We start from the raw sequence: 71589 nt of genomic DNA, 5'->3' as shown, positions 1-71589 counted from the left end.
ATGTTTGTATTCCTGCTGACCCCTGACCCTGGTAACCCTCCTGATGAAGGTTGTTCCTGATTGTCTCATGTTTGTATTCCTGCTGACCCCAGACCCTGGTAACCCTCCTGATGAGGGTTGTTCCTGATTCTCTCATGTTTGTATTCCTGCTGACCCCTGACCCTGGTAACCCTCCTGATGAAGGTTGTTCCTGATTCTCTCATGTTTTTATTCCTTCTGACCCCAGACCCTGATAAAACCTCCTGATGCAGGTTTCTGGTTGCTTTTGTAACCCAATCCTGAAATATCCATGTCTCTCTGGGTTCATATGTAGCAGGGGTTCGAGTGCCATCTCCACCTTAACACCAGATGTTACAGTTGATTGCAACTTTAGTTTTGGTTTGTAATTCTAACATTGTACCACATAAAACACAAAAATACATTCATATGAACAATAATGAACTGGGCCCTTTAAGAAAATAAAGTGTCCTCATGTGAGTTTTCTCACTTTTGTTAACCTTGAAAGTTCACAGGCTCCAAGTCAGAGTTCCTTCAGATCAAGTGGGGTTTGATCTGTGAGTTCCAAAGCTAATAATCCCTGAGATTGAAAGTAGCAATGAGTGCATTCTTTCTACCGTAAACTGGAGCTGGTGCTAATCCAGATGCCTGGCGTGATCCTACCACAGAGCAGATGGTTCACCTGCTATTCCAGAGCATGTAGACACTGGTGTCTGGAATCAAGCTGGGTGGCTCACCATCTCTGGAATCTACTGGAATCTTGTGGACCGCCCCCACTGATCTAAAGACACAGGCTTCCAGTCTCTGTTGTGATTCATTCAGGACTGATCTCTCTTCTGTTTCTCTGTTGTTGAACAACTTTAGACCTGATTAGCAAAGCACTCAGTCCTGCTGAATGCAAGTACTTGTATGAAGATTCTCTCTTGTGGTTCAATTTCTTGAATTCAATTCTTGAATGAATTCACAGTAAAATTATTTTACTCTCACACAAAAAAAAAAATACGCTCAGCATATTTTGACACAATAAGAATACCATTACATATTAAACTGCTCCTGTTTAACCAACGTGTCAATAAAAATATCAACTATTTCACATGTTTAACATGCTTTAAATCAATAACCTCACCAGTTTTTGGTGAAATCAACATTGTTAGTGTTTTAACTCAGAATAAAATAAATCACTCCATGCGAATAAATCCCCATTTTTCTCTCTTTGCATAAAATACACCATTTTACATGAAGACTTGTTCTCTAAACAATAAAAACAAACATTTCACACATCAGCACAAAACAGCTGTGTGCTAAGACCAGTAGAAGAAATGTGCATTTTAGGGTGCTCCTCCAAACTGAGGTGATCTTATGGCTCCAATAAACCCTGACAGAAGAATGGAGATTCAGCATAGCACCGCCCCCACAGCGTGAGGCAGCAGCAGAAGCAGCAGCAGCAGCAGCAGCAGCAGCAGCAGCAGCAGCAGCAGCAGCTCATCTACCAACAGTCAAAGGATATCTCTCTGATTTGCATGTGCTCCACTCCTGAAGGTGTCAGGGTTCAGACTCCCAGCAGGGCGGAATGAGTTGGCCGACGTGATGACCGATTATTCTGGTGTCAAACTGGCGTCAGGACTCCTCCTGGCTCTGATTAATGTGGTCACTACCTGCGGCGCCACAGAATGGACAGCACATCTGAAATTAAAACAAGAGGACAGGCTTGGACGCCTGGGATAGAGGGTTGAATGTAGTATTTGAACGATAATCAGTCTCTAATCTCAGTTTATCTCATTGCTACCAGCAAGCAGGCTCACAATAGACAAGCAAAGGGGCAGCGTGAACATGTTAGTAACATGAACGTCCCGTAATGTGAGGCGTTGTACAGTGATATCTTTGAATTAGCATTTTAAGTTAATTTTATGTAAACACAGTCAAATAAAATCACATTACCACGCTACGCCGTAACTTGATTTTCTTCCCGCTCTTCTTGGAAACCAAACGTCTGTCAGCCGTCTCGTCTCTTCTTGCTACTGCTCTGCGTTGTGTTGAGTGTTGAGTGGGAGAAGGAGACTCAGTGTTTGGTATTCGCCCAAACAGGTGGTGTAATTTATTTCTGCACAGAAATAAATTTGAAAAATGCAGCAGCATTCATCCACCGGACCAGGGGCGCCACCAGAAATTTTCAAATTTCATGAAAGGTTCAAATTTTGCCCCCCCCCCCCAAAATTACCCCCCCCCCCCCCATCATCACAACTGCACTTTTGTCAGACTTTTCGTTGCCCCTTCATGGACCATGAGTTTGTGTGACTTTAAATAAACGTATAAACTTAATTACAAACTTATTTCATTCAATGACGTAATGCACAGCAATAAATCCACTATTGTGCTCTCTGTATTTACGCTTTCTTCTAGGCAGCAGTCACGTACAGGTTTTTCTGAGCTGCTTACACACAATTTTAAAACAATGTCCTACTCATGCTGTAACTTCTGTCTTGGCACAGTTTGGTTCGAACATATTCACTCTCTGCAAATGCGTACACACAGCTTTCTGTGCAACATACAAATACCTATAAATACCGATGGAAATCCTGTGGATTTGAGTGTGTAGGTAGAAAACTGTGCTGTGCAAAGCTCTGGCAAGACAGAAATGTGAGTGTGAGAGTAGAATATTGTGTGTCGTGTTAAAATTGTGTGTGTAAAAACCTGTCAGAGTTTGACTCTCGGTTGCCCGTTCATGGACCGTGAGTTTGTGACCTTGTATTGTCATCGATGCTGCTGTTACATTATTTGACCAGTAGATGTCAGTATGGGCCCAGACATCAGTCAACCTCCATAAAAATAAACATGAGCAACCTTGTCCAGCACACTGTTTTGGACTGTTCGTCATTCAAATGTGCAAAATTGGGTTTGTATGGAGTTTATGTGTTCCAACCTCCATGCATCACTGCATGATAGTCTTTTATCTGTATGGATTGAAACAGATTTACATTTTGTACACTTCAGAGCCAGAGAGCCCCAGGAAACATGAGTCAGCACAATTTTCTGCCTTGAACAACGAGGCAACAGTTATTTCATCAGACATAACGCGCCGCAAGAGATCCACTGAGTTTTTGCTTACTTTTAGGCAACACAAATTTATGATGAAACAAATGTTTGAATGTTCATAAACAGATATGCCAAGTGCACTGGCACAAAAAGGGGTCAAGTCAGAAGAGCTACATTGTTACACTTCACATTTTGAAACCACACCCAGTGAGCTTTGAGATGGCTTTTTTACATCAGAGGCAAGAAGAACACATGGGATGCAGAACATTTCATGTTTACGTTCACTGCCAACGAGCGACGCTCTTTTTGTCTGTTCTCTTGACGGCTGTTTTAGCGGTCAAATTTCTATCTGCTTTTTCATGGCTGAATTACTTTTCTTGTCCATCATCTTTTTTTTTTCTTGTGGTGAGCAGCGTACACATTTGAATTATTTGTTCCTTTTAACAAAGCCTGGAAAACTTTCTGAAGTGCTGAATGTTGTGTTGATTTGAACTAAGAATCTGACCAAAACTCGATCATAGACCTGCGACCTAGGATGTCCTGGTGCCACGTGCACCGGTGGGCATCCTTATGTTCAAACATGGTGTTCATTATGGACAAACTGCGACTTGCACAGAAGTCCAATAACTGAACACCACTCTGGTTCAGGTCGGGCCTGCCGTTCCTCCCAATCACACCCCTCCAGGTCACGCTGTCGTTGCCCACGTGAGCGTTGAAGTCTCCCAGTAGGACAATGGAGTCCCCAGCCGGGGCACCATCCAGTACTCTTCCCAAGGACTCCAAAAAGGGTGGGTACTCTGAACTGGTGTTCGGAGCATTCGCGCACACCACCGTCAGGACACGTTCCCCGACCCGAAGGCGCAGGGAAGCAACCCTTTCGTCCACCGGGGTAAACCCCAACGTACAGGAAGAGGGTCGAGGGGCAAAAACATGTGAGACAAGCCCCCAGCACCAGCACCACCCCACCTCTCCCACCAGCTCGTTGAGGTTTCACCACGTTTCAAAATAATGCGTCTCAATGGGGTTCCAGCTTTCACTGAGTGGCTGCCTTTTTTTCTGCCCCAGTCTGTGCAGAGATAAAAGCAATTCCAATCCTTTTTTGTCTTTTCCCTGCCATTTGCTGCCTTTTTGTACTTCAAGTTCATCACCAAAATATTTCCACTACATACAAACAACATGAAGACATCTTCACTTACACTGCTCACACAGTAAAGACTTCAATGCCCAAGTCGAGGCGCCGAGTCTTCTTTGTAGCAAAGTCACAAATTCAATATTTGAAGTCCAGTGAGCGAGCCAATTCCCTTTCAGCTGAAAGTGTTGCAGGACCCTTCAGGCTCTCTTGCCCCATGGTCGACCTGAGGTGACTCAGGATCAGTCTGAGTTCACTGAATGCCCTTCCTCCACCAGCAACCGTAACGGGCAGAGGGCAAAAAAATCCAAAGTGCACACAAACCTCTCCAAAAATGCTCTGGAGTTGCATTTGATAGACTGCATAGAGCAGATCAGGACGAGTGCAGTCAGAAGGGAGAGTGGCAGAATGGACTGCACTGTTTCAGGGATGCAGGCCAGTGAGATGCATTGTAGTGAACTCACACTCAGCCTTCCATGAGTTCCCCTAACAGTCAATAATTTAACTGAACTGTGATAAAGGCTGGAAGTAACACAATAAAGAAATCAACTATAAAGAACGTGTGACAGATTAGACCCACATAGGGATACCCACACGCCCCCAACCCACAAGTTGGGTTTGTGGCAGAGCACTGATGGACCGGGGCCTTAAAAACTAGAATCCTACAGCCTTTATGTACTGCTTAGCTCCTTCTCCAAACCTGGTTCCAGTAGTTTGGGTGGGCGTGTCCTCCTGAAGCTGAATCTGTGCATATTTAGGGCACCCATTAGTCATGAGTTCAGCACCAGCAGAACGTAGTATTTTATCTTGTACTGAGTCCAGTTTATCTCGCAAGTTCACCCACTTCAGCTGTTTGTTCACCGTGACGACAAAGGCAGCGTTTTTAAATGAGAACTGGCACTGCACCGCTCGCTGTAAACTTGTTCTCCTGGTTGGCTCATCGGGCCGCGTTCATCAGAACCCTGTTCTCATTCACGAGCGTTTAGAACTCTCAAGGCCAGTGAGCCTACCTTCTTGGAGAAGAACTGAGGGACCAGTTGTCTGCCTCTTTTCTTCCTCTCTTCTTTCTCCCGTCTTCCTCTTCGTTTGAGCCAACCAGACTTCATTATTACCGCTCGTTTCTCACACCGTCCATCAGCGACTCAGCGGCTGTGAGCGCACACCTGCAGCAGCGGCAGAGTGACGGAGCTCAGAGCGGCATTCGCGGGTTTGAATTGGACTGCACCATTGTGCAAGTGTGGGGGGGGGGGTTAAATGACAATGTGATGAAGAACTCAAGAAAAAAGTAATGGAAATCGACAACCATGTTTAATTAGCTCATTTTAAGGTATCTTTTTTTTTTTTTTTACTTTACAGCCCCACTGAGGGCCCCTGTCAGTGCTCGGGCCCTTAGAACCGTTCCCATGTACCCCCCCCCCCCAGCAGCGCCCATGGTCATGCCATCCATTGGATCACCAGCCCTGTGAAAACCTCTTCATGTTCATGTGTACTTCATTTTACAGAGAATCCAAACGATCTGGTGGCATTTTCAGGGGACACAATGGTGCAGTGGTGAGCACTGCTGCCTCCCAGCAGGAAGGTTCCAGATTGGAGCCCCAGCTGTGTGAGTCTCCATGTTCTCCCTGTTCCTGTGTGGAGTCTCCATGTTCTCTCTGTTCCTGTGTGGGTTCTCTCTGGTACTCCAGCTTCCTCCCACAGTCCAAAGACATCAAGGGAGGACGACGCTGATTGATTCTCTAAATTGACTGTAGGTGTGACTGTGAGTGTGAATGGTTGTTTGTCTCTATGTGTTGGCCCTGAGATGGACTGGTGACCTGTCCAGGGTGAACCCGCCTCATGTCCAATGTCAGCTGTGATAGGCTCCACCCCCCCACACAAACCTTGACATATAATCAGTGTAGAAAAGGAAATTTATTGACACTAATGACTGAATCTGTCAGAACTGAACTGGATGTAAACTCTGAGAATTCAGAGTAAGGACCAGGAGGGAGGAACACAATAATAGATAAGAGGAAATGTGGAGTCTGGGTTCTTTTCTAGAAGGAGACGGCAATGACAGTCCTGCAGAGTGACATCACTGACTTGAAAGGATGACTTCAGTCACCTGACTGGATGACTTCAGTCACCTGACTGGATGACTTCAGTCACATGACTGGATGACAGTGCAGATTCCAATGTAGAGGTTGGGGAAATCGTCTCTGAGAATCCAGCTTGAAGCCACGCCCTCCTTGTTCTTCAAAAACCCAAACAGCGACCATCAGTCTCCCTCCAATCCTGTACTTGGTTCAGTGTTGCTGTTCCATTTTGCAGCAGCAGGTGTCGCTGTGATACCAGTTTCAGTTCAAGATTCCCAACTCCAGCTCATGTTGGTGACCTCAGTGGCAGGTAAAATGGTGCTTCAGTGGATCATGTGATCAACTCATGTGTGTCCTCACTGCTCCACAGGTCTGTCAAATGTTCTGTAAAATAGTTGGACCCAGCAGAGCTGCTAGATTAGGAGTTGATGGAGTCGTTGCAGATACCAGGGTCCAAAGTCCAGCTTGAACCTGGTTTGTGCAGTTCTTTGTCAAGCTAGCAGCCGTTCTTTTCACTGCCAAGCTAAAGTGACTTCTGTCAACAAAGGTCAACATACAAAAGGATATTTCTACTGGCAGTTCAAGATTTTGATCAAACTCCTTTTTCAGAGCTGGAACCTTCCTCTTGTGTCAGCTTTCTGTTCCCATCTCTATGGTAACGGTCAGTTTTGACCCACGTCTTCAATCAGCTGTCAAATAAACTAAAACAATTTTCTACCCTCCAAGTTGTTTCCATCTCTTGGTGACCTTGTTAGGCTTCCTTATCCATGGAAATATTGGTTTGAATATTTAGTTGTGGGCCTCTGGGCCTTTTTTTAGTCACTAAATCTTCAATTTCAGTTAAAAAAAATGGCAAAAAGAACCTCAAGAAAATCCTAGAAATGAACCAAAGGTTGTTGTGTTTCCTGACCGTTACTGAGGGTGTTAGAACACATCTCTGACATGGACTGGTTTGATTTAGTATTCATTTTAATATCATTAACTATTGGAACATCCATGGTGTTATGGGTCAGTTTAGACCCTCATATATTTACTTCAAGAAAAAGAGAAAAAAGTCTCTTTTTCAGCTACAGAACTTTAATACAAACACAAAATGAAAAGCAGAACAAGCCAGAACCCAAAATATGGATTTGCAAGGTCAACAAACAACAACCAGTCAAGCAAACCAAACCAACAGAAACCAGTTACTGGTTCAAAACCAGGAAAAAACAAAAACAGAGTAAGAGTCGTTTAAAGTTCAGATGCTTGTGTGTCACTTCTGTGTGTTCTTTCCAGAGATGTTCCTGCAGTTGAAGCACCATCCGTCCGTCCTGCTGTCCTGACTGCTAGGGCAGTCCTGACCCTCTTTCGTCTTGAACCAGGTCCTGAGGGGGTTGTGGCTGTGGCTGTTCTGGTTGGTGTTGAGGCAGGGCTGCTGGGGAGGACGCTGGTGTGGATGCTCTCTGTGTTGCTGATGGCATGGATGGAGTGCTGCTGAGCTCTGCAGGTGTCTGAGCAAGGCTGCAGCGTCTGGGTCTCGGGGCGTCCGTTCCCTTCCCTCAGTGTGTGGCTTGACCAGGGAACTTCCCAGCTCCTCCACAAACATTCCCCTCTTGCTCTTCTTGGTTGAGCTCCACTCCTGGTGGATGTTGGTCCACAACACCAATGTTTCTATGCAGACTCATCAAGGATGCTGCAAAACACAAGAATCCACCACAAGACTTTCTCTTCAACCATGTTGAGGTCTTCATGGCTGGGATGATGCAGGTTCTCTTTCTTATTTTCTTTTTAAAAAATTCAGTAGTTTCATGTTAAATAATTAATGTAATATTAAAAAAGTTGATCATCTTTTATTAATTACTGTATTCTGTTTTGTTCCAGTGTTGATGATCTAAACCTGATATTTAGAAAAGCAGACAGCACAAAAACAGAAAATGCCACCATATCATTGAAATTTTCTTTCATGCATCTGAATGTGTAGACTCTTTTTGCAGAAGCCCCTCCCCTCTGTAGGGCTGGTGGTGCAATGGACAACGTGTCTGACTTTGGATCAGAAGATTCTAGGTTCAACTCCGGGCTCCGTTCAAACTTCATAAACAAAAGCTTTCACACCTGAAGTGAGAACCAGTGATCAAAGTCCGTGAAGTCCTCCCAGGTTCCCTCCTTGTCTGCTGGAAACATGAACACATGAATGATCCTGCTACCTCTCATGTTAAGCTGCACTTGACAGTGACAGCAGGAGAACAAAAATCCCAGTGTGTCATCAACATTTCCTGTCAATCAATGATAGAAGCTGTTGAGTTTCTGGATCAGAACAAGGAGAAAGGAGCCCCAATGAAAGAGAGATGGTTCTTGATTCTGATTTTGTTCTTCACTCCTACACCAGAGAGTGAAAGTGTGGGCTGGCTGGGAGCAACTGCCTGCTTCAGAGTGGGAGGAGCCTCAGGACTTTCCAGTGAGAGCTGCAAACTTCCACCAGCGCCCAGTGCCAGCAGGTCTTCATGATGGAGCTGAGAAGAACACAACAACACCAGAGCACTGGAGAGGAGCACAACACTTCTTTGCTTCCTGGCCACTCTCATGTCTGTCTGTCCATCTGGAGCTGGGGGGAGGAGCTTCACATGTTTTTCTTTTTTTAAAAAGGGAATGACGTGACTTCCTCTGTATGTTAGAATATGAACTACTAAAAATGTTCATCCACAGTTTAAAGTTAGAATCAAATTTAAAGTAGAAAAATCTCCCCTCTTCAATCCTGTCAGTCAGTGTTGTAAACTGTTTCAAACAAATTCTACTGTTCAACAGTTCAAGTGTTTCTAATGAAGCTGAATGTTCTCCTCTACTTTCCTCAATTGGGTTTCTTTCATGTCCTCCTGACATCAAAGACAGAATTCTAGGTACATATAAAGACACTTTCAAAGCCTCGTGATGACATCATCATCAATTCTGTCTTTGATCTGTGTCTGTCCAGCTGGTCCTGAGTGGATCCAACAGTTTCCCATGGGTGACTCTGTCGTGGTCTCTCTCCTGCTGTCTCCAACTCTCAGAGTGCTTCTACTGGTTTCTCTCCATCGTCCCTGTTGCTAGGCAGAGCACTGGTGAGGACTGAGGCCAGTGATGTCATCACCTCCAGCTGAGACTTGCCAGGTGATCCTGCTTCATTCGACTCTGCTGCCTCTGCCACTGCCCTGACTGGTGAAGCTGACAGCAGGTTCTCTCTCATCTAAACTCTCTGTTTACAATGGAGGCTGAAATCCTTGTGGTTGGTGGTTCAATCATCAGGTCTGTTGAACTCCCAGGTGCCATCACCTGCTGTCTTCCTGGTGCCAAAGTTGTGGACATTATGGAACGTCTCCAGGACTCATCGATCTCCACCCCTCAGCTCACATCCTGATTATACAGGTGTGTGTGAATGACATCACGAAGAGGCAGCCAATCATACTTCATGACCAGCTTGAGTCTCTTGCTAGTTCAAATCAGAGTCTGGGTAAATTCTGTGTTTTTTCTGGCTCCATTTCTGCTCCTTCCAGAAGCAGGGAGCATTTCAGCCTCTTTCCAGTCTGCATGAATGCTGAAAGGCTTCTGTACTGTTTGGCTTTGCTGTTCCCTGCAGCTTGGACATCAGATTAGAACGAACCACACTCACTAACTCACCTGTTCTTAACCACTGAGAGCTGATTGGGTTAAACATGGAAAAATACTGACTCACTATGAGGATGTTCTCCTGCCCTGTGTGGGTGGAGCCAAGAGAGTAAAAAGACTGAGACCCAGAAATCAGGGCTTCTTCTCCTCCAGCTTAAGGTGGTTAGACTGAAGTCTCAGCTCTGACTCTAGATCTGTTCTCTGTGTGCCAACATAAATGTGATTGGACCAGAGAAGTTGATGAGGATTTTGTTAACCTGAACCATGATAGAAAATTGTTTTAGTTTATTTGACAGCTGATTGAAGACGTGGGTCAAAACTGACCGTTACCATAGAGATGGGAACATGAAGCTGACACAAGAGGAAGGTTCCAGCTCTGAAAAAGGAGTCTGCAACCATTAACAGGAATGAGCGGAAGACAATGGATGAATGGATGGATGGATGTGAAAATTAAAACCTGACAACCACTGTAGTCCCTCCTACATGATAAGCGCCATAATTTTTCTCACTCATGTCTTTTTTTTTTTAGACTGGTTCCATGGTGTAATGGTTAGCACTCTGGACTTTGAATCCAGTGATCTGAGTTCAAATCTCGGTGGAGCCTCCAGCAGGTCTCTGATGGACTTTGAAAGAGGAATTGGATTTTTCTATGGCCAACTCCTGCTACTTGGCTGTGGCTGGTTGGGAGGAGGCTCAGGCCCTAACAACGCTGCCACCACCTTCAATTAAGACCTCAGTTTTGTCCTGGTTGAGCTGGAGAAAGTTCTCTGTCACCATGACAGGTAAATGGACATCAACTGGTCCTGAGTCATCAGGAGACACGGCGATGTGAAAAGGAAAGAATCGCTGCAAGCTTGACAAATAACTGGCACAAACCAGGTTCAAGCCTGGACTTTGGACACTGGTATCTCCCATCAACTCCTAATCTAGCATCTCTGCTGAGGGTCCAACTATTTTACAGAACATTTGAGCATCACAACACTTAGCAGGACCTTCAAGTTGGATTCTCAGAGACTATTTCCCCAACCACTACATTGGCATCTACACTGCCCAGATAGCAGGAGTCTTTGGGCCAGATCCGTTTGAAAGCTTCCTGATCCGGCTGTGGTGCACACATGACGGTTGTGGCCCACACATGAAATACAGGTTTTAACCCGAAAGCTCCAAAATCCAAGGTGAAATGAAAATGTGTGGAACTAACTGGATTCGGTCCGAACATCCGAAGGTGCCAAATACTAAAGTAAAATCAGAACTGGACCAATCCTGGGTCTGGTGTGGTGCAGATCTGCAATCGGGATGCGGGCCGTTTTTGGGCCATCGTGCGTCTAGACACTGTTTGTGTTCAAAGTTAAAATCCCACAATAAGAAGTAGCTGAATCTGACAGGTGAAGGTTTGGAACTACAAGATGGTTGATGTTTCCTTGACTTGATGCTCTGACTGTCAGGGTAGATGACAGCTTCTTCTGCTGCTGCATCTTAGTGGCTAAGATTTGTGTCCAACCAGATCAACTTAAAGAGTTTCAACAGACAAACTGTCCAGTTTAACAACAAATACCAGTCAGTAGGGCTGAGTATCGATTCAGATTTTCCTAATCGATTGGATTCGATTTTCCGAGGTCCGATTCAATTCAATTCACGATTCAATTCGATATCCATTTATTTATTTATTTAAACCTGACCAAGTGACTGACAACACAAAAAAATGAATGAATATAAATCAAATTAAAATAAATTACAAGATAGACAATGTAAATTATGTATATGTATATATACAATGTATATTATTAAAGTATCTCCAAAGATGACACACATAAACAGGACACTCACTTAGCTACAACTGTCTCACAGCTTCTGTGCAATAACACTACAATGGTTGTGACAACTGCATCAGAACAGAATTAAAAGCCATCTGTTGACTCAAATAAATATAGGCAAATTAAAATAGCGCCAATATCTCCATTTTTTGGAACATGGTCTGTATATTTGAAACATACAATGTAAACTGAAAAACACCATCAGACAAGTGGTGACATTCCATCTTGTTTTCCAGGCATTCTGAACTTCCTGTTTGGGTTTGGTTTGTTTTTCATTCATGCAAAAAAGAAAAGTATTTACAAGTCTAAACAGCTCTGAATTACTCCTTAAAGGGTTTTCTTGACACACAAATAAAAAAGATCTTGTAAACTTCTTAACAATAATCACAAACCTAAGTCCATAAAACTTCAAGACCTGTCATCCCTTTTCTTACTTGTTGGAGAGAGTAAGATTTTTCTGCATGAAAAGGAGTTGATCAACATGTTGAGGAGTAAGGCAGCTCCTTTTTGCCGTCACAACATCCCCAGTGGTGGAAAAAACCCGCTCGGACGGGACACTGGTACCAGGTACACAAAGGTACCATTTTGCTTGGTGGGCCAATAGGGGATCCTGCTTTGCATGTGTTCTCCACCAGCAGAGAGGATTCTCAGAGTGGAATGGGTGTTACTTCCCTGTATATTTTGATTTCATCCTGGGCCTTTTCAAATACAGTTTTCTGTGTAACTGTGTCTTTCCACATGTAGGCTGACCCTAGGAGAGACATCAGCGCAGAGGATTCCTTTGGTCTCTTTGGTGGAGCAACATCTTTAACGGGATCAGGCACAGCTTCTTCTTTTCCACCAAAAGCAGATGTTTGCTGTTTGAAAATAGCAAGAAAATGATCTGGAAAGACACTTGGAACACAATTCAGAATACAACTGCTTAATATTAAAATAATGAAGACAAATTAAATTTGAGTTGAATACAGTAAAGTACAAAAACTGTAGGAAATACGTTTTTTTTGTGTCAATAACTTACATTAGAAGCCTCCGCCTGTGCCACAACAGAAGCTTCAGTCACCAGTTGGGAGAATGTGTGGTTCCAGGCCTCATCAGACAAGAAAGGCAGAGCCTTGAAACGAGGGTCTGACGCTGAAGCAACATAGAGCCTGTCCTTCAAGGCACGAACCTTGAAAAGATATATTTGATCACTTAAATATAATTTAATTGGAAATGAATGTGCATGAATGCACACGCATTCACCTGCATACTTTTTAAGCTTACCTTGAATTGAGGTTGTTGTCTGCTGCTGTCCTGACCTCTTTGATGACTGTTGAATCCTGGGGGACACAGCGCATCTCTTCCAACAGTTGTGCATGCAAGGGTGCAATGATGGACAGAGTCGGGGATTTTTCCTCAGACGTGGCAAGAGTGGCTGCTTTCAGTGGCTGAAGGGCTTTGACCACATCCTCTGCTACTCTTTCGTCCACTTCTGTCAACGTGCAGACATCTTTCTCGTTTCTGCGTACTTCAGGTGACAGCAGAGCTGCTGAGATGGCTGGTTGCTGCTCGAGAAAACGGTCCAGCATCTCCAGTGAGCTATTCCAACGCGTCACCACGTCAATCACCATCTTGTGCTCAGGAAGTGCCAGCACTCTTTGCTTCTCACTGAGGATGCGGCTCGCCGTAGAGCTACGATAAAAAAATGCAGCCATGCGTCTGACTCTGCCGAGCAAGCGTGCAGCTGTAGGGACTTAAATTAAGAAGGTGTGCAAAGCAACCAATGTGCAACAAGCCCGTAATCTCCGCAGCGCGGACAATATTTGCTGCATTGTCAGTTTCGATGGCTGGCACCTTGTTCCTAAGCTTCCACTCGCCTATTGCACTGAATAACAGTTCACTGAGTTTTCTCGCTGTGTGGCTGGTTTCCACGGCTCTGGTTTGAAGAACATGGCATGCGAGGACCCAGTCGCTAATGTAGTGAGCTGTAATGGTCAGATATGAATCTGTTGCTCTTGACGTCCAACAATCACAAGTCAATGCCACGTTCTCTGCTGAGTGAAGCGAAGTTTCGATGCTTTGTTTTAAGCTTGCGTTCATGTTTGGTATTGTCACTTCACTTAGGTGTTTGCGAGTCGGCAAAATGTAGCGCGGCTCCAAAGGTTTTATGAGACCTCGGAAACGGTCGTTTCCCCGATGCTGTAAAGTCGAATGTCTCTGCATATAAAAACTGCGACAGCCTCGGTTATCTTATACCTGCTCCAGGCTGCGTTGTTTGAGCCGTGTCGACTGGTTTTCTGCTGGGTGATGTCTTGACAAGTGGAGATTTGTCGTATTCCCACAGTACTTTACCATCCCGTTGCATAGTTTGCATATTGCCCCCCCCCCCCAAGTCGTCGTTTTCTCCGTCCTTAAAACCAAAGTGCACCCAAACATCGGCCTTTAATCTCACCGAGTGTGCCTTCAGGGTTGTGCTTCAGTCCGCCATGTTTGCTTGACTCGTAGTAAATTCTCGCAAGATCACATTCCATTAAAACTGCCGCCAAACGCTGATCACGCGAGACTGCCAGAGTTGATACACAGGCTGTTCTCTGCGAGTTAGGAATCGATCTGTGGGTTTTATGAATCGATATCAAACCATGAAAAGGAAAATTGATTCAAATGGATTAAATCGATTTTTTTAACCCAGCCCTACTCATTAACGATAAATCTTCCATGCAAACCAAAGTTAAACACGGTGTTCCCCAAGGTTCAGTGCTGGGGCCGATACTCTTCACTTTATATATGCTTCCTTTAGGTCATATTATTCAAAAACACTCCATACATTTCCATTGTTTCACAGATGATAATCAATTATATTTATCAATAAAGCCGGATGAAGGCCAACAGTTATCCAAACTACAAGCATGCATTCCAGACATGAAGAACTGGATGACTTATAACTTGTTACTGTTCAACTCTGATAAGACAGAAGTTCCTGTGCTTGGCCCAAAACCCCTTAGAGACATTATCTAGTGATGTCACTGCTCTATTGTGACTCTTTATTATCATATATTTTTATTTACTTTATTATCAGGCTGTACTAACAAGTGGTTGAAGACTCTGCAGCTGGTCCACAATGCAGGTGCACGCATAGAAATAAAGCGTAAAGCATAGACAAGAAGCATAGACAGAAACTAGGAAGAGAGAGCACATCACGCAAATCTTAGCTTCGCTGCACTGGCCTCCAGTAAAATCCAGAGTAGTGTTTAAAATCCTTCTCCCAGCTTGTGAAGCTCTTAAAGGACAATTCCAGTGCAAAACAAACCAAATGTGTGTTCTTGTATTATTAATTATTTTTGAAGAATTGCAGGGATGTATTTTTGCAACATTCAAAAGTAACCTGGTTTGGTTGCATACTGCAAATTAGCTCTCAACACAGGTTTAACAGAAAAGTCACGCAGAATCTCGTGTCTTTCATGATGTTTCTTGTGTTGCAGCAGGTATCTGGAGGGTGGGGAGCTGTTCATTCCTCCTAGTTGGAAGCACCTGGGCCCATTTTTGATTTAATTGTTGTGTTTTTTTTTAGTTAAATACATTCATTATTGGCTTTCAACCTGCGTCTCCCACTCTTTTGTCATGGCTTCAGTGTCATGTTTGGAAAAATGGTTTCTCCCCACTGTGCATTCTCATGTGTCTTTTCAGGCGTCCCTTTACCGAGAATCTTTTAGCACAAACTGAGCAGGGGAATGGTTTCTCCCCAGTGTGCGTTCTTATGTGTTTTTTCAGTTGTGCCTTTATCAAGAATCTTTTAGCACAAAGTGTGCAGGGGAATGGTTTCTCCCCAGTGTGCGTTCTCATGTGTTTTTTCAGATTTCCACTGTCTGACCATCTTTTTCCACAAATTGAGCAGGGGAATGGTTTCTCCCCAGTGTGTGTTCTCGTGGTTTTTCAGATATCTCTTTTCTGAGAATCTTGTGCCACAAATTGAGCAGAGGAATGGTTTCTCTCTAGTATGTGTTCTTATGTGGCTTTTCAAATATCCTTGAACAGAGAACATTTTTCCACAAATGGAGCAGGGGAATGGCTTCTCCCCTGTGTGAGTTCTCATGTGCATTTTCAGATGCCCTTTTTCTGAGAATCTTGTGCCACAAACTGAGCAGGGGAATGGTTTCTCCCCATTGTGCATTTTCATGTGTCTTTTCAGACTTCTCTTTTCTGAGAATCTTTTGCCACAAACTGAGCAGGGGAATGGTTTCTCTCCAGTGTGTCTTCTCATGTGTCTTCTCAAATTACCCTTTTCTGAGAATCTTCTGCCACAAACTGAGCATGGGAATGGTTTCTCCCCAGTGTGTGTTCTCATGTGATTATTCAAACTCCTTCTGTTCCTAAAATCTTTACTGCATGTTGAGCACCTAAAGGGACGCTCATCCTTCCTGACTTCTGTCTCAGACTCAGAAGGACCAAAGTTCACGTTCCTGATGATCTCTGATTCTCTTTCAGTCTTTACTTTTTGCTCTTTTGAGCTGCAATGACTCACTTCCTGTCCTGGTCTCAATTTCTGAAGCAAATTCCTCCTTGAGCCAAAGGGTTCCTTGTGCTCAGAGGTGGCCGTGTTATCAGGTCTGACCCAATCATCCTCACTGACTTCAGGCTCAGCTTCAGAAGAGTCTGACATCTGGTCTTCAGTCTGGGGTTGTACAAGTGGATCTGGATCTACCTTGCTGGCTGGTTCTTGTTCTGGTCCTCCACTCTCTTCTCCATCAGCTTCTGTTTTCAGAGGATGAACTGGGCTGCTGCTCAGAGACTCTTCTTTCAAGTTCTCCTCAGTTAGACTCTGATGAAGCTGTGGGAACTGAGGTTTCTCTTCGTCCCCTTCACTCTTCACAGGGACCAGAGTGAAGGGGAACGTGGTGATATCAGCCTCCTGCTGCCCTTGAAGCTGCCCTCCCTCCTCACTGGTCCAGAGCTCCTCCCACTCCTCTTTAATGTGGGGGGGCTCTGGGTCCTGCAGCTCAGGGGGAACCTCTTCTTTAATCACCAGCAGCTGCTCCACATCTGCAGGACACAAACAGCAACATCAGAAATCTCTTCATGTGACTCTGAAACAGCGGAGCAACAGACAGAAACAGAAATCAACTCAATGAAAAGAGACGTCCTGCTACTGACGACCAGTCAGCAAACTGGGAACAGAAACGCTGGCTTCAGATGCTTGGATCAACGTTGGGTCACCCAGGTCAAAGGTCATAGGTCCCCATCACTGAATGGTTTTGTCCATTCATAATCACAAGGTGAGGTTTAACCACTCTAACAACACCAAATAGCCGTCAGCTATTAAAATCTTCTATGTTTCTATGTTTTAACATTCCTGCTCAGTTGGAACACAATGGCCCGCATTACAGACACAACAAGACTGGGGACACTTGCTGGCTACCATTAGCATGAGTACCGCCTTCCAGTGTCCTGGTCAGTGTGTGGGGTCCAGGGACATCCTGGCCACTGGGAAAAGTGGGGCAATTCTTGAATGGCCGGTCCAGCCCAGGCCGGCTGGGCAGTGAACAAAAATAACTTTTTAATAGGCCTGTATAGTTTCCATTATAGGAGGCACAGTGGTGCAGTGGTTCACCCTGTCACCTCACAGCAACAAGGTTCTGGGTTCTAGCCCCTGCTCAGGCACAGGATCTTTCTGTGTGAGTCTGCATGTTCTCCCTGTTCCTACGTGGGTTCTCTCCAGGTTTTCTGGCTTTGCATTTGTGTTGTACATGTAGCTGAGTCAATGACTATGATATCATTTTACTCTTAATTTGGTGAACTTTCTAAACCTCTAATACTGTAATATTGTAGTAGGAACAGTGTGATAGCCTTTTATTTAGAAGTGGAAACTCTTCTCATTGTTCTATACTGTTGATGAATGGTTGATGGTCTTCAAAGTTCCTGTTCATGTTGGAGCACTGGAGGTCTGAACCACTGAGACACTCAAAGAGCTGCATGAGTGACGACACTTCAAGCTGGCAGAACGACTCCAGCCAGGGTCCTGCTGAGTGTTGTGATGCTCCGTGTTTAGCTGTCAAGCTAGCAGCTCTGGACTCACTGATCTGGACTGAAACTGCATTGAAATGAAACAACAGAGCTTCACTGGTGTCTGCAGGAGGTTTGCCTTTGGATTTTGTCCCCCAAAGTGACTGTAACATTGGTTCATTCTGACGGGACTCATTTGGATATCATGTGACTTGCTGCAGGAGACAGAGAGACTGCTGACACGCGTGTGTGTGTCTGTGTGTGTGCGTGTGTGTGCTGACTGAGTCAGTGCTGCTCTTTCAGCATCACCATCCTGGTCCTCCTGATGTGTCTGGTGGTCTTCAGCCTGGCAGCAACCACCTTCAGCTGCTCCACAGCTTTCCTCATGTGTCTGATCCATGATGGTGGTAGAATGGAGCTCCATCATCAGAACAAGTCCCACCAACATTGTGCTGCCTGCTCTTTGACTTTTACTGACTTGTTGTTGCTGATTTGATCCACCATCTTTATCTGAGGGGGCACTGAGCAGGTCTGGGATCATGGATGGGATTGGACCACCTTTGCCTTCAGAAAAACAATCCAATCCTTCTTTCTGGCTCCTGAAGGTGGAGTTTGTCTCTGGGATTTTTCCACAAAATTTTAGAAGTTAAAAACCCCACAAATCCTGATGGACTCCCAACATTACTGGATTAAGAGTTGACAAAATGATCTGCAGCAGCGGAAAAATCTGCTGAAAAGGGTGCGTGATACAGTGTCAGCTTCCTCTCATCTCTCTGTCACACCGCTGTGTGTGTGTGTGTGTGTGTGTATCTTCTCGTGACACACACGCACACACACACACACACACACCCTCCCAACCCCACTGCCTCCATCACCATCAATCACTGCTTGGACCCTAACGAGCCAGGACGTAGCCCGTCAGGTTCCAGCACAGCTTTTTGCTGCGTTGGGCTGCACTCAGAATGACGTTTCTCTTTCTCTCTCTCTCCCTTCAGAAAGTAACAGATGAGCCACAAACTGAATGTGGACCAGATTCACTGCAGAAGCTGAAGAATCCATTGGAAAAGGCAGCACTGAGAGGACAGGTTCACCTCCTCTCTTTCCCTCCGAGCCCTGTCATTGATGCGTCTCAGCATCTTGGGAGAGTTCCTTCTCTGCTTTGTCACAGATCTGAACCCCCTACCATCAAACCACGTTCCATCAAAGAAAGAGGACTTTGGTCAACTTGGGCCATGAGAAGTCCAGAACACATGACTTGGATATGGAGGTTTGTTAGAGTTTGCAAAGGGAAACAGGAGGCTGTTGTTGAGGAGTGGATGGGTGAGAAAGGAGAGTGGAGCTGTTCAGGTGCAAACAGAGTTCAGGTGCTCCAAACAAGAAGCTGAGAACAGGACAAGAAGACAAACAAGAGGTTTAACACAACGCCAACCCTTCAGTTTGGTAAATATCGGCTACATTGAGAGCTCTTATAATTCTGACTTTATTTTGTAAGTTGATCTCAGAATTGGAACCAGAAATGTTTTTTTAGTTTTCTTTTTTAATTTGGCCCCGAGGGACTGCCACCTCCTCCTGGTCAGGGGTTTGGGGCCTCAGGGACCCTCAGAGTTCCACCAGCAGAAGCTCAAGCCCTGTTCAAACTACGCTACTTTTTGTTAGCGACAGGCCCTGCTGTTCACACCATCGGCGCTCAATCAGGCTGCTGTTCACACTACAAGATTTGTCGGTGCACAGGAGTGTTCAGACTACAGGATTTTCCCCGTCAGGAGGCGTGGCCAACTGCACAGCTGACCAGGAAACTCTTGGACGCAGCGCACGCCCCTTTCATTGTAAACATGGAGGTGGAACAGAACGCAGCCCTCCAGGTCCTTAGTGCGCTACCATGGAGCCAAGAATCCTGTGTCCAAGGATATGGTGAACCCTTCCTAGAATCCATGCCCCTCCTCATTGTTGTTGGTGGCTCTGCGTCACTCCCCCACTGCCAGAGCTCCCATGTCTGCTGTCATTGGCTGCAGCTCCGTTTACGTCACTGCCACAAGTCCTGATATCCAGCAGTGCTGGTGTCCACTTTTTGTCACCGACGTCGCATGCGACCTCCCAGTCCACTGTCTTGGATCTGTTCACCCTCATTACTGTAGTGTGGTGGTCATTAATGCCTCAGCCTGATTGGGGGAGGGAAGTCACTGATGCCTAAAATCTTGGAGTGAACTGGGCTTTAGCCTTCATGTGGGACCAGGTTGAACCGGTCTGAGGGTGAAGGTCTGACAAAGTGCAATCCAATTACATGACAACAACAGTGATCCAGAGACCCACCTACCCCCCCCCCCCCAACACCACCACACCCTTTCCCGCCTCAGTCGCCATCATGTGCCCCTTCACATTTCTGTCTGCCCCCTTATAAATGCCCGTCGAGAACCGGCCCTGCTGCAGCTCCACTTCTTGGACTGAATGAGGGGCCCAGCAGGTCCCTGCGGGGACTCACCTGCTCTGTCCAGCCTGACTCGGGGCTTCAGCACGGCATCGAGCAGCAACCTCTGCCGGCGGTTCTCCCGCTCGTACTCCGCCACGGTTTCCTCCAGCAGAGCCACAATCTGCTCCGCGGCCGCCGCCAGCCGCTCGGTGAGCAGCGCTCCCAGCACCGGGACTCCAGCCGCTGAGTCTCCTTCTCCCAGCTGCAGCAGGAAGTCTTCAGCGGCGGCGAGGATCCGCTCCTGGACCGACACCCGCAGCAGCTGCGCGGCGCACATGTTGAGGTTCTACCGGCGCCACTCAGCCTTCAGGAGACAAAGACCGAGGCGGGGGTTCACGGACTTCTCCTTCTTTCCTTGTTGTGTTCAAAGCTTCCCGCGTCTTCTTCTCGTTTTTTGAAGTGCGTATTGATGACGTATGTGGTGACGTCCGAAGCCTCGCCAGCCGGCAGTGACCACGTGACTGATTCAGGACCTGCTTCTCCGGCTTGGCGTGAGATTCTAAATCTAAAGCAGTGAAACGCCGTGGTTTCCTCCCTCTGGTCCGCGCATCTGTTGGAGTTTCGTTTCCAGAGGTGAACCAGCGAGGAAGAGCAGGTTTTCCCCGTCTGGGAACATCTGGAGTTGATTTCTCCTCATCAGCTCTGCTCCTACTGATGACTGTAGGAATTTTTCAACAAGTCATCATTAATCAATCAGAAGGACCCACAGAGTCTATATTGCGCTGTTCAAAATCTGAAGAGGACACCCTCTAGTCTAAAGTGATCCTTAAATGTGACAACAGTTGATAACAAACTACCAGAAGAGAAACCAGTCTGTTGCATATCAAAGTATTTGTAGCAGGGTCAGTGTGACTGTGAGCCTTCATAGCCAGCATGAAGGAGCTGGTTTTATCTTTGCTGGGGAAATCCCACACACACTGCTCTCAGTTCCAAATGTGTGTGTCCTCACTCCTCCGTCCTCCCGCTGCCCTCAGAATACAGACACAATTCAACCTGGCAAGTTTGGAGCATAGAAGTGCTCCTGAAGAGATGTGTGTCAGCCCACAGCTGGCTGTTCTTACCTGGAACCTCAAGATGAAACTGCTTCCACAGATTGGAAATGAATCTGATGTTGACTTTTGGACAAATCACCTGTTCATCAGTTCATCATCACTTCCATCCATTTCTACTGCTTATCTTGTTATAGAAAGGAGTCTATCTGCTGTGTGACTGAGGCAGTTACTGTGAGCTGCTGCATGTCTCAGTGTGTGTGTGTGTGGGGGGGGGGGGCTGTGTGTGTGTCAGTGACGTGCGGTCAGGGGAGGCAAGTGAGGCCGTGCCTTGCCCGTCATCATGGAAAGAAAAAAATGTAAATTGAAAAAAATAAAAGCAATTATTGTATTTTTCCTTTGATTTGTACGATAAAGTTATTTTGCTTTTAACTCAACCAGTTTTAAGTTATTTTTTATTCAAAATCACAGTTTTTTCATATTTATCGTTTAAATACTGAGAAGAGATGTGCGGTGAGGCACCAGGCAGCTGAGCCTCACCAGGCATTGCTCAATGACTCGGCTAACTGTGCTGCATGCTACGCAGGGAGCCCGTATTGCTGTCTCTTTCTATGGCGCTATTAAAATGTTCAAATACTTCTGCTAAACAAACTACATTTCTATAGTTTAGCTGGTGAATATCATGTAGAGTGTTTTTGTATACACTGAGTGTACGTGTTTCTTGTGCTGAGCGATCATAAAAACGGCTGCGAAAAGGTGCCGGGTGAGGCACGCAGTTCTCCTGCCTCATGGAGGAGGCGCTAGTGAGCCCAGGGATTCTGCTTGCGCCTCCTCCGGTCCGCTGCAGAAGAAGAAGTGACAGCGAGCTACAATTTACTGTTAGGAAAGTCAAGTGCAGTCATTCAGTTATTGTTTTTCTCCTGAGTGGCCGTAATGTCACAATGGAGGATTCCATTTCTAAGCTAAAACAATTTTCTAAATTGGATTTTCAATGGAAGCAGGAGGTTCACGCTAAAGTATCCAGAGCGCTGAAGAAGCTGTGGCAGACAGAAGCCAAAACATGGAGAACATTTTTTGACTGTTTTTATTATTAAATGCAGGTTTTTTTTCATATGTTGACAGATCTGATTGTGATGGAGTCGGTGCCTCACCAGCCATGAACCTCACCACACGTCACTGTCTTCCAGTGAACGTCCAACTATCCTCTGAAATAAGAGATGAATCTTTCCCTGCTGAGACTCCTGATCTCTGACTGTCACTAGCATGTGCTAGCAGAGTACAGCACTCCTTCTTCATGATCTGTCTTTGTCTCTGACCAGCTCTCCTGCTCTCTTTCCTCCTACCAGTCAAAGCAGACATCCGCACCTACTGATCTTGGATCTGCTGCCCGTTCCTGCCTGGTAAAAGAAGGAACCAGCACCTGGTTCTCCAGGCTGAATGAACTCCAGGACGTTGGCCAGCCGTGTCAGTTGAAACCTTATTTGTCCAAATAGAGAAAAAATAAGTCTGATTGTTGATGAAAGATGTCATCATGGCTTTGAAACTGTGGTTGGGGAGCAGCCAACATGAGCACATTCTAGAAGAATAGCAGTAAAAACAGGAAGTGTCAGTTAGCAAGTACTCACCAGTCTGTCACTATCATACTTGATTCTAGTGGAACAAAATGGCTGCTGCTGACTGTGCTGCCTGGTGGAGGATCACTCTTCACCATCCTCTCAGGCCTTGATGGAACCAAAAAGGCCAGTTCCTGGAGAAGATCCTCTAGGGGTCCAGGTTAAAGCGGTGCCCCAGCTGGCACCAGGATCTGACCCAGGTCCTGCATGGGAGATACTGTCAGTTCTGTTCTGCCCTGCTCACAACCACAGGCTGGTGTTGAGGCCTGCAGCAACCAGGGCCCCAGTCACCAAGAGTATAAAGGCTGGTCATTGTGGCAGTGGGAGGAGTCAAAATGAAGACAGACCAATGAGAGCAGGACGTTCCTGGAGAAGTCAGAAGAACTTGACCATTTTTTCTTACAGTACCCAGGAGGTTTGGTAGTTGTTGGGATGGAAGCTCCAAAAGCAAAGAGCAGACAGCAGGATATCAAAAGAAAAGATCCAGACACTAAAACTACAAGTAGAAACAAGAAGAAATACTAAAAGCTTTGGAAAGATACTACAAGGTTGGATATACATTATTATATACACTACTATTCTCACTGACTCCTAAAGAGGGACAGGAAACATTAGAATGTGGATCAGATCAGCTGATTTCAGTGTTGAGTCCATCCCTCCATCCACTTTCTATTCTTATCCTTTAAGGGTCATGGGGGGGGGGGGGGGCGATCCCAGGTGACATTGGGCAAGAGGCAGGGTTCACCCTGGACAGGTCACCAGTCCATCAGGAGAAATGAGGTGGTCGGCATCATGCAACCTAAACTAAAACATTAGTCAGATAAAATTCAGATTAAAGCAAGAGTCTCCAGATCAAAGTCAGAATTCCTGATGATGTCATCAGGGCTTTGACAGTAACTAGAATTCTGTGTTTGATCTCAGGAGGACATGAAAGAAAGACAATTGAGAAAAGTAGAGGAGACCACGGCGGCATGATGGTGCAGTGGTTAGCACTGTGGCCTCACAGCAAGAAGGTTCTGGGTTTGAGTCCAGGCTCGGGTGCAGAATCTGCATGTTCTCCCTGTTCATGCGTGGGTTCTCTCTGGTACTCCGGCTCCTTCCCACCGTCCAAAGATGTGTAATTTGGGACGAGGCTGATTGGACACTCTAAATTGACCGTAGGTATGAATGTGAGTGTGAATGGTTGTTCGTCTCTGTATGTTGGCCCTGCAATGGACTGGCGACCTGTCCAGGGTGAACCCTGCCTCTGGCCTGTAGATGCTGGGATAGGCTCCACCCCCCTTGACCATCAATGTCGGTGTTTTGTTAATTGCATGCCACATGAAATTATTAGTGGTCACTTTTCTAGCGACTGTCTCACAGTAGCAAGACAAGAACACTTCTACTTTTGACATTGACAGTTTGTTCAACACTAAACTTCATCCAGTACCATGTTGTCAAACACTGGAACCTCCACAGCACCTGAACAGGGACTTGAACCCTGGACCCTCAGATTAAAAGTCTGATGCTCTACCGTCTGAGCTCCTCAGGCTCTTTCTACAGCATTGAGACAGGAACAGAAACACCTGTGAAGGTCAAACTGATGCTTTCTTGACTTGTTCAGTCCTCCATGTTAAAGTCCACCAGGCTTTTGATTGGCTCTGATTCTCTGTGGCAAAATCCAACAAGAGGCTCCAAAAATGTCCTGAATGTCACAAGGTAAGGCGATTTTATTTGTAGAGCCCATTTTCACTAACAGTTTGTCTCAAAGGGCTTCACATGGCATCATAACAACATCCTCTGCCCTTAGACCCTCACATCGACTGAGGAAAAACTCCATAGAAAACCCTTTTAACAGGGAAAAATCTGAGAAACCTCAGGGTGAGCAACAGAGGAGGATCCCTCACCCAGGATGGACAGACATGCAGTAGATGTTGCTACAGACAAGAAAACAGTTTACAATGCAGAATGTGAGAAACATGGAAATGTTAATAACAGCTGAAGAAGGAAGCTTCTGGTAGGGGAGGCAGGGAGAGCAAGCCAGCTTGATGGGGGACTGGATGGTAGACTGGATGGTAGACTGGTTCATGGAAGGGGAGGCAGGGAGAGCCATCAAGCCAGCTTGATGGGGGACTGGATGGCAGACTGGTTCATGGAAGGGGAGCGCAGGCCAGTGTGACAGTAGGGAATAAGGGGGGGGGGGCGGTGCAGGCGGCGGTTGGAGGAGTTTCCAGTAAAGTTGTGTGTCATCTGCATAACAGTGAACAGAGGGCAGTAGAATATCAAATCTAGAGGTTCGGTCCATTGTGTCACGATGACATCAAAGACAAAATTCTGAAATCAAAGAGTAAAAAAAATTCTGGGTTCAAAGAATTCTGAAGTCAAGTTTTGGAAGTCGACCATGAACATGAACCTCCAAGTCTGAAGTTTAAACTGGTAGCTGTGGTTTGACTGGTTTGTTGTTTAAGTTACCAGGTTTGTAAATACTTTCCCATTCAGGGCCTTGAATTTCAGGGGAGTCCTTCGACAAAGTCATGTCCAAATAAGGGCATTTCTGGTTCCTTGAAGCTGCCTTTGATGCTCAGCCACAGGTAAATCCCTCCTCCTGGTAACAGGACAAAGTAAACATTGTCCCCATGGTACTGAATCAGGGAGATTTGAATGTGTGGGGTTTCTTTGTTCTTCATCTTCATGACTGAACAGAGAAGCTTTAGTTGATGGCAGTTTTCAAAGTGGAGCTGCTGCCAAAGGGGCTTTCCTCCATTGTCAGGGTCCTGCTTCTATTTGGGCGGTGAGGACTCTTTCTGAGCCGCTTCTTGAAGGGAAGTGAAACAATGTGTGAATGAGTGACTGCTGGAGCAGAGAAACATCTGACAGAAACTCCTTCAAGAGGAAATCTGCTCTCACAGTCCTGGTGTCCAAGCAGCAGGGTTTGATTGACAGCTAGCCTGTCCTCTAATCTGAGCGGTGTCTTCTAGGTGATGTCCCTCCCTCCCTAACGGTGCTGCCCCCCTCCAGCCAGGAGCTGCAGCAGGGGAGGGTCACGCTGGTGTTGTTGGCCAACAAGGGCTTCCCTTCAGACTGGAGTCTGGCCTGGAAGGTGGACGGCAGCAGCAGCGGCGGCGGGGAGGAGAGCAGGAGCCCCGGGGTGCTGGAGAAGGACGGCCTCTACAGCTGGAGCAGCACCCTGAGGCTCCCCGCAGACCAGTGGAGGAAGGTGGGCTGGGTGAGCTGTGAGGCCACCCAGGGCTCCCAGACTCCAGTGTCAGAGGTGCTGAGGAGAGACCAGTGTTCCCAGTCCTGACCTGACTCACTGGGACTCTGAACTCTGCAACAGTTTTCCTCTGTAAACGTTGCCATCAGAATGTTTGCTGCTCCATTTTGATTGTTGCTCTCCAGCTTCAGCTCAATAAAAACCTCTTCATCACATCAGTCCCATGTGGAGCTGCGTTGTTCCAACAACACTGAGCTCTCAGCTCATAGCAGTTCTACAATAAAGGTTCCAACACAACGTTCCATTGATCCATGAACAAAGCAGGCAGTGAGACCATGATGATGTCACATCTGTCCACTGTCCAGATGTCAGAGCTGAAAATGATAGGATACCATGTTCCCTTCAACAACAGTCCAGCAGAAAGCCACCATGAAGACCTGAGGAGAAGCAAGGCAGCTCACCACAGTCAGGAACTCCCAGTCACCTCAACAAGGTTTCTGTCCACTCACGTTCAACCAGACCAGCAGATCACCTGCATCCCCACTGCCTCACCACCAGAGGGCAGTAGAACATCAACCATAGAGGCTCCCACTGAGGAATGAACACCACCACCAGCAGACGGCACTCCCTCTCTGACAGCATTTAAAGGAGGTTTCCTGGAGTGACTGGTCTGATCAGTCACTCCAGCTTCCAGTAAACCATTCAGTTGAAAATACCAGCAAGTCCCATAAACCTCCTGAACATAGAGAGGGAAACATCCCTCAGAATAAGGACACACAATAAAAACCAAAGAAATGCTTGGGTCCAGTCCCCCCTGACTGAGGACACCTGAGCAGATCTGACTCAGGCTGACCAGGTTGTGTTTGTTCATGTTTAGTGTTGGTGAGTGTGTGTCCTTGTGTGTTTGTGAGTGTTCATATGTGTGGTGTGACTGAGCTTCATCCAGGAGTGTGGCTGAGAGGAGCAGAGAGAGCAGTGCTGTGTGACAGGAACTAAACTCCACGTTCCAGTACACAGAGCTTGATGGGCTCTGTTGGTCCTCTAGCAGTCAGACCTGGGTTCAACACTGCTGCAGTTCTACATCTGGACCACGTTTTGTTCAAGTCTAATTCATGTTTCCCCTTCACACAAAACTGGTCATGCATTTGTTTTAAATCAAAGAATTCTTGTACTTTATTCCATCAATGTGAACCCTTTGTTCATGGAAACTGTTTCATCTAGCAAATCTATAACCTGCACTTCTTCTGAAGATCTTGTGTCGCTCCATGTTGGAGTTCCAAAGTTGGAGGTAAGAGTGAGGGTGTGAGAGGAGGGCTGGACGGGTGAGGAGGGAGAGGTTGAAGTGGACAAAAGGCCAGGCTGCAGCACAGATAGAAGAGTTGTTGTTGCCCAGTTCTGATGGAGGAGTCAGAGTGAAAGGAGGGATAGGAACCTGAACGAGTGAAAGGAGAGGTGTGTATGACTGAAGGGGAAACGCCTCCTGGCTCCTCCAGCTGTGATTGGTGGGAATGGTCAGTGGGCGTGACTAAGGTGTGTGGGTATTGTAGTACAGTTGACTAATAGCTTGGCAACCGGCCCAGAAGATACACAGACACAGAAAGTTAAAAATAGTCCCCCCGTGCTCACCTGGACTCCTGCACAGAGGTTCATGTTTTTCCTCTTGTCTTTTATTCCAAGTGCCAATAGAAGAACAGGTTAAAGGTGCAACTTGTAAAATGAGTATCGTATCAACCGTCCTAATCGGGGTGAAGAACCCTGAGCTTTTAAAACAAAGGTTAGAAATTTCTGAAAAGTGGGAGAAGCGAACCAAAGGGACGACCCCAGCATGGCCCAAGGGTGGCACCTCTGATGTGTAAAGACTTCAGTCAGATAACAACATGAATAATATTGATGGCAGTTCAGGTCTGAATGGGGGAGCAGGAGGAAAACTGGGAGATGATGATGAGACTCTGGACAGAGACAAGCTGCAGCTCTCCAAAGACGTCTCTCAGGGAATCCTGGAAGAACTTGATGTGACCTCATGAAGGTCTGGAAGTGTTGAAGCAGGGACAGGAACTCAACTGCTGCTGCTGGGATCCATCTGATCTGGAGCCATCATAGAGGCAGGCAGCACCATCTAGTGGAGAGATGGGACAACAGCATGTAACTGGTTTCTGCCTGTGGCCTGACTGGTTTTCAGGTTGTTCTCGTTGACTTGTTATGAGGAAGCGACGCCAGATCAAATGCACATAAACACCTGGACTGAGGAGGGAGAAGGAGCAGCGTCTCTCTGATCCAGGTATGAAGGCCATGATTAATGGACATGTCTGTCCATGTCGGTCACCTGTTTGTCTTGAACCGCTAACTGAATTAAAGGAGGGGGAAGAAGGAGGGAAGAAAAGAACCATTGAACGAGTGTGCAGGTTGAGTTCAGGTGAGTTCAGCAGGTGAGAACCCCCCAGACCAACAGGATCCCTCTGACTGAGTCGGCTCCCTGCTTGAGTGTCCAGCTGAACCGTCTCCATCAGGACGTGTGAAGGTGGGATTCTAGCTGGTTCACAACGAGCGTCAGCGGGAACGTTCACAGCAAACCAGCAGCGCTTGGTTTCTCATGTTGCGTCATCAGGGAAGAATGCAGGGAGAGTCTGAACGGGTCCAACCGGATCTTAACATGCCAGACTTCACACTGGAGTTGAGGGACAGCCGCTGTGTGTCAGCCAGACATGAAAGAGGGTCCTGACCACAGCATCATTCAGTGTTGCTGTTTGAGGTCCTGGAGGAGGAGCAGCTGCTAGAAAAGCCTGAGTTTATGATTCTGAGCTGTTGGAGGAGTGAAGCTGAGACTCAAACCTGGAATCTGATCAGAACCATCAGAGTTTCCTGATGCTTTGATCAACATTCCGAGTAGGAATGTTGGACTGAGATCTTTCCAAAGTCAGAGCTGCTGGTTCCTTCACCTGCACTCGCTGCTTCATGGAGATTCTGTTCTCCATCAGAAGGTGATGACACCAACAGTCTGATAGTCAGGTTGTCATGGTGATAGCTTCATTTGTCAGACTTTGATGTTGGATCTGATAACAGCTCTTTCAGTTCAGAGCAGCTAAACCAGACAAAGTTCAACTGTCCTGCTGGAGTCCAGAGGTTCAGGTCTTCTTGCTGCTATCAGATGACTTCCGTCCTCCAGACAGAGAAGAATGAATGTCTCTCCACCATGTTTCTGAAGAGGAGAAGGATTTGAACTTGGAGGAGTCACAAGTTTGGGTCCTGAGATGTGAAGCTTGTTGATAAATGAAGGTGTTGTTGTGTTTGTGTGAAGGTTTGAACTCTGATATGAATCAGAGTGAGGACTCAGAGGAGGGAGCCCCTCCCCAGAAAACCAGGCTGGACTCTACTGGTCCTGGAGCTGGACCTGGACCTGGACCTGGACCTGGAGCTGAACCTGGACCTGGCCCTGGACCTGGACCTGGACCCAGCTGTGTGTCCTTCAGAAGCAACAACTCTATGAATCGGGGGATTTCTTTCAAAGATGGTCAACAGTCTTCTGGTCAGAGGTGAGCTCTGAGGACTGAAACTCATTTTTCTCAGGCATTTTTTTTATCGTCATCATTAAAACGTTTGACCTTCAACATTTTCCTGTTTTCCTGGATGATTTTTCCTGATCGTCAGCATTGATCAGTGTTGTTTCCATCAGGTTCTCTCAGAGGAGACCAGACCCCCCTGAACCCAGCTGTGTGTCCATGAAGAGTGATTGGTCTATGGGTCTTCCTATAGACTTCAAAGGTGGACTGGAGTCTGATCCCAGGTGAGAATGTAAACTGTCTGTTCTGATACGATCTCTTCCACTCAAGAGCAGGGGGCTGTGGGCAGGTCTGGGACCAGCCACAGACCCCCCATCTCTGCTGGGTCCAGGTCCCTGCTACCATGAAGGTCCCTGGTGTTCCTTTACTATTGGTTCTTTGACTTCATCTTGTCTCCACAGACTTGATCAGCAGAACTCAGATGGTCTCAGTGGTGAGTCCATCCAGCAACACCCAGCACACCTGGACTCCATCTTTATGGTCCGTGAGGGTTCAGTCACTCACTGGAGACCAGCAGGTTTTCAGTCACATGACCTGTTGTTGCCTCCACTCGTTTCACTCTGACATTTATTCTGTTCCAGCTGCTGGAGGAGAAGATTGTTGACTTTGTGAAGAAGGAGCTGAAGAGAGTCCGGAGGGTTCTGAGTCCAGATGAACCAGAGGAGTGGTTGGATGATGAGGAGGAGCAGAGGAGGAGCAGAGAGGCGTTCATGAAGATCACACTGGACTTCCTCAAGAGAATGAATCAGGAGCAGCTGGCTGACCGTCTGCTCAGCAGTAAGATGATTTGAACAGCTTTAAAGCTGGAGTGCATCATGTTTTGATCCAAATGAAGGTTCCTCACATTCAAGCCCTCGTCAAACCAGTTCCAGCTTCCTTCCTGCAGCACCCAGATATATCAGGACCAGGACGAGTCCCAGTCTTCACCCTTGACTCCATTTGTTCTTTGTTCATTCAGGAGGAACTTCTGCAGCCTGCCGACGTCAACTGAAGTCCAACCTGCAGAAGAAGTTTGAGTGTGTGTTTGAGGGGGTCGCTAAAGCAGGAAACCCAAGCCTTCTGAATCAGATCTACACAGAGCTCCACATCACCGAGGGAGGGGCTGCAGAGGTCAATGAGGAACACGAGGTCAGACAGATTGAGGCAGCATCCAGGAAACCAGCTGCACGAGAAACAACCATCAGACTAGAAGACCTCTTTAGAGCCTCAGCTGGAAGAGAGACAGCAGTCAGGACCGTGCTGACAAAGGGAGTGGCTGGCATTGGGAAGACGGTCCTAACACACAAGTTGACTCTGGACTGGGCTGAAGGCAGAACCAACCGGCACATAGACTTCATGTTCCCGTTCACCTTCAGAGAGCTGAATGTGCTGAGGCAGAGGAACTTCAGTTTGGTGGAACTTGTTCATCTCTTCTTCTCTGAAATCAAAGAAGCAGGAATCAGCAGGTTGGAAGAGTTCCAGGTTGCATTGATCTTTGACGGTCTGGACGAGTGTCGACTCCCTCTGGACTTCCATAACAACCGGACCCTGACTGATGCTACCGAGTCCACCTCAGTGGACGTGCTGCTGACAAACCTCATCAGAGGGACGCTGCTTCCCTCCGCTCACCTCTTGATGACCACACGACCTGCAGCAGCCAATCAGATCCCTGCTGAGTGTGTTGACATGGTGACGGAGGTCAGAGGGTTCACTGACCCCCAGAAGGAGGAATACTTCAGGAAGAGATTCAGAGATGAGGAGCAGGCTGAGACCGTGGTCTCCCACATCAAGAGGTCCCGAAGCCTCCAAATCATGTGTCACATCCCCGTCTTCTGCTGGATCACTGTGACCGTCCTGGAGGACCTGTTGACCACCAGACAGAGAGGAGAGCTGCCCAAGACCCTGACTGAGATGTACATCCACTTCCTGGTGGTTCAGGCCAAAGTCAAGAAGGTCAAATATGATGGAGGAGCTGAGACGGATCCACACTGGACTCCAGAGAGCAAGAGGATGATGGAGGCTCTGGGAAAACTGGCTTTTGATCAGCTGCAGAGAGGCAACCTGATCTTCTATGAATGCGACCTGACAGAGTGTGGCATCGACATCAGAGCAGCCTCTGTGTACTCAGGAGTGTTCACTCAGATCTTCAGAGAGGAGAGAGGACTGTACCAGGACCGGGTGTTCTGCTTTGTCCATCTGAGTGTTCAGGAGTTTCTGGCTGCTCTTCATGTCCATCTGACCTTCATCAACTCTGGAGTCAATCTGCTGACAGAGGAACAAACATTCTGGAGGTCACGAGTCTTCAGAAAGAAACCTGAACTAAAACACCTGCACCAGAGAGCTGTGGACCATGCCTTGAAGAGTCCCAATGGACACCTGGACTTGTTCCTCCGCTTCCTCCTGGGTCTCTCACTGCAGACCAATCAGACTCTCCTGCAAGGTTTGGTGTCACAGACAGGAAGAAGCTCAGAGACCAAACAGGAAATAGTTAAGTTCATCAAGGGGAAGATGAATGAGGATCTGTCTCCAGAGAGAAGCATCAACCTGATCCACTGTCTGAATGAACTGAACGATGGTTCTCTGGTGGAGGAGATCCAGCGTCTGCTGGGATCAGGACGTCTGTCCTCAGCTAAACTGTCTCCAGCTCAGTGGTCGGCTCTGGTCTTCATCTTACTGTCCTCAGAAGATCTGGACGTGTTTGACCTGAGCAAATATTCAGCTTCAGAGGAGGCTCTTCTGAGGCTGCTGCCAGTGGTCAAAGCTTCAACTGCAGCTCGGTAGGTGGATGAAGTCCTGGATGTGTGATGAGACTTTTACCAGTTGAACTTCATACGTGAGGAACACCTCTGGTTCTCATCCTCCTTCCTCTCATGGTCTGAGTCTCTGTGGGAAGTTGGAGCAGGATAGAACAGGAAAGAACAGAGACCAGAATGTGGTGGAACAGGGAGGACATTTGGCCGATGTCCCGTCCAAAGAGTTTGGTCAGAATGATGAGAGCAGAACATCCTGAGCTGGACTACTAGATATTTCTTCTAGTTTAACAAGCTCTCCTCCACATGAAGGGAAGGCATTCATGAGGGCTGAAGTTCAATCATGATGTCCATGTTCTGTTTCTCCAACAACTGATCAGAAGAGTCTTTTTGTTCTGATCTCATCAGATGTTCTTCTGGTTTTACTTTGTTCTTCTCCTCCTTTTCCTCTGGTGGATGCTTGATAAATTCCCTCCAGAGCCTATTTTTCTTCTTAAAGTCTTTCTCCAAACCCTTTGTTCACCTTGGTTCCCTCCTCTTTAGGAACTTGTCTAAACTCCCTCAACAGACAACGTCGGTCAACAAGAGTCCAAAATGGCTATAAAACCTCATCCTAGGATTCCCTGCTGTCCTCTCCAGAAACTTCCTGTCAATCAGGACTCTCAGGTTCTGCTCTGAGCCTTCATTGCCTCTGGTGATTTGTTCCCTCCAAACTGTTCCTCTGTCTGTTTGTTCTGAGTTTGAAGTTCTTCTTCATCTCTGCCACTGTAAACAGGCAAACGGTGGCTCCCACCAGCCACTAACAGTTGACTTTCCTCTGTCCATCAATCACATTGATAGAAAGATTGTCAATCAGTGCTGCTCTGTTCTCTCAGGTTCTCTTAGGTTCTACAACGATTGGATAGAAACTCCACTAAACATGAAGGAACAAATTCTGCAGTTTTGAATGATCAACAGATTTCACCAAATCCAACAAACCAAACTCTCACTTTATCCTGATGCTCTTCACGTCATCCTGGAAGTGGATGAAACTGATCGACGCGTGACCCGGCGCTCTAGAAACACAACTAACTAATATGGTTCTGCATCTGTCAGCCTCAATTTCAGAGGTCACACATCCATCAGCTTCTCAGTAACCATGGTGATCTGATCAAGAACCTGGCATTGAAGAGCAACAGCCCCCTCTCTCTCTGACCCTGGTTGGACTAAACCTTTCAGAGCCTCTCCTCCATGCTGCAGCTCATTATTATCATTCAGCCAAGGCTCCAAAGTTGCTGCTCACTAAATCTCTGCTGAAACTGATGACGCTCTCTTTGATTGAGGAGAAGTTGCTGCAGAGCCTCCTGCTGGTTAAGTGAAGGACTGAAAACTGCTCCATTTGACTCCAGAACTGAACTCCTCTTCAGAATAACAGTCACAGTTCAAGCTGATGTTCTGGTGGAAGTGGATCTCTGATCAGTGACCGTTTCTAACTCCTAAATTGTTGGATCTTGACATCAGAAGACTTCCAAAGTGTGGATTCACTAATTTTCTTCCAGTTTTCCCAGATTTATCTCTCCCAAACTGAGGTTGCTGATATTTCACAGCACAACTCCATTGACAGTGGGACATCTCCTCACTCCTCCTCCTCTCCTCCTCAACATTAAACATTGTCATGAATGTTGATCAAGATCTTCCAGGTCTCTGACCACTGTCACTTTTACCTGCTCAGGTGAGCGTTCAGTCTGATCAGGACTCTCCAGCTCCTCTCCACCAGTCCTGAATTCTCTTCCTCTTTGTCAGGATTCTGTCTCAGTCTCAGTTTGTCTTTGTGAGAGGCTCTTCTGCATGGACACCTGGACTCTTTGCTCCTCAGCTTCATGTTTTCTGCTCACAAATGGAGCGATGATGCTGAGCCTGTTGTTGTGTCTCTGGTTTGGTGGACGAGCAGCGATCTGGTCCCTGTTCATAGGAACCTCTCTGTTGTTGAAGAACTCCCTGACTCCCTGCTCAAGTGACTGCAGTTCACCTCTGGGTGCGTCCTCACCCTGCTGGTCAGCAGCTGTGAGGCAGCAGAGGTGCGGTGGCTGGTCTCAGGTCCAGACATCACCAAGTCCTCGTCCTTGTTTGTTGCTCCAAATCTTCCCCTCTCTTTTCAGTCTCTTCTCTTCTCTGGTCTTCTTCTTTGATGGCAGCCTTCAGGTGCTGCTCTTCATCAGTCTAATCTAGTTGGTCCCTCTGTTGCTGGCAACCTGACGTCGATCCTCTGACTTGAAGTTCAGAGACTTTTGAACTTCCTCCTCGTCTTCTGCTGGTTTATTAGCAGTGTTTTCTTTGGTTCATTATGAATGGACTTGGAGAGAAAAAAGAAAACAACTTTCCTGAGAGACTCCAGCTCATCCAATATGGCCGCTGTGACATCACATTGTAGCACACGTCATCAAAAGAGACCAAAAATAGTAGAAATCAATCAGACAAGTTTTTTTTTTTTAACCTGTCCTGTTCAGCAGCAGCATCCATGTTTCTGGTGCGTTGTTGGAATGAAGCAGTTCTACTCTGCTAAGGAGGAACCTGATAAACTCCTCCTATCACCATCTGTGTTGAACTTTATTAGGAATGGTGTTGGTTCATTGATGAAGCTACCGGACTGAGGCTCAGGAGAGGACAGGAAGAGAGAGCAGGGACAGGACAGGGAGGACAAGGGGGGGGGGGACAAAAACAACAACAGCAATAGCAGAAAAAAAACAAAAAACAAACAAACAAACAAAGAAAAAGTAACAACAACAACAGAGAGGAGAAAAGAAAAAAAAAAGGAAAAAACATTGGTTGCAGAATTTCCAGTGCAGGTTTACCATTTGGTTTAATATAATTTTTAGATAAATGTCTGAGTGTGTGATTATGGGTCAGTTGTGCACCGCATGCGTTTATGTGTGTATACGTGTGTGTATGTGTATGTGTGTGTGCAACAGTTTGTCTTGGATGCTGTGCGTAGCTGGCTGTAGCTGATGTGGGGGGCCAGGACATCACACCCCCAGTCCAGGATAGCAGGCAGGTCAGGAACAAGCCACCAGAGCACCCAGAAACCCCCAGGACACAGGGAGCCCCAGGCCACCCCTCCCCCAGGAAACAGCCACAGGCCAAACCCATGCCAGGACCCGTAGGAAAGCATAGGAGCAGCAAACCCCACCCAGAAGCAACCCACAGAGAGACGGGGCAGAGAGAGGACCCCGGTCCCACCGAGCACCCCCCCCCCCCCACAGCATGAGCAGAGCCCAGGGGCACAGGGCCCCTCTGGCCCGAGACCCGACCAGAGCCCCCCAAGAGGTCCGCCAGCGGCGAGGCCGACACCCAGCCACACCCCACACCCAGGCGGGGCAGCCACAGCCCACCACAACGACCAGGCCCACCGCCCCCGAATGGAGCTACCCCCCCCAACCCCCGATCCCCATCCCCTCCACCCATCCCCTGTTCTCCCCCTCCCCCCAGAGCAGGCGGGCTTCAGGCTATAGGGCACCACCAGCCAGCCAGCCGGGAACCCCCACTCCCCTGAGAGGCCCAGCCCACCCGCCAGGGTGAGCTGAAGGCACGCACGCCCAGGACCGCCACCCCCGAACAAAACAATCATACTCTCATCTTCCTCCATACAGGGGCTGAGTACTCCATAGAAGCTGATACGGTCCAGGGCACCTCAGACTTAGTGAAACCGCCAGCGAGCGATCCACCACACAACAGCAGGGCCCGTGACCAACCCCAGCCCAACCACCATGCTGGGAAGAGGACCAGCCTCCCCCACAAAGAGCCCCGGCCAGGCCCCCAGGCCTGCAATCGTGCAGTTAGCAAAGGAGGCAGCACTGGACCCACTCCCTGCCCCAGCTGCCCCCCCATCCCAACATGGTGCAGGGTGCGTGTTGTGCGTAGGAATGTAGATGTGATGATGTGGATGACTAGAATGTAGTTAAAATTGGCGGAGGCACCCAGGGCATGGGAGCCCCGCCGGTTGCAGACGGCAGAGTCTCCCAGTACATCCTCATGCACTCCCCCAAGCCCTAAATGTCTACGATGTGATTAAAATTGGGGGGTCCAGCCCCTCAAGGCCTAGTGACACAAAAGATGTGATGTGATGGGACAGAGAGGCGATGAGAGGAGCTGAGGAATGGGCCAGACCTGCAGGGGGCCAACTTCCAGACTGGCCCCGCTGACCACCCAGTCATCACTGCAACCAGCCGACAGGGAGTCTAGCCTACCTGGTCCAGGGGTCTGATTGGAGCACCAAGGGGCACTGTCCGGAGATCCGGGCAGAGGGCCCACCACCGCGCAGTGCGAGGGCAGACTCCAGCTCCAGCTGTGACATCACATTGTAGCACACGTCACGCCAGTTGAGGCTTCCTGTTCTTGTAAAGCTGGAAACTCCCTCAGAATCAGACCAGTGGGTTCAAACTAGTTCACATTGTTAAAGTGATGCTTCACCTAAAAAGTGGATTCTGCTGGTCAAGAACTCACCAACAGGAGTCGTGAGCTCTCAGAGAGGTTCTCCTCCTGCATGACTTGTGTGGGACTGCAGAATGCAGGAGGATCCGGCCACGTCTCTTTAGCTTGAAGCTACTTTACTTTATTTATATCTATATGGCACTTTTCAGACAGAAACTGCAACACAAAGTGCTTCACAGAAATAAAAGAAAAACATTAGATACAATATAAAGCCACCGAGACCGCCCGACCCGGACAGACGGGTACACTCCACATATAATGCAGAGCCCCCCGGCTCTCTGGGCCTGGACGATCCCAAGCATGACGCCCCTGCGGGCGGACCAGACACACCTCCCAGTGTGGAGGGCCCCCACCAGGAAACACTGGAGCTAAAAACTAAAAGACTAAAAACTAAAAGACTAAAAGAAGGTAGAATAGGAAAGAACAGAAATTACAATCATATTAAAGTATCAGAATGACATAGAATATATATATATATACATATATACTTTTATATATATATATATATATGAAATCTAAAAGTTTAAGAGCTAATTGAAAAGTTGAATAAAAAAATTAAAAGATAAAATATAGTGATAAAATTAAAGGATACAAGAGACTGCATCAGTTAAATCAGTTCAAAGCGAAGCTAAAAAGGTGAGTCTTGAGCCTGATAACGACAGCTACCAACCGCTAAACTGTCCAGAAACTTCTGATTCCAAACTCTCCAGGTCATCGTCTTCTTGTCCAGGCGCATATTTTTGAGTACTTGAAAGTCAAAAGCACTCATTGGGTGATGTATCGCTTTAAAGATGAACACGAAAGAATTAAAATCAATCACTGAGCAGAGAATAAGAACAGATTTCATCATTGATGAGTTGGTGTTAACGCCATGTTTGCTCATGTTTCCATTTCTTCTTCAGGCTGGAGACGTGTGAGCTCTCAGAGAGAAGTTGTTCAGTTCTGTCTTCAGTTCTCAGCTCTCAGTCCTCCAGTCTGAGACAACTGGACCTGAGCCTGAACCTGCTGCAGGATTCAGGAGTGGAGCTGCTGTCTGCTGGACTGGAGGATCCCCACTGTCACCTGGAAACTCTCAGGTCAGAGTCCAGCTCTCATCTTAGCAGGCCTCCACTCCACCCTCTCCTGGTGGGATATATATATATATAGATATATAGATATATATAGATATAGATTTAGATATAGACATAGATATATTGATATATAGATATATAGACATATATATATATATATATATAGATAGATAGATAGATAGATAGATATAGATATATATATATATAAAGATATATAGATATATATAGATATATATAGATAGATATAGATATATATAGATATATGTGTGGAGTGGAGATATATATATATATACATATATATATATATATATATATATACACACACACACACATATGTACATATTATGGCATGCCGTTAAGGAAATTAATCTTTGAATATATTGAGTGAACCTCTGAATATATTGAATGAAACTCTGAATACATATACGAAACTCTGAATATATATACGAAACTCTGAATATATGGAATGAAACTTTGAATATATGGAATGAAACTTTGAATATATATATCCAAAACTCTGAATATATTGAATGAAATTCTGAATATATATATGAAACTCTGAATATATATATGAAACTCTGAATATATTGAATGAAACTCTGAATAAATTGAATGAAACTCTGAATATATATATGAAACTCTGAATATATATATATGAAACTCTGAATATATTGAATGAAACTCTGAATATATTGAATGAAACTCTGAATATATTGAATGAAACTCTGAATATATATATGAAACTCTGAATATATTGAATAAAACTTTGAATATATGGAATGAAACTTTGAATATATATATATATATATATATATATATATATATATATATAATGAATCCTGAATATATGGATTGAAACTCTGAATATATGGAATGAAACTCTAAATATATTGAATGAAACTCTGAATATATGGAATGAAACTCTGAATATATATACGAAACTCTGAATATATGGAATGAAACTTTGAATATATGGAATGAAACTTTGAATATATATATCCAAAACTCTGAATATATTGAATGAAATTCTGAATATATATGTGAAACTCTGAATATATATATACGAAACTCTGAATATATTGAATGAAACTCTGAATATATTGAATGAAACTCTGAATATATATATGAAACTCTGAATATATATATGAAACTCTGAATATATATATGAAACTCTGAATATATTGAATAAAACTTTGAATATATGGAATGAAACTTTGAATATATATATATGTATATATATATATATATATATATATATATATTTTCATTCCATATATTCAGAGTTTCATATATATATATTCAGAGTTTCATTCCATATATTCAGATTTTCATTCCATAAATTCAGATTTTCATTCAATATATTCAGAGTTTCATTCAATATATTCAGATTTTCATTCCATATATTCAGATTTTCATTCCATATATTCAGAGTTTCATTCAATATATTCAGATTTTCATTCCATATATTCAGATTTTCATTCCATATATTCAGAGTTTCATATATATATATATTCAGAGTTTCATTCCATATATTCAGATTTTCATTCCATATATTCAGATTTTCATTCCATATATTCAGAGTTTCATATATATATATTCAGAGTTTCATTCCATATATTCAGATTTTCATTCCATAAATTCAGATTTTCATTCAATATATTTAGAGTTTCATTCCATATATTCAGATTTTCATTCCATATATTCAGATTTTCATTCAGTATATTCAGATTTACATTCCATATATTCAGATTTTCATTCCATATATTCAGATTTTCATTCCATATATTCAGATTTTCATTCAATATATTCAGATTTTCATTCCATATATTCAGAGTTTCATTCAATATATTCAGATTTTCATTCCATATATTCAGATTTTCATTCCATATATTCAGAGTTTCATATATATATATTCAGATTTTCATTCCATATATTCAGATTTTCATTCCATATATTCAGAGTTTCACATATATATATTCAGAGTTTCATTCCATATATTCAGATTTTCATTCCATAAATTCAGATTTTCATTCAATATATTCAGAGTTTCATTCCATATATTCAGATTTTCATTCCATATATTCAGATTTTCATTCAGTATATTCAGATTTACATTCCATATATTCAGATTTTCATTCCATATATTCAGATTTACATTCCATATGTTCAGATTTTCATTCCATATATTCAGAGTTTCATATATATATATTCAGAGTTTCATTCCATATATTCAGATTTTCATTCCATATATTCAGATTTTCATTCAATATATTCAGAGTTTAATATATATATATTCAGATTTTCATTCCATATATTCAGAGTTTCATTCCATATATTCAGATTTTCATTCCATATATTCAGAGTTTCATTCCATATATTCAGATTTTCATTCCATATATTCAGATTTTCATTCCATATATTCAGATTTTCATTCCATATATTCAGAGTTTCATTCAATATATTCAAGGTTTCGGCAAATCTCATTTGCATTTGTCTGTCTGTCCACAGTCCGCTGTGTGAGTAACGAGTCCAAAGCTGACAATGTGTTGCCGATCATCAAATATGTTCAGTACTGAACTTACGTTCAGCCTGCATTGGTCTATGAATGTGGGCGATTCTTACTGTATATGAACAATATATGAAGAGCTACCCTTTCAGTTCACGAAATCCCTGCAGCCGCAGCAGCTTCTCCAGTCCCGGAGAAGTGCCGCGTCAGAGCGCAGTGCCATTACGCACGGCCAATCACTGTTTTACCTTCATTGAACCACCTGAAAACTATATCGAGCGAACCATACAGATCTAAATACGATCACTGTTTTACCTTCATTGAACCACCTGAAAACTATATCAAGCGAACCATACAGATCTAAATACGTTCACTGTTTTACCTTCATTGAACCACCTGAAAACTATATCAAGCTAACCATACAGATCTAAATACGATCACTGTTTTACCTTCATTGAACCACCTGAAACCTATATCAAGCGAACCATACAGATCTAAATACGATCACTGTTTAACCTTCATTGAACCACCTGAAAACTATATCGAGCGAACCATACAGATCTAAATACGATCACTGTTTAACCTTCATTGAACCACCTGAAAACTATATCAAGCTAACCATACAGATCTAAATACGATCACTGTTTAACCTTCATTGAACCACCTGAAAACTATATCGAGCGAACCATACAGATCTAGATACGATCACTGTTTTACCTTCATTGAACCACCTGAAAACTATATCAAGCGAACCATACAGATCTAAATACGATCACTGTTTAACCTTCATTGAACCACCTGAAAACTATATCGAGCGAACCATACAGATCTAAATACGATCACTGTTTAACCTTCATTGAACCACCTGAAAACTATATCGAGCGAACCATACAGATCTAAATACGATCACTGTTTTACCTTCATTGAACCACCTGAAAACTATATCAAGCGAACCATACAGATCTAAATACGATCACTGTTTTACCTTCATTGAACCACCTTAAAAACTATATCGAGCGAACCATACAGATCTAAATACGATCACTGTTTAACCTTCATTGAACCACCTGAAAACTATATCGAGCTAACCATACAGATCTAAATACGATCACTGTTTAACCTTCATTGAACCACCTGAAAACTATATCAAGCGAACCATACAGATCTAAATACGATCACTGTTTTACCTTCATTGAACCTCCTGAAAACTATATCAAGCGAACCATACAGATCTAAATACGGACCTCTACACACAGCAGAGTGTTCCCTTAATAGTTCTGCTTTTTTATGAAGGAAAAACATGGCCGCCCGCAGGCACTGCCGTGAAGTCTGACGTCAGTCGAGTTTCATATATATATATTCAGAGTTTAACTCCATATATTCAGGATTCATTATATATATTCAAAGTTTCATTCAATATATTCAAAGTTTCATTCAACATATTCAAAGTTTCATTCAATATATTCAAAATTTCATTCCATATATTCAGGGTTTCATTCAATATATTCAGAGTTTCACTCCATTTTTTCAGGATTCATTATATATATTCAAAGTTTCATTCTATACATTCAAAGTTTCATTCAATATATTCAAAGTTTCATTCAATAGATTCAAAGTTTCATTCCATATATTCAGGGTTTCATTCAATATATTCAGAGATTCACTCCATATATTCAGGATTCATTATATATATTCAAAGTTTCATTATATATATTCAAAGTTTCATTCAATATATTCAAAGTTTCATTCAATATATTCAAAATTTCATTCCATATATTCAGGGTTTCATTCAATATATTCAGAGTTTCACTCCATATATTCAGGATTCATTATATATATTCAAAGTTTCATTCAATATATTCAGAGTTTCATTCCATATATTCAGGGTTTCATTCAATATATTCAGAGTTTCACTCCATATATTCAGGATTCATTATATATATATTCAGAGTTTTGTATATATATTCAGAGTTTCATTCAATATATTCAGAGTTTTGTATATATATTCAGAGTTTCATTCCATATATTCAGATTTTCATTCCATATATTCAGATTTTCATTCAATATATTCAGAGTTTCATGTATATATATTCAGTTTCATTCAATATATTCAAAGTTTCATTCAATATATTCAAAGTTTCATTCCATATACTCAGGGTTTCATTCAACATATTCAGAGTTTCACTCCATATATTCAGGATTCATGATATATATTCAAAGTTTCATTCAATATATTCAAAGTTTCATTCAACATATTCAAAGTTTCATTCCATATATTCAGGGTTTCATTCAATATATTCAGAGTTTCACTCCATATATTCAGGATTCATTATATATATTCAAAGTTTCATTCAATATATTCAAAGTTTCATTCCATATATTCAAAGTTTCATTCAATATATTCAAAATTTCATTCCATATATTCAGGGTTTCATTCAATATATTCAGAGTTTCACTCCATATATTCAGGATTCATTATATATATTCAAAGTTTCATTCAATATATTCAAAGTTTCATTCAATATATTCAAAGTTTCATTCAATATATTCAAAGTTTCATTCCATATATTCAGGGTTTCATTCAATATATTCAGAGTTTCACTCCATATATTCAGGATTCATTATATATATTCAAAGTTTCATTCAATATATTCAAAGTTTCATTCAATATATTCAAAGTTTCATTCAATATATTCAAAGTTTCATTCCATATATTCAGGGTTTCATTCAATATATTCAGAGTTTCATTCAATATATTCAGGGTTTCATTCAATATATTCAGAGTTTCACTCCATATTTTGAGGATTCATTATAGATATATTCAGAGTTTTGTATATATATTCAGAGTTTCATTCAATATATTCAAAGTTTCATTCAATATATTCAAAGTTTCATTCAATATATTCAAAATTTCATTCCATATATTCAGGGTTTCATTCAATATATTCAGAGTTTCACTCCATATATTCAGGATTCATTATATATATTCAAAGTTTCATTCAATATATTCAAAGTTTCATTCAATATATTCAAAATTTCATTCCATATATTCAGGGTTTCATTCAATATATTCAGAGTTTCACTCCATATATTCAGGATTCATTATATATATTCAGGATTCATTATATATATTCAAAGTTTCATTCAATATATTCAGGGTTTCATTCAATATATTCAGAGTTTCATTCCATATATTCAGGGTTTCATTCAATATATTCAGAGTTTCACTCCATATTTTGAGGATTCATTATAGATATATTCAGAGTTTTGTATATATATTCAGAGTTTCATTCAATATATTCAGAGTTTTGTATATATATTCAGAGTTTCATATATATATTCAGAGTTTCGTATATATATTCAGAGTTTCGTATATATATTCAGAGTTTCATTCAATATATTCAGAGGTTCACTCAATATATTCAAAGATTAATTTCCTGAACGGCATGTATATATGTGTGTATATATATATATATATATATATATATATATATATATATATATTTTTTTTTTTTTTTTTTTAGATATTAATACAATGTAGAAACCATTTAGAGTCAAATGCTTCAAGGAGCAACTTCCAACCAGTAAAGCCTGTCAATGGTGACTGGTGTCTTTACTGGTGTCTCTTTAGATGGTCAGGCTCAGACTGGACCAGCAGCTGGGAGTCTGAAGCTCAAGGGGCCTCACCAGAGGTTTTAGTGGGCACTTTAGAGCAGCGACTAAACTCCTCGGAGGAGCTGAGGGGCTGCACTGGTTCATCCACTGAAGACCAGTAGACATGCTGGTGGAGACCAGGAAGTGCTTGAACAACAAGCCCACAACAGGTCCATCAATGTGCACACTGGAAGACAACCAGTGGAGAGACTTAGAACCATGAAATGTGGCTCTGCTTCTGGTTCTGCTCAGGACTGGGACTGCCCAGTTCTGACTGATGACACGGATCCTAAAGGTCAAAGGTCAACTTTACTGTGACATCATCATCCATCACTGAAGGCCTCTTAGTGACATCTTCAGGATCAATGATGACTTCATTTTCCCACCATGACATTTCAATGTTCTATCAAAGTTCTTGAAGGTTTCCTATCAACCTGTTTAAATATGCAAATGTATAATGTATATATATATATATGTATATATATATATATATATATATATATATATATATATATATATATATACACACACACGTATATATATATGTGTATATATATACACGTATATATACATATATACGTATATATATATACGTATATATGTATATTCATTTATTTATTAATACAATGTAGAAAGAAGGTTTCCTATCAACCTGTTTAAATATGCAAATGAGGCATCAACTCCAAACGTCCACATATCAAAGCTGATCCTGAACCAGAGATGAGAACAGATTTCATCATTGATGAGTTGGTGTTGACGCCATGTTTGCTCATGTTTCCATTTCTTCTTCAGGCTGGTGAAGTGTGAGCTCTCAGAGAGAAGTTGTTCAGTTCTGTCTTCAGTTCTCAGCTCTCAGTCCTCCAGTCTGAGACAACTGGACCTGAGCCTGAACCTACTGCAGGATTCAGGAGTGGAGCTGCTGTCTGCTGGACTGGAGGATCCCCACTGTCACCTGGAAACTCTCAGGTCAGAGTCCAGCTCTCATCTTAGCAGGCCTCCACTCCACCCTCTCCTGGTGGGATATATATATATATATATGGGTTAGGGTTAGGGTTAATGTATATATGTATATATATATATATATATATATATATATATATATATATATATATATATATATATATATATACATATATATATATATATGTATATATGTATATATGTATATTTATGTTTATATTTATATATGTATGTATATATATATGTATATATACGTATATACATATATATGTATATATATGTATATACACATATATGTATATATGTATATATATACATATATATGTATATATACATATATATGTATATATATACATATATACATATATATGTATATATATACATATATATGTATATATATACATATATACATATATATGTATATGTATGTATATATATGTATATATGTGTATATGTATATGTATATATATGTATATGTATATATATGCGTATATGTATATATATGTATATGTATATATATGCGTATATGTATTTGTATATATATATGTATATATGCATATTATGTATATATATATATATATTCATTTTTTTATTAATACAATGTAGAAAGAAGGTTCCCTATCAACCTGTTTAAATATGCAAATGAGGCTTCAACTCCAAACGTCCACATATCAAAGCTGATCCTGAACCAGAGATGAGAACAGATTTCATCATTGATGAGTTGGTGTTGACGCCATGTTTGCTCATGTTTCCATTTCTTCTTCAGGCTGAGGGGCTGTGAGCTCTCAGAGAGAAGTTGTTCAGTTCTGTCTTCAGTTCTCAGCTCTCAGTCCTCCAGTCTGAGACAACTGGACCTGAGCTGGAACCTGCTGCAGGATTCAGGAGTGGAGCTGCTGTGTGCTGGACTGGAGGATCCCCACTGTCACCTGGAAACTCTCAGGTCAGTAGCAGAAACCTGCCTCCCCCACTGAGCGTCACCTGGATGGATCTTATGTGGTTGGAATGATTCACCTTAACAACGATTTGATTTGAATCACGATTCATGACTGCAGCTTTGATTCATTTAGAACGATTGGAGTCGATTCAATTCGGGGTCTCTAAAGTGATTCAGTCACTTTTTGCCAGACTTCAACTGAACTGTCCAACTGTGCCATGAATACCAGGCTACTAGAGAGTTCAGGGAGGAGTTCCAGATCTCTGCTGTTTGCTGGAGGGAATCAGGTTTAAAATAATGGACAGAAACAAGAACACAACAGTTCATGGCAAATGTCTACCTTTTGTTTCAATTATCAGTGCTTTGCATGTTGCAGCATCACAGCACAACAAAGTGCACCAAAGCTCTGTTCAGGTTCATGAGGGCGGTCCTGGCCGGCCCAGGTGTGGCGCCTCAGGAGGTGGTTGAACAGATCAGTGGTGTTGCCATTGTGTTTTATTCCACATTTACATTCTCCAAACAGCCACCGACTGATTGAAACCTCCTCCGTCTTTGTAAGAGACAAAGTGTTGACATAGACTCTCCAAAACCATGGCAGGAAAATGTCTCTCTCTCCTCTGCGTGTCCATCAGAACGCCAGTTTGCTGAGCACAGATGGATGCATGTGAATGGTAGGGTTAGAAAGTGGTTCATCGATCTCTGGATGAGTGGTTCCACACCTGGATCTGATAGTGGGAGAGAGACACAGAGAGCAGAGAATGAGTGGACACGGCAGCCAAACGTCCTGAAACGTGACCTGTGATTGAGACACAACCCCATGAGGTCATGTTGTCCTCAGAGCCGTCAGAAGAATCTCTCTCAGTGAGCTGTCACGTGATCAGACGGTGTCATAATACGCCGCCGTTCGCTCAGCGATGGTCTTTCTGCTTCAACAGAGGACATCAGCTGATCCTTCACTGGGGCCCAGGACTCATTGGTGGACAAACCACTGGGAGAATGTGGCCCCATGTGGACCAGACCACCTCTGAATGTGGTTCCAGTGATCAGATCTCAGGAAACATGGAGTGCTGGCACGCCTGCTATTAAGACTGACAGCAAGAGGAGAGAGAAGTCAATGATTCACTGTGAAGAAACAAGAGACTCTCAAACGTCTGTGAGCATGAAATCATGACAATTAATATCCCAAAGGTCAACTTGACTGTGACATCATCGTCCATCACTGACGGCCTCTTAGTGACATCTTCAGGATCAATGATGACTTCATTTTCCCACCATGACATTTGAATGTTCTATCAAAGTTCTTGAAGGTTTCCTATCAACCTGTTTAAATATGCAAATGAGGCATCAACTCCAAACGTCCACATATCAAAGCTGATCCTGAACCAGAGATGAGAACAGATTTCATCATTGATGAGTTGGTGTTGACGCCATGTTTGCTCATGTTTCCATTTCTTCTTCAGGCTGGAGACGTGTGAGCTCTCAGAGAGGAGTTGTTCAGTTCTGTCTTCAGTTCTCAGCTCTCAGTCCTCCAGTCTGAGACAACTGGACCTGAGCCTGAACCTGCTGCAGGATTCAGGAGTGGAGCTGCTGTCTGCTGGACTGGAGGATCCACACTGTCACCTGGAAACTCTCAGGTCAGAGTCCAGCTCTCATCTTAGCCGGCCTCCACTCCACCCTCTCCTGGTGGAGGTTTTCTCCAATCCAAACGTGTTTGTAGGAACATTTTCTGAGACGTTCCTTCAGTTGAAAAAGCTTCAGAGTTGCCAAGCTGATCAGAAGAGAGAATCAAAGCTACAGAACAAGAGACTGAAGCTGCAAGAAAGATCTCATCAGTGTGGTCGTCTGGAAGGGGGGCAGCATAGAGGACAAGGTGGAGGTCAGAGGGGTTCTGGCTCTGGGGGACAAACTGTCCTTGAACCTGTTCATCTGAGCCCTGATGCAGTGGTAGCGCCTCCTGGAGGACAACAGGTCAAACAGCTGGGAGCTGGGGGGGGGGTGTAAGAATGAATGGACTGAGAGCTTAACTGCAGCAGAGGAAAAGCCTTCTTCCAGAGCTCCCCCTGGTGGTGAAAATGGCTCAGTGCAGAGTGAAGAGCTGTGGCTCTGGCATCCTCAGCTGATGTGAGACTTTCCATCATCTCAGACACAAATTCAAGCGTCTGAGTTCAAGCGGCGCTCTTTGAGTCAGGAATACTGTCACTGTCCTCCATGCTGCTGCTGCTGCAGCTGACAAAGATGGTTTCAGAGCTGAAGAGGCTTCACTCTGGTGCTGCTGGACAAGACTGAAGACTTTGATCTGATGTGTGGAAGAGACTCAGTTGAAGAAGTGATGATGACCTGGAATGAAAGGAAGCTGAATTGAAACTGGAGGGCAGACCTCCAGAGGGTGTGTGTGTGTGTGTGTGTGTGTGTGTGTGTGTGTGTGTGTGTGTGTGTGTGTGTGTGTGTGTGTGTGTGTGTGTGTGTGTGTGGAGCAGACATCCTCCCACTCATGATCAGACCAGTTCCATTCTCTCTGAATGGTGATCATTCCTGTCTTGTTTCATCGCTCAGAGGGAAAAATGTCAGTGTCAGGTTTTCCTGGTCTGGTGCCTCCTGCTGGAGACGAGAAAGACAACAAAGCAGAGATCAGAGCCATGAGACAAAGACACACCTGAGACCGATGGACGCATGAAAATAATGAATGGGAATAAAATAGAGGCAGATAGGAAATGATGGCAAAAGACAAAGAGAATTAAAATGGAGCAGTGAAATACAGGAAGATGAGGATCAAAGCTCTGGTGAAGAGAGAACAATGTTGAAGAATGAATGAAGGAAGAAAGACAGAACTAGAAACTGATTCAAAATGGAGTCAAACCATCAACCAGGAAGACATCAGTTTAATTGAAAGCATATATATAAACATATATATTTATATATGTATATATATATATATATATATATATATATATATACGTATATATGTATATTCATTTATTTATTAATACAATGTAGAAAGAAGGTTCCCTATCAACCTGTTTAAATATGCAAATGAGGCTTCAACTCCAAACGTCCACATATCAAAGCTGATCCTGAACCAGAGATGAGAACAGATTTCATCATTGATGAGTTGGTGTTGACGCCATGTTTGCTCATGTTTCCATTTCTTCTTCAGGCTGGTGAAGTGTGAGCTCTCAGAGAGAAGTTGTTCAGTTCTGTCTTCAGTTCTCAGCTCTCAGTCCTCCAGTCTGAGACAACTGGACCTGAGCTGGAACCTGCTGCAGGATTCAGGAGTGGAGCTGCTGTGTGCTGGACTGGAGGATCCCCACTGTCACCTGGAAACTCTCAGGTCAGGCCAGCTCTCATCTTAGCAGGCCTCCACTCCACCCACAATTTCTTTACTTTGACTCAAACGTTCATGATGAACTGGTTAGATTTTGGGGTTCAAAGGTCACTGTGACAACAAAACATGTCCTTAATGAAGAGATTTGAGCCGATGTTCAAGCCACATGAAGGTCAGTTTTATTCTGGAGGGTCGATCGTTGCCTGATCAGTGAGCAACCGGCCGTCTGACATTTGGAGGAATTTCAAACGCTCAGAAGTGTCGGTCAGCGTCGTCGTGATCTCCTACAGTGGAAGCAGAGCTACCAGCCCTTTCTCCAACCTCAGGTCACCTGACACTTATACAGTGATGAGCCACATCACGGAGGCAGGTTGGTTGCTATGGCAACAGCAGGAATGCCTGTCAACGACTGCTGTGAATCTGTTCTTTATAAATAGTCACCTTCCAAACCTCCCTCAGTGGTCACCATGTAGCAGTGGGACGTCACTCAAGAAGTGATGGTCAACTTCAGCACGAGTGCCTGAGTCCAATGTGTTGTTTTCCTGACCTCCAGCCTGGATTTCCAGTTGTTTCCAGGCAGCAGCAGCGTTTGCTGCCGCCTCCATAAAAAGGCTCCAGCCACCCAGAGGTGTCTGCCTGTTTAGTGCAGCGACTCCAAGCACTTCTGGTTGAACACGTCTCTCTTTGATGTGGGTGGGGACTCGTCACCATGGTAACACAGTGGAGGAGGAGCTTGTTCCTGTGGTTCATCCTTAACTATGAATGTGTGATAGATTCTCTAGTAATGGAGAAAGAAGCGTTATATCAGAGGGTAGTGAGAAGGTGAACTCCTGTCGTGAGTGACGGGACTCAACAACCTGCACGCTGTCATGACAGTGAAACAGCAGAAACCTCACTGATCAAAGCAGGTCACCAGAGAGAAGTCAGAACAAAGACTGGAGGAGGAAGTGTTCCATTTGTTGGTGAAGACCAGAGGAACTTGACAAAGCAGCTGCTGGTGTGGGAAGCAGTGAGAGCAGATGGACAGAATCCAGCTGTTTGTCAACAGTTCCTCTGGAATATCCTGCTGGTAGTAGATTACTGAGGCCTGGTAGCTTTGTTCCTGACGAAACTGTCACTGTGCCGGTGCAGTTGGACCACAGCCTTTAGCCTGGCACTGCTAAAGCAACTATAAACACCTCACTAACTTGGAGTGAAGACCATCAACATCTGAGAGGTTCAGGTTCCAGGATTTGGTAGAACAGTGAATTAACTCTGTTCTCTTAACTGCAGCCTTTTAGGTTGTGGGATCAGAGAGGAAGGTTTTACTTCTCTGGCCTCGGCTCTGAGCTCCAACCCCTCCCACCTGAGAGAGCTGCACCTGAGCCTCAATCATCCAGGAGGCCCAGGAGTGGAGCTGCTGTCTGCTGGACTGAAGGATCCTCACTGGAGGCTGGAGACTCTCAGGTAGGAACATAGAAGCAGAGCTTCAGAACAACACCGTAGGTTCTCCCCAGAACTTCCTCAGAATTGATTTATTCATATTTGCTTTGCTCTCTGGTGTTTGATGGGACTTCAGACCAACTGGAGGAGGCCCTCGGAGAGATGTTGGGCCCCAAAGTGTCATCAAAGTTTATCAGACATGATGGACAGTTTCACAAAATACTGATTATTTTTAGTTTGTTTCATTCATAACTGTTACAGTGAAATACTATAAACCAGCACATCTAAAGTTCACTGCAGTTTGTAAAGACAATGTCCCTGAAACGTGGGTGCAGAGGGACTTCCTGCAAGGTGGTGCCTGAGGCCTCCATCAGAACCTCCTGTGTCTTTAAACTGTCCAGCTAAGGTGAGCGTTTGCTTCCTGCTGAGGCTCATAACCACCACATCTTTGTGATTTCTTTTCTCCAGTTTTGAGCCACGAGCCTGATGGACTTGAAGGTGCTTCAAATGTGGAGTTTGTCTCCTGAAGGACGAGCTACTTGAGTGCATCCTTGCTGGTCTCTCCCTGCCCAGAAAAGGAGTGTTGAGTTTCTCTGTACAGCTCCTGAGCCCAACCAGCGGAGGTTGATTCCCTGAGGCTCAGTTCCCCAGACAGCTTCAAGATTCAGGCTTTCTCAGCTTTTCCAGATGAAGGTTGTTCCTGATTGTCTCATGTTTGTATTCCTGCTGACCCCTGACCCTGGTAACCCTCCTGATGAAGGTTGTTCCTGATTGTCTCTTGTTTGTATTCCTGCTGACCCCTGACCCTGGTAACCCTCCTGATGAAGGTTGTTCCTGATTGTCTCTTGTTTGTATTCCTGCTGACCCCTGACCCTGGTAACCCTCCAGATGAAGGTTGTTCCTGATTGTCTCATGTTTGTATTCCTGCTGACCCCTGACCCTGGTAACCCTCCTGATGAAGGTTGTTCCTGATTGTCTCATGTTTGTATTCCTGCTGACCCCAGACCCTGGTAACCCTCCTGATGAAGGTTGTTCCTGATTGTCTCTTGTTTGTATTCCTGCTGACCCCTGACCCTGGTAACCCTCCAGATGAAGGTTGTTCCTGATTGTCTCATGTTTGTATTCCTGCTGACCCCTGACCCTGGTAACCCTCCTGATGAAGGTTGTTCCTGATTCTCTCATGTTTGTATTCCTGCTGACCCCTGACCCTGGTAACCCTCCTGATGAAGGTTGTTCCTGATTGTCTCTTGTTTGTATTCCTGCTGACCCCTGACCCTGGTAACCCACCTGATGAAGGTTGTTCCTGATTGTCTCTTGTTTGTATTCCTGCTGAGCCCTGACCCTGGTAACCCTCCTGATGAAGGTTTCTGCTGCATTCAAAGAGAACTTCTTGACATGAACTTTTTTATAGACTTTACAACGACGTTAAAATGAAACAGATGTTTGATTCCCAAGAACTCAGGTTGTCAAAGGTTGTTGAAGCTGAGCTGAAACGAATCCCTTGGGCCAGCAGACGTTCTCTTTTCTATCCATGTTAGAATTAAATAGATGAGGACTCCCAACTCCTTGAACCGTTGAGCAAAGGAAGTCAGAAGTGAGGTTCATCTTGAAAGAGTACCAAACTCCATGTGACGTTAAAGGGAGACAGGATTCAGGTCTGTCCTCCTCAGCATGGATGAGGACTGCAAGGTAGTGATTGGATGATGATCCCTTAAGGAGTGAACTGACACACTACACTAACTGTGTCGGCACTGTTTTGACACTGTGTTGGCCACTCAATAGCGACCCCTGCAGGAGTTCTCAATCATTGCAGGTAAACAAACTGAAAAAAGATGGAAAAGCTTCCATACTGCTAACCCAACATCAGCCTGTGAAATAACATTTAATCGCTCATCCTTTCCTTCAAATATCATCTCATCGTTGTAGAATTTCATTTGTTCAATTTGTTTGTGTAAATGCTGAAATGAGTCGCTATGTAAAATGGAGCAAATTTGTCTATAAAAAAATTCAGAACTGAAATTTTCAACTTCTCTATGGAATTTTGTGAACTTAAGTGTTGAATCATATAAAATAAAAGACTAAAAAGTGATTCATTTCTGCATTTTTATTGAGGAACACAAGTTCTGTCAGGTCCATTCACGTCAAGAAACAATGGGATGATAATGTGCTTGATTGTTTATTCTAGCACAAACTGGTGGTACGGCTCTGTTCAGAGGAGTCCCCTGAGAATTTTTCATGAGCACCATGAAACAGGGGACCAGCAGCATGAGGGAAGGTTCTCCCAGTTTAAGACTGGAAGAGCAAACATACCCCCGTGAACAGAGCAGCAACATGACATGGAATGAACTATGACATGTATACAGGACAAGGTGGAGCTGGGGAGGTGGAGGGTAGCAAGTTGCGAGCAGGAGCAATTGTACAGGAAATGGCAGCAGATAGCAGCAGGCAGAGCAGCATAGCCAGAAGCTAGCAGAGCGGTCGTTGAGGCCGGGTGACATTTAAGTTGAGAGGGGTCAATCAGAAGTGAGGGATTTGATCAGCTGATGCGGAGCAGCTGTAGATAAGCTGATTGATCAGTTCGATTGATGGATGGGAAAGCCAATCGCGGCTTTCTCGCGGACTTTAGCTTTTTGGTGACAGCGCCACCTATCGAATTAGATGACAGCAAAATACTCCTTTCTAACTATAGTATAAATGGTTTCTTCCAATTCCACCAAATACTTTCTAATTTATAGTTTTAAAGGTTCATTCCACCAAAATACTTTCTAATTTATAGTTTTAAAGGTTCGTTCCACCAAAATACTTTCTAATTTATAGTTTTAAAGGTTCGTTCCACCAAAATACTTTCTAATTTATAGTTTTAAAGGTTCGTTCCACCAAAATACTTTCTAATTTATAGTTTTAAAGGTTCATTCCACCAAAATACTGCTTTCTGTCCAACTTCTCAGTTTTAAAGGTTCCTTCAGTTGAGGGCTCCTGGTTCTGTGTGAGGGGTTGAGGGTCGATATGGGATGATGAGGAAGATTTCATGTCCCGATGGTCCTGCTAAAGTAACTGTGAGTCATGATATCAAACAATGTCACCAAAATATGCTTGAACTCTTAAAATGGCAATAAAATCTACTGGAATCATTTTACCACAAACACTTTTATAGTGTTTTTGTGAGCTTCATTTTTCAAACATTATAACATAAACTTTAAAAAGGGTCCATTCACTAACACTCTTACTTGAAGGTAGTCACTGATATCAGTAAACAGCTGATAAAGATTTGTGTTCATGTTTTAATTCTCTACTCTGACCTGTGCTGAGACACTGGACCAGAGAGGAAGACCTGCTCAGCCTCCTGCATGGACCAATTCTGCAGCTCAGTGATGACGATGAGGGATTCAGCATTGAGTTCATTTTAAACTTTTTGGAGGAAACAACTGTAAATTAACCAGCAGTTACTGGTGATGCTTCACAGTTTCCAAGCTCAAACGGCCTCCTGCTTGTTGGACTCACAATTTCCAAAAAATGGAGACATCAAAAGTCAAATCATGTTTTTGTTTGGTTTTGTTTTTTACTGGAGGAAAACTTCAAATTGTGATGATGTGTCTGACTTAGAAACTGAACCCCCAAAAATCAAAAAGTCTCCTTCTTCTGTGCCGTGATCTCAGAGCTGATCATGATTGATCTCATCAATAATCCTTGGCAGCCGACCAGTCACACACAGCCCCCCCCCCCCACACACACACACTGAGACATGCAGCAGCTCACAGTAACTGCCTCAGTCACACAGCAGATAGACTCCTTTCTATAACAAGATAAGCAGTAGAAATGGATGGAAGTGATGATGAACTGATGAACAGGTGATTTGTCCAAAAGTCAACATCAGATTCATTTCCAATCTGTGGAAGCAGTTTCATCTTGAGGTTCCAGGTAAGAACAGCCAGCTGTGGGCTGACACACATCTCTTCAGGAGCACTTCTATGCTCCAAACTTGCCAGGTTGAATTGTGTCTGTATTCTGAGGGCAGCAGGAGGACGGAGGAGTGAGGACACACACATTTGGAACTGAGAGCAGCTGTGTGTGGGATTTCCCCAGCAAAGATAAAACCAGCTCCTTCATGCTGGCTATGAAGGCTCACAGTCACACTGACCCTGCTACAAATACTTTGATATGCAACAGACTGGTTTCTCTTCTGGTAGTTTGTTATCAACTGTTGTCACATTTATGGATCAATTTAGCTGATAAGATGAAGGCTCCAAAGGACCAGCTGGAGATGCCGGGGATTGAACCCGGGGCCTCATACATGCGAAGCATGCGCTCTACCACTGAGCTTCATCCCCTCTGTCAGAGTCACTGTTTAACTGATGCAGCAACACAAACACAGACACAACATTTTTATTCTTCATTTTAGGGATAAAAAGGAAGTCAGCCTGTGATCTCAAAGGCTCTGTGATCTCAGTAGTTTCACTGTGATGTCAGCCCACACAGCCTTAGACCACAGAGGCAAGTCAGGCTCCAGGAAGCTGAGGCTGCTCCGTTCTCAGTCCAGTCCAGAGTGAAGGTTTTCCTCTCAGAAGCTTTCCAATCCAGCCCAGATCCTCTCTGACTAGCAGGGGTCTTTGACCAGGAAATGAGAATTATATTGAACGTCTGCTCATCCTCAGAATGAAGTAAAAGTATTTGTGTTCCTAAAATAATCTCCAGATGCTAAGATCAGTTATTAACATTGATTGACAGCTCTAAACTGAGCCACCATCACTATACAGTTGCAACTGAAATATTTAGAAATATTTCAAGGAAGCAGCAGGCCCTCATCCGCCCCGGTCCACCCGACTGTGTCCCCTGAGACAGATGACAGCTCACTTCTGGCAGAGGCAGTTAGGTTGAGGACCGTTGCTGATGTCATCAACTGATGTCTCCATCACCAAAGGTGACAGACAGGATGGTCATGGACATAAAACAGAGGTCGAAGAATGAGAAAGAATGGTTGTCCTGACTGAAGTTTAGCTTGAGCTTTTTAATTTGTTACTAAAGGAAGTATTGGTACAAGTAAAGGCAGGCGAACTTTCCACAAATATTCAGAATTAACTTTGACAACCAAAACATGAACCAAGACGACAAAATAGTGAACATGAAAAAGGAACCAGTCCCACCTTCTTGTGTGTTCCTGCTGAAGTAAATGTTTATGAAGATTTGTTGTGGTCTTTTTCCAAAGGTCCAGCCAGCATTGCAGGTCTCAGGAGAAGGAGCCACTTCAGCAGGATCTGTGGGACAAATCCCCCCACGGTGAGACCTGTCCAGCTCCCTGCAGCTCTGCAAGTGTTACCAACTCTTCATTCCAGCTGTTTGGTTGAATCCCATTTTTTCACCTTTGAACCTTTTGAACACTGATGAGGAGGTGAGGCTGGAGGCAAAACCACAACCTCACGTCAGCTCACAGGATGAACCAAAATGCCAGACACTTCCTGTCACTGCTCCAGCACCACCTGTCTCCCCTCCATGTCTTTACCATCTGTGCAGCTTCCTGCTGTCCCTGGACCCTCACAGGTGATCGCTCCACCTGGAGCCTCACAGATGGGTTCAAACCTCCCAATACCTGCAGCCCAGCCTCAACCCACTCAGACACAGTCACCCGTTCAAGCTGGGCCTGGTACCACACTCCAGTACAGACAGAGAGAAAGAAGACACACGGGATCCTTTGAAGAAAATGTAATAAAGACAGGAAGCCCCCATCACATTGTCAGTGTTTCAGTGACTGGCATTGGGAAGAGACTGAGACAAAGTCAGTTATGAATGGAGGGCTGAGTTGGAGCAGAGGGGGGCAGGATCCTGGGGGTGGACTGTCTTTAGGAGGCTGAGGTGTCTGGTGGTCTTGGTGGACCCTCTGCATCTCAAGCTGAGACCACAGAGTCCTGTGTTCTTGAGTCATTGTGTATAGTCTCTGTTGTTGGCGAGGTCAGTGTGGTCCCTGGTGGTCTAGTGGCTAGGATTCGGCGCTTTCACCGCCGCAGCCCGCGTTCGATTCCCGGTCAGGGAATGAGTTATTTAGAGGTTGAGGGAGAGGTGATCAGGTGGTCCACATGATGGTGGAGGTGATGAACTGTGAATCCATCATGGCTCCACTCTCACCCCCATTGTAGTGTTCTTGGTTCACTCTGCCATGGCCCCATGTTGAAGGGTGACTGTCTCATTCAGGTCCAACCCTTTGTTAGACTCTATTAAGTCACTGACTCCTGCAAGGACAAACTGTAATCCTCCTTAGTAGCTTTGGTTCCTTGCAGCACAGAAAGTCCATTCACTGATGTAGGAACTGAAAATCTTAGAGCTCCGGTCCTTCGTTCCTTCCTCCACTGAGCAGAAGAAACACAGAATAGTGGGCAGTTCCTCCTACAGTTCTCAGAAAGTCTGAGGGCACCAAAGAAAGGAGGGAAATGCAATCAATGTTGAATTATTTTACATTTCTTATATTTGATCAAAGATAGAACTTAATAAGCGTCCATCAACCTGCAGGACAAACTCCTTCACTGTGTGGGAGGTTCAGAGTCCCTGGTTTGATTGCAGCTTTGACCTGAGCAGGTGTTCATCCACATCTCAGTAACAGGGGACACTTTATCACACCAGTGGACAAACATCAGCATTCATCACCCAGCAGCTCCTCTGATCAACAGAACAAGCTGAAGTAATCTGGAGAATGAGGGCATGGATCCCTCTACCTCTCACATGCTAAGCTAGCACTCTACCATTGGAGCTAAGTCCCCTTTTGAGCTTCCATTTGAGTTTTCTGTTCCCATCTCTATGGTAACGGTCAGTTTTGACCCACATCTTCAATCAGCTGTAAAATTCACTAAAAACAATTTTCTATCATCCAAGTTGTTTCCATCTCTTGGTTTCCTTGTTAGGCTTCCTTATCCATGGAAATATTGATTTGAATATTTTGTTGTGGGCCTCTGGACCTTTTTTTAGTCAGTAAACCCTTGATTTCAATTAAAAAAATGATAAAATGAACCTTTGGGTTTGGCATAAAAGTCTTTTTTTCAGCAACAGAACTTTAATATAAACACTAAATGAAAAGCAGAACAGGCCAGAACACAAACTCTGCTCTGCCGTCCTTCCTGGTTACTGGGCATGGACTGCTGGAAGGGGCATTTTCCTCAGAAAGGGACAAGACGTTCATCCACTCTCACCTCTGGCCCTGGGTTGAATGTTGGTGCAAGGAGCTGCACCCATCTTTCCCAGACATCCCCAATGGGGGCAAGCTTGTCAGTTCTTGCTCCGGTGTCTCTGTCGTCAAATCTGAGGACTCTTGATGTTCGTTGAAAGTTCTGAAGTGGCCTTGTGGCCCGGAAAATATTTCTGCCTGTCGATGCGTCCCAGAGACGATCAGTGGCCTCACTGCAGGATCTGAACACTCCAGGAAGAAGAAGAACACCAATAGAAGCATCCAGGTGTCCCTCATCAATGTCTTTCCACTTGTCACCATGGACTTTTTTTCCTTTGAGGTTTGTCACAGCAATGCTGACTCTTTTTAGTGACAGTGGCATGAACAGAACCATCAACCATAAACAGCTCCAAACATGTCTTGATGTCAGTGCCTCTCGTCACAGCAAACCTTGTGATTCCAGGGCTCATTTTGATGACATCAGCAGCAGCTGCCCTGCCATGTACATCAGGAGACACTGAGCTTCAGCCAATGTTCCCTCTAGTTTTTCATGTGTCTGGTTATCCTCACAAGCTCCCTGAGCTCACTGAGGACCACTGTGAGCACTGAAACTGGGAGACGGTTCCACAGGAGGGGAGCCTGATAGCTGAAGCCTCTGGCTCCATTCTACTTTTAGAACTCTAGGAACCACCAGTAACCCTGCATCCTGGGAGCGAAGGGTTCTAGCTGGATAATAGGGGACTAGGAGCTCTGTCAGGTAGGAAGGAGCCTGACTGTTGAGGACTTTGATGGTAGAAGGAGAATTTAGAATTCTATTCTGAATGTGACAGGGAGCCATGCAGAGAAGCCAGTACAGGAGAGACATGGTCTCTTCTACTAGTTCTAGTCAGGCAGCAGCGTTCTGGACCAGCTGGAGAGTTTTCAGGACCCACTTCTTCTTTTGGTCACAGGTTTGAAGATACCTGTGGAAGTGAAAGGAAAGGCTGCGAGAGACCTGCCACACCTCTCCAGTGACATGATGGCAGTGGTGGGATTTGAACCCACACCTCCTCAGAGACTGGAGCCTTAATCCAGCGCCTTAGACCGCTCGGCCACACTACCTCACTGAGCTGTTCTCTGAGTTGGTCTGCTAAAGGCATGTTGAAGAGGAAGTAACATAATGATATAAAACTTATTCTGAAGGGGGACCCCTTTCCTCCCACGGTCACAGGAAGTGACGACAGCGCTGCTAGAAGCAGGAAAGAAATGGTAAAAGGACTCAGTTTGTACAGAGCCTTTCTACCTCAGCAGCCCTCAAGGAGCTGAACAATGTCCTCTCATTCACACACACTCACACACTGATGCTGAAGGCTGCCATGCAAGGAGCCAACCTACTCATCAGAAGTATTTAGGGGTTCAGTATCTTACTCAAGGACACTTTGACATGGTCACTGGAGAAAGTGAGGATCAAACCAGCCACCCTTTGGTTGCCAGACGGCCACGCTACTCCTGAGTCATGTGACCTGGATAAGATGGTGAACTACAGCTGATCGCCATGCTAGCAAACCTCTTTTGTTTGGTTTGGTTGTTGTTTAGTGACTGTGGATGAATACACAGGAGAAGTTGAGCATAAATTTGTGTTCCCTGTTCACTTGAATATCTGTAGGAGTGTGAGGTGGAAATAATAGTTGGAGGAGAATGAGAGTTCAGTCTCAGCGCTATGACCTGTGCTGACACTAAAACATGTCAGCCCACAGAACAAAGATGGCAGTCCTCTGGGAGAGCAGGTACACCACACATACATGAAGAAACCCTACAGGAAACAAATATGTTGCCAGAGACTTTTACTCTGTTTTTGTTGTTTACCCAAGTACAGGATTGGAGGGAGACTGATGGTCGCTGTTTGGGTCATGTGACTGAAGTCATCCATTCATGTCAGTGATTTCACTTGGCAGGACTCTCATTACCAAATCGGCCGCTCTGCAGCACAATACACAATCATTAGCTCAGTGCTACGTGAGCCAAGAGCAGCAGGTGAGCAGACAAGCCGCGTTACCTGTCCGAAGCAAAACATCCGGCGCGGAAATGACGTCACCCGTCAGGAGCAGCGAGAGAGAGAGAGAGAGAGAGATGGGGCAGGGAGGGAATCGCCCCTCTTATGAGTGAGGGCGCCTCCGGTGGTTGGCTGTGCAATTGCCAATTAGGCATGACAGCTCACAGCTGTCTGTGCTGCCACACACCGATTCAGGCCTGGACTCCTGTCTCGCTGCCAAACTCCGCCTGACTCCGTAGAGCTGGTCAGCCTCCACTCAGTCCTCTTCATTTGGTTGGAGGTCACCATCGTTCATCCTACACACCTTTCCACCTGCCTCTTTGACGTCTACTTGAAGCTCAGATAAATCCAGGCTAATTCATACCTGCTACTCAATATGGGCCTTAATTACTCTGCTGGAATTATCACTCTGTCTTAAGGGTTTTCTTAATTGTATTAAATCCTCTTTAATTTCCAAGAAGTCTTCCAACTCATTCATTCATGCAAGCCACTGATCCACAAGACCTCATTGATGAGCTTCAACCTGAGACTGATTGTTTCTCATTGGACGAGACACCCATTCAATGAGACTCATTGTCAGTCCATTGAAATCTACTGGTGTTCCTGGTGAGTTGATTTAACAACATGAGCTGACAGAATCTACGTTCAGGTAGGAACCACCACATCCAGGGGTCTGGACCTTTGAGCAGACAGAGCCATCAAAGTAGCAGACTAAGCTAGCAGACATTAGCATTGAGAAGAAACTGATACCTGAGCCTACTTTTGGGTCTGGTCAGGTGATGACACAATAATATGACATCATTGTCAGACTGACGCCTGCTCAACACTGACCAAACACTATGGCATTGTGGGAAATTTCTGCTTGGCTCGCGTCCATCAATACATATGAAGAAATTTCTCCAGAATCAGGATTGACAGTGGATACAATTGATTCCACACTGGTTTTTCATTCTGAGTCGGGTGCAGGTGTGGAACTTCAGACACAGTCTGTGTTTGTGTTGTTCATTCAGTGATTTTTCTTACAATTCCCAATCACAGCTGCAGAAAGTGAGAGGACAAGCAGGGATGTTCAAGATGAACGCCCAACGTGGGGCTTGAACCCACGACCCTGAGATTAAGAGTCTCATGCTCTACCGACTGAGCTAGTCAGGCTACATCAGAGTAGCTTCAATAGCCTGAACTGATCAGAGTGAGAGACGCTACAAGCTCTCCATCAGACTCACAGTCACATGAGCCATCACATGATTGATGAATGACCACAAACACCTTCATCTTTGACAAAGAAGTCAAATAAAAGGTGAACCACAGATGAGACACCAGTGGTAAAAACACTAAAGTGCTGTCAAGGAGAAACAGGATACGAGCAAACACACACACAAGTTATAGAGAGAGAACTCTCCCAGAGGGAACCACTCAAAGGAGAACCTAGAGATCATCAGGCTGGATGACCTCATCAACATGAGACAGGTGGATAGGAAACAAGCTCAGAGATGTCAGGAACATGAGATCCAAGTGGTGAGAGAGCAAGAACTGGTGAGGTTCCAGAACCAGGAGTGAGGTGGAGCCTGCATCACCTACTGGGAGCTTTTAGTCTAAGGTTCAACTTGGACTTGAATGATTTCTGGAGAGACAACGTGCAGGGAGGGAATTTGGAGATGAAGAACAAGTTCCTCTCAGGCTTTAATGGAGTTTTCAGGAGTCAAACAGACCCTCCTCTGATTGGTTGTCAGATGTGTTCTCATTGCACCACAGCCTCCAGGTTGAGGGTTCTGGTCCGAGTCAGACACATTGACACTGATGCTGCTGAGCCTGAAGGGAGGATGAAGAAAGGAGTGTCTGAGAGAGCTTCACCAGACAAACTGTCCAGTTGAACAACAAACACTAGTCAGTAGGAATGTTGCTGCTGGGACCCTGATTCAAACCAGGGTTGCTGCAGCCACAACACAGAGGACTGACCACTAGAGGATCAGGGCCTCCTGGAGGCTGAGGTTGGAGCTGCTCTGTCTTTGTCTCACTGAGAGATCAGAGACAATTGGAGTCCACAAAGAAATCATTGAGAAATCAAGGAGAGATCAAAGAAAGAATTCTAAGATTAAAAACAGAACTCTGAGATCAAAGGTTGAAGTTCCCCAAGGTTCAGTTTTAGCTCAGACCCTCTTTAATATCTCTGTACTGCCACTTGTCGTCAGGAGACTCAGTATAAACCTCCACAGTCCTGCTGATGTCACTCAGCTGGACATGTCTGTGTCTCCTGGTGACTCAGGACCAGTTGATGTCCATTAACCTGTCATGGAGGCAGAGAACAAAACTGAGGTCTTAATTAAAGCTGGAGGCAGTGTTGTTAGGGCCTGAGCCTCCTTCTGTCCACTGCAGAAAAGTAGCAGGAGTCATCCTGAATCCAAGGATGTATTTTATGAGAGCGGTGGGACTTGTAGTTTAGGAGGTAGAAGCCTCAGTGTGACACCAAGTGAGAATCAGAGCTGAGCCTCTAAGAGCCCCTCCCCCGCTGCTCTCTGTCAGAGTGGAGAGGAGAGAGGATTTTTGGAGAGTTTGTTGTTTGAAAAAGGCTCATCAATCCCCAGATTGTGGTCAAAAGTTGAATGTAACACATTTTAGTAGGCATTTTTGTCAGGAATGTAGTGAAGTTATTTGTGAAGTGGAGAGAGTTACAGTGTAGACGAGAGAAGCGTCAGTTTGAGGCTATGTGTGTCTGAGGAGACAGCCTCCCATTGGTTTACATTGTAGGGTGAAAAGTGGGTCCTGGACTTTGTCATGACTCAAACAATTTGTAGTTGGTTTCTGTTGGTTTGGTTTGCTTGACTGGTTGTTGTTTGTTGACCTTGCAAATCCATATTTTGGGTTCTGGCTTGTTCTGCTTTTCATTTTGTGTTTGTATTAAAGTTCTGTTGCTGAAAAAATAAATCCAGGGTTTAGTGACTAAAAAAAGGTCCAGAGGCCCACAACTAAATCTTCAAACCAATATTTCCATGGATAAGGAAGCCTAACAAGGTCACCAAGAGATGGAAACAACTTGGAGGATAGAAAACTGTTTTAGTTTATTTGACAGCTGATTGAAGACGTGGGTCAAAACTGACCGTTACCATGGAGATGGGAACAGAAAGCTGACACAAGAGGAAGGTTCCAGCTCTGAAAAAGGAGTTTGATCAAAATCTTGAACTGCCAGTAGAAATATCCTTTTGTATGTTGACCTTTGTTGACAGAAGTCACTTTAGCTTGGCAGTGAAAAGAATGGCTGCTAGCTTGACAAAGAACTGCACAAACCAGGTTCAAGCTGGACTTTGGACCCTGGTATCTGCAACGACTCCATCAACTCCTAATCTAGCAGCTCTGCTGGGTCCAACTATTTTACAGAACATTTGACAGACCTGTGGAGCAGTGAGGACACACATGAGTGGACCTTTGCTATCTGGGTGTCCTCCAGTCACGTGACTGAAGTCATCCAGTCACATGACTGAAGTCATCCATTCATGTCAGTGATGTCACTTGGCAGGACTCTCATTGCCGTCTCATTCCTGAAAAGAATCCAGACTCCACCTGTGGCTCCATGATAACTGATGGACCTCTGGTTGGAGGCTGGACGATGATGTTTGGACTTGAAGGAAAACTCCTTGTCCAAATTCCATTGTGTTCAAGTTTAAAGTCCCACAATAAGAAGTAGCTGAATCTGACAGGTGGAGGTTTGGAACTACAAGATGGTGATGTTTCCTTGACTTGATGCTCTGACTGTCAGGGTGGATGACAGCTTCTTTCTGCTGCTGCATCTGAGTGGCTATGATTGGAGGTTTTACCTCCCAAGGTTGTTTGGTTCCAGGGGAAATTTTAAAATTCCAGTCCCCAACCTGGGCTGTTCTGAAACTCTTCTCCTGAATCACTCCTGAGCTGCAGCAAGAACAAATACCAGTGCCAACCAGATCAACTTCATGGCTGCTAACAGCCTCAGACACTTTATTTCCATCAATCTGGAGCCAAGAAGGCCCTCACCTGTGGTTCTCCTCCAGGAGGGTCCAGGTTCTGCCATTGGGGCTCCTGGTGCCACTGCCAGAGAGCCTCAGCTGCACACTGCAACATTTCAACAGGAGATTGACATTCCTTCAAATGTCCTGACATCTTATTCCAATGGTTCTGTTCCATATTTATATTTTAAAATGAATCACACAATGAAAGCTGCCTCAGCTGGTTTAAGAGAGAGAACAAGCTAAGAGATCTGAAACCAGTAAAATATGCTTTTCTGTGTGCAAACTAGTGAGGGGCATGGAAGGATATTTTACCACCAATACAGAACCCAGACTTTAGTCATGTGATGAGATGGCGACTCTGATTATGAAGTTAATGGACAAAATGTGACTTGAAAGAAAACACATTAAAAAATACTAACTAAACTAAATAAATGAATAAAGAAGCAGCACAAATAACGTTTTCTTCTGCACAAATTTACTGGTATGAGACTGTATTTTTGGTCAATGAGTAGATGAAAGAGTGTCACATATATATTATATACATGTGATACATGAACGTGGCTTTGGACAAAAGCTCAATGAAACTGTAGGATTGTAGAATTATTTAAACGTTCCAAGTGGACTGTTTCAGGTTTCTAGAAGACGCTTCAGCTCTCATCCAAGAGGTGTCTTCAGTTTTCTTCACTGATGGGAGGATTTATGGCTCTAAGGGGGCGGGACCTTCTCCAGAGGTGATTGACACATGTGAGCTCTGGGTGTCAGAGTTGTTTTGGTCAGGTTGTGAAAGGGAAGTTGACTCAACTGGTATCTGTGTCAGTTAAAAGCCTCACAGTTCAGAGTCTTTCCATAATCTAGGAGCAGAAACTAGAGACACTTGCGACGAGGATGGGATTCGAACCCACGCGTGCAGAGCACAATGGATTAGCAGTCCATCGCCTTAACCACTCGGCCACCTCGTCTGCTAACAGCAACCCTGACCTTTGAAACAGCTGAACTCTTTGGAGCCCATTTGTCGGAAATGGACCCAGCAGGAGCCACTGAACACAACTCTGACATCATCAGGCTTCTTCCCAGCAGCTTGGTGCTCCAGAAGGAAGAATCCAGACCATCGCTACATCATCAGAGTGAACACCAGCTGATGTTGACCAGTTTAACAAGCCTTTGACTGCTAAATGACATCCAAGCTCAGATTCTCTTGTCCTGGTAGAACAAGTCAGTGTTGAAGAAGATGAGAGCACCAGTCTCTTTCATCCAATGCTGGAACAGCGTTAGACTGAAGGTTAAAGGCAAGTTTTGAACTGAAGAAGCTTCTTGGACCTCTAAACTTCTTAACTCTCTTTCTCCAAGAACTGCGCCTGGACGACGGCCGTTTCCAGCGCTACTTCAGGCTGACGAGGTTCCTGTTCGATGACCTGTTTGTGAGGATCGGTGCCAGGATATCAAGGTCCAACACCAACTCCAGGCTCCAGGACCGTTGACATGACTTCCCTGACGCCAGGGGAATCTCAACGCTGACAGGCTCTCTGGACTCCTTGTCATGAGAATTTGTCACAAAAGTTGAATACTTTCAAATGCATGAATACGCGTCACTCACGTTGCCGGCGAGTACACACACCAGTTCAGCTCTCTACATGGACTTTACATGTGAACTTGTTGCACGAAAATTTGTGTCACGATTGATGTGAACACGCCTTCAGACTGTGAGGGCTGACATCACAGTGAAATGACAGAGATCACAGAGCCTTTGAGATCACAGGCTCAGTTACGTCCAGTTGACCAGATTTTACTTCGCTTCGATCTACGATGACCTGGATGAATGAGAACCTACACAGACATCTTGCCGAACACTATGGGAAGGACATCCTTAGTGTGGTGCGGGAATGCGAAAGGACTGCAAGGAAAATCGCAGACTACAGGAACCATCTACGTTCCAACCTCCGATGCCGCCAACACAACCTCATTCCCACTAGCCTACTACTAGGATCCACCGTGAGGGGCCACAGGGCCAGCAAGATTTTGGAACGGGCACAAAATCAGCTTCTCAACGAGAGAGTGAGACAGGTCCATTTCACCATCGAGGGACTAAAGACCAAGCTAGATCACCTTAATCAAGAGTTATCGCCATTTTTGCCACCCGCCATCTTGGACAAGGTCACCTCCTTCGTTGGGACAGCCCAACTATCTCAACATCAGAAGAGCAAGGAGAGGCAGAAAAGGACATTCGCTCGCCTCCAGTCTCGCCTCGACCGGGAACGAGAAGCAGAAGGCCCAACCCCAGCGGACTCGCAGGACAGGTGGATAAGGAACTTATCCAACAGGGAGCTCACCAGTCCTGAGAAACGCGTCCTTGCCAAAGGAATGAACTTTGCTGTCACCCCGAAACATCTCCCGACGGTGGACCTCATCACTGCCACAGAATCCGCCATCAAGAAGAACAACCTCTCCACCACAAAAGCAGATGAACTACGACTCAAGGTCACAGCGGCCCTCTCCGAAGCGAAGGTCCCCTCTGCCAACCTCTCGGTCCAGGAAAGGAAGGCCTTGAATGCACTGAGCAAAGATGAGAACATCACCATCCTTCTGGCTGACAAAGGAAGATGCATGGTGGTCCTTGACACAACTGACTACCAGGACAAGATCAGTTCTCTTCTCAGTGACATTCACACATATGAGACCTTAAAACGCGACTGAGTTGCTGCTGCCAGCACAGTCCATTAGCATCTGAGTGGTCGGTGAAACTCCCTGACACCGCACAACGACTGTCGTTTGGGGAGGCCAGGTGAGTCTCGGGAGGGTCGTTTCCACCACAATAGCACTGACCACTCCCACATAGGTTTATAAGCTGGAGTTTCCACACTCTTCACTAGAACTGAAGAAGCCTCTCGGATGAGAGGTGAAACGTCTTCAAGATAAACTTACGTCCATTTGACCAGATTTTACTTCGCTTCGATCTACGATGACCTGGATGAATGAGAACCTACACAGACATCCCTAAAATGAAGAAAATAAATGTTGTGTCTGTGTTTGTGTTCCTGCATCAGTTAAACAGTGACTCTACCAGAGGGGGTGTAGCTCAGTGGTAGAGCGCATGCTGAGCATGTATGAGGCCCTGGGTTCAATCCCTGGAATCTCCAGCTGGTCCTGTGTAGCCTTCATCTTATCAGCTCAAGTGATCCTTAAATGTGACAACAGTCGATTCACTATCAGAAGACATCTTCTCCATGTTCAAGTTGGGCTAACTTTCCACAAATATTCAAAATTACTTTTGAAAATGAAAACATAGATCAAACCTGCCCTGTCAATCACCCACAATGGGCGGGTCATCCCACTCCCTATCAGGTTCCCCACTCCGTGACCCAGGAGGCTCCCTCTCCCTATCAGGACTAGAAATCCATTGGGGTCTCCCTGCTCAGGTAGGAGTCCTGCCCACAACGTTAAGCTGTTGATGTTCTAGAGGAGACAACATCTGATCTTTGTTAGATCCACCAGTCAAAGGGTTTCTTTAAAGGCTGTAGCAGCTGAGAATGAGGAATTAATAACCATCTTAGTGAGGACATTTTGAAACATGATGACATTTTATTGACTTGTAGCACTGCAAAAATCATCTCCCCTCCAAAAACCCTCTTCTCCAACTCTGTACTCAAGTTGTCTCCTCATCAGGCACCACAGGATCCAGGACGTTCAGTCAAAAAATCATTAGTGATTTTAAAAATGTCCATCAAACACAAAATAAGACTTCAAACAGGTTTACAATTTTATTTTATGTTAACACATTTTGTCCATTTTGCCTCCACACTGTCCTTCATCTCATCATTTAACATCAGGACTGCTCCCAGATCAGCTCCATGACCTCATCCCAGCACCACAGTACCGCCCAAGTTCATCAAGGATGGCCAACATGAGCAGGTCTAGATTCACCTCCATCTTTGGAGGTTGTTGGATTTCCTCCTGAGGACCGTCAGGCTGTTTCCTTACTTTGCTGTGACCCAACAGCAGACAGCAACAAGGACTGTGGTGCACTTGGTAAAATCACCATCTGGAGTCTGGACCAAGATGCTGATGTGATCCTTTGATGAGTTTAGAATCAGTCAGAGATCAAAGACTGGAGCAGGAATTCAATGCACAGAACCCAGAGATCAAAGACAGAATTCAGACATCAAACACAGAATTCAACAATCAATCAATTTGAGGAACCAGCATCTCATGTGAAGATGCTTCTGAACTCATGAAGTGAAATCCTACCATATAGAGATGAATGAGTCCAACTGGGACTGGCGACCTGTCCAGGGTGCACCCCGCCTCTTGCCCGTAGATGCTGGGATAGGCTCCAGCCCCCCCGCGACCCTTAATAGTAAGGAATAAGCGGAAGATGATGATGGATGGAGTCCAACTGGACCTGAACAGGAGAGAAATAAAGGAGTTGTTATGTAATTGTTATTTATTTCCAGGCCAGGTGAGGGTTGGATTTTGTTCGTCCATGTTGAAGTGAACTGACAGTGGGACTGAGGACCTGGGCTGAAGTCCAGCTCACTGCTGGTTTAATAAAACCACCTGATTGTTTTTCCTATCAGCTCTGATCTGATGGAAGAAACAAAAAGCCAAACTTCATTCGTCCGTGTCCAAACACCAAGTCTGTTGATGTGCAGCACTCCAGTTATTTGTTTCTTTCCAGACAGAAGCAGGTTGGTGGAGGAATAAAACCTCAACAGTGAACAAACAGCAATGAGAGAAGTGAACCCTGCACTCAGAGAAGTTGTGTCTGCACTCGCCAACCAGGAAACGCGTCTATCTTCTGTGTGACTGAGGCAGCTGCTCAGAGCTGCGTTTCTCAGCTGTGTGGGGGCGGGACTCTGTGTGCCCCGGCTCAACCACGAGACCTCTGTGTACACTGTCAAGAAAAAAAACTATAAAAAAACGGTAAAAAGTCTGGCAGCAGAGTTTCCAGACGAATACCGTCAAATTACAGTGATGAACTGTTCCACAAAATTACATGGAATAAACTGTAAAAATACACAGCAGCTTTCACAGGCCGGACTCATTAAATTACAGTACATTAAAGGTGCCATAGAGAGGTTGAAGGGGTATTAATTCTTGTTCTGTGGTGTGATATGTAACCCCACAAAAAATGGTTGGGTCTGTGATGGCTCAGAAGCTTCCTAAAAGGCTCTCTGAAACCGCTATGTTACCATGTTGGGTTTAGAATGCCTCATTTGTCCCTATTGGGGTCGTTTCTGACCTCATCTGGCAACCTCATTATTTATGCAAGTGCATGAGTTGACGGCGATCAGTTGCCGTTGTTTATCTGGCAACCTCATTTAACTACTACTCGGTGATTGGCTGCCCTCACTGTCACTGAAAAGAAAGTACTCCCACTTTCTCGGCTAACTGTCGCCAGTGCTAAGTGTGACGGCTACTGTCAATTGACAACATTCCATATCATACAACAACATTCGTAAGATAAGATACCAAGTAGCCACGGCCCATTCGCAGATCCAGCCGTATATGCAGCGGCGGGGTGACCGTCGGGACAACTGGGAGTTTTCCTGGTGGCCTGGCCCCTTGGTAGCCTGCCTGGCTGGTGAGATTCCTTCCCCCTCAAGCCAGGCCAGGCCAGCTAGCGACAGACAGCGCAGATAAAACAAAGGTCTCAATTGTATCGAGGCCATTCCTTCAATCAATCTGCTCAGTCAGTGCTGCTGCTGCAGGCTCCAGTTGCGACACAAGAGCGCTGCACTCACTCGGCTCGCTCGCATAATCGCCCCCCCCCCCGAAATATGTCAAAGGGGTGTGTGTGAGTGGGGGGGGGGGGGGGGCACTGACTGAACTGTGACGTAACACTTCAGCCAAAATCGCATTGGTCCATTTTCCCACGGCGATTCAAAAAAGGGGAGATCCTTCAAACAGAGGTTATGACACTGCCTCACACTTGGTGTGTGTTCCCCACAGCTGGGGGACGTTGAAGAAACACCAAAAACACAAAAACAATGATTTTCATTCTAGGTGCCCTTTAATTGTTGATAAATGTGAATTAAACTGCAGGAAAAAAGGCCCATCACGTAAAAACACATGAAGAACAAGGACCTTTCAGGTTCTTCTCTAAGTTCAGGGCTCTTACTGGTTCATGTATGAAACAAACCACTCTATGAGCAGGAATTTCCCATTAAAAAGTTCATTTGACAGTGGAAAAGCAAGCATAGTGATTAAAATTGCCAAGTTTAAGGTCAATCACTGTCAATTGAAGCTATTTAGTTGTTACTTTATGAAACTGAGCCAACTTTCTACAGTGATTTCCTGTTAGATTCTGGTTTCTCCAAGTATAAAAACTACAACAATGTATAAACACAGAATCTGTACTTTGAACAATAGAGAATTTCTACATATTTACAGTATCACTCCATCACTTTAGAGGATTGGAATGTAAAATAATCATTGGACAATGGAAATCATTTATCCTTTAACGAAACAACTTCAGTGCAGAGTTGATAACTGCACTTCAAACTTTGAACTGGTGTCCACATCAATGTGGAATTTGAGGAGGCCACAGCCACCAAATTTCCCAGAGTTCTTGACTATTTGCAGTCTCTTCCCTTGGAGAAGTCAAGTGGAACTACAAGACAAGGAGCAGAAATCCAAGCTGCTGGTGGACCACGTGGTGCTGTGTTGATGCTACTTTCCCACTCAAAGGGGATCGTGCAGGAATGTTCCACACGGTTGACCAAACTTCCATTGCAGAAGAGATTCAGGCAGTTCCACCCACGCCATGCATCCTTGTATGCTGTAAGTGTGAGGCAATACAATACAGTATGTTTCAGTGACATACATTGAGACAGAAGACCTTGGTTTATTGGGTGATGTTTATTGACATGCCAATTGGATTGTGGTGCCAATATGGCTGACTTGGTCGGTGTAAATCTTATCATCACAAAACAAAGTACACACAAATGTTCAAATTACTTTTCTAGACTTTAGTCCCCAAAGGAATTTCAGGCACCTGAAAGTGACTTTCATAAATCTGTGTGTCTGTGTACAGTACATGTCCCCAAAATGGAAAATAAAATGATTGGTCCCCAATCTCAAGGATAAAATTACGCTACAGTGATGTAGTGAGAGTTGCTACAAACCTCAAAATGATGCTACAGTGATGTAGTGACAGTTTCTACTAAACTTAAAATAATGCAACAGTATTGTAGTAAGAGTTGCTACGAACCTCAAAATAATGCGACAGTCATGTAGTGAGAGTTGCTACTAACCTCAAAATAATGCGACAGTGATGTCGGAAGAATTGCTAATGATCTCAAAATGATGCTAACAGTAATGTAGTGAAAGTTTCGAATAACCTCAAAGTGATGCTGACAGTCATGTGGTTAGAGTTGCGAGTAACCTAAAAATGATGCTGACAGTGATGTAGTAAGAGTTGCTAATAACCTCAAAATGATGCTACAGTGATGTCGTAAGAATTGCTAATAAACTCAAAATGATGCTAACAGTAATGGAGTGATAGTTGCTAATAAACTCAGTGATGCTGATAGTAATGTAGTAAGGGTTGCAACAAACCTTAAAATAATGACACAGTAATGTGGTAAGAGTTGCTACGAACCTCAAAATAATGCGACAGTGATGTCAGAAGAATTGCTAATGATCTCAAAATGAGGTGACAGTGATATTCTTAAGACTTGCTAATAAACTCAAAATGGTACTGACGGTAATGTAGTGATAGTTGCTAATAAACTCAGTGATGCTTACAGTAATGTAGTAAGTGTTTCGAACAACCTCAAAGTGATGCTGACAGTCATGTAGTAAGAGTTGCTACGAACCTCAAAATAATGCGACAGTGATGTCGGAAGAATTGCGAAAGCTCTCAAAATGATGCGACAGTGATGTAGTAAGAATTGATACCAATCTCAAAAT

At 44.5% G+C, this 71589-nt stretch overlaps 1 protein-coding gene, 1 long non-coding RNA gene and 5 other non-coding genes across 15 annotated transcripts; 2 read left to right on the top strand and 5 right to left on the bottom strand.

Moving 5' to 3' along the window:
* Positions 1-1521: 1521 nt before the first annotated feature.
* On the bottom strand, positions 1522-5343 carry LOC147270049 (uncharacterized). Its single transcript, XR_015115663.1, has 3 exons — positions 5170-5343; positions 1936-2098; positions 1522-1652 (listed from the first exon to the last, which is right to left on the bottom strand). It is a non-coding gene; the product is annotated as an uncharacterized LOC147270049 (long non-coding RNA).
* Positions 5344-10384: 5041 nt separating this feature from the next.
* Positions 10385-10456, top strand: trnaq-uug (transfer RNA glutamine (anticodon UUG)). The gene has a single exon. It is a non-coding gene; the product is annotated as a tRNA-Gln (tRNA).
* Positions 10457-28101: 17645 nt separating this feature from the next.
* Positions 28102-51513, top strand: LOC147270047 (NACHT, LRR and PYD domains-containing protein 3-like). Of its 9 annotated transcripts, XR_015113466.1 has the most exons (11): positions 28102-28182; positions 29200-29434; positions 29575-29685; positions 29863-29941; positions 30043-30238; positions 30420-32217; positions 37560-37733; positions 44680-44853; positions 45614-45787; positions 46717-46934; positions 47242-47329. XR_015113466.1 is itself a non-coding variant. In XM_086202720.1 (10 exons), exons 2-10 carry the CDS (start codon positions 29214-29216, stop codon positions 51010-51012), a joined length of 2946 nt encoding a protein of 981 aa, XP_086058846.1. In that variant the 5' UTR covers positions 28102-28182; positions 29200-29213; the 3' UTR covers positions 51013-51513. The 9 variants fall into 9 exon arrangements, 6 of the variants coding, with proteins under 6 accessions (XP_086058846.1, XP_086058755.1, XP_086058556.1 ...); XM_086202720.1 differs by lacking the exons at positions 37560-37733; positions 44680-44853; positions 45614-45787; positions 46717-46934 and adding exons at positions 48936-49109; positions 50376-50549; positions 50994-51513 and having other exon boundaries at positions 47242-47415; XM_086202629.1 differs by lacking the exon at positions 47242-47329 and having other exon boundaries at positions 30423-32217; positions 46717-47135.
* Positions 51514-54781: 3268 nt separating this feature from the next.
* trnaa-cgc (transfer RNA alanine (anticodon CGC)) lies at positions 54782-54853 on the bottom strand. The gene has a single exon. It is a non-coding gene; the product is annotated as a tRNA-Ala (tRNA).
* Positions 54854-58691: 3838 nt separating this feature from the next.
* trnal-aag (transfer RNA leucine (anticodon AAG)) lies at positions 58692-58773 on the bottom strand. Its single transcript has one exon. It is a non-coding gene; the product is annotated as a tRNA-Leu (tRNA).
* Positions 58774-60783: 2010 nt separating this feature from the next.
* Positions 60784-60856, bottom strand: trnak-cuu (transfer RNA lysine (anticodon CUU)). The gene has a single exon. It is a non-coding gene; the product is annotated as a tRNA-Lys (tRNA).
* A 3702-nt stretch (positions 60857-64558) lies between these two features.
* trnas-gcu (transfer RNA serine (anticodon GCU)) lies at positions 64559-64640 on the bottom strand. Its single transcript has one exon. It is a non-coding gene; the product is annotated as a tRNA-Ser (tRNA).
* Between the last annotated feature and the right edge of the window lie 6949 nt (positions 64641-71589).

This window comes from Aulostomus chinensis, chromosome 1 (assembly GCF_037954235.1).
Source record: "Aulostomus chinensis isolate RoL2024-O1b breed Wild chromosome 1, RoL_Achi_v1.0, whole genome shotgun sequence".
NCBI lineage: Eukaryota > Metazoa > Chordata > Actinopteri > Syngnathiformes > Aulostomidae > Aulostomus > Aulostomus chinensis.
Note: the sequence above shows the minus strand (reverse complement) of the source record. Positions and strands in the feature narration are given on the sequence as shown.

Bases quoted from the DNA above. Each gene is read 5' to 3' on its own strand.
- LOC147270047 (XM_086202430.1), top strand. From the start codon at position 29,214: ATGAATCAGAGTGAGGACTCAGAGGAGGGAGCCCCTCCCCAGAAAACC. The intron at 30,239-30,419 runs GTAAGATGATTT...TTGTTCATTCAG, and splicing joins GGCTGACCGTCTGCTCAGCA to GAGGAACTTCTGCAGCCTGC. The intron at 45,788-46,716 runs GTCAGTAGCAGA...CTGCTTCAACAG, and splicing joins TGTCACCTGGAAACTCTCAG to AGGACATCAGCTGATCCTTC.